This window comes from Pan paniscus, chromosome 15 (assembly GCF_029289425.2).
Source record: "Pan paniscus chromosome 15, NHGRI_mPanPan1-v2.0_pri, whole genome shotgun sequence".
In the NCBI taxonomy this organism is placed as follows: domain Eukaryota; kingdom Metazoa; phylum Chordata; class Mammalia; order Primates; family Hominidae; genus Pan; species Pan paniscus.
Window position 1 is genome coordinate 108,287,282 of NC_073264.2, and position 72,089 is coordinate 108,359,370.

The 72,089-nt window shown below is 45.6% G+C and overlaps 3 long non-coding RNA genes and 1 pseudogene across 3 annotated transcripts; all 4 read left to right on the plus strand.

The window, feature by feature from the left end:
• The first annotated feature begins 16,710 nt into the window (after window positions 1-16,710).
• Window positions 16,711-24,004, plus strand: LOC129393883 (putative uncharacterized protein FLJ45355; annotated as a pseudogene).
• LOC129393884 (uncharacterized) lies at window positions 20,876-23,671 on the plus strand. The gene is made up of 3 exons (XR_008620992.2): window positions 20,876-21,511; window positions 22,135-22,358; window positions 23,360-23,671. It is a non-coding gene; the product is annotated as an uncharacterized LOC129393884 (long non-coding RNA).
• A 505-nt stretch (window positions 24,005-24,509) lies between the features above and the next one.
• On the plus strand, window positions 24,510-27,665 carry LOC129393897 (uncharacterized). The gene is made up of 3 exons (XR_008621005.2): window positions 24,510-25,268; window positions 26,049-26,272; window positions 27,274-27,665. It is a non-coding gene; the product is annotated as an uncharacterized LOC129393897 (long non-coding RNA).
• Window positions 27,666-31,851: 4,186 nt separating this feature from the next.
• Window positions 31,852-34,298, plus strand: LOC129393900 (uncharacterized). The gene is made up of 3 exons (XR_008621006.2): window positions 31,852-32,353; window positions 32,553-32,621; window positions 33,790-34,298. It is a non-coding gene; the product is annotated as an uncharacterized LOC129393900 (long non-coding RNA).
• Window positions 34,299-72,089: the final 37,791 nt, after the last annotated feature.

Here is a 72,089-nt window from a genome sequence, read left to right on the forward strand (position 1 = left end):
GCTGTGCGTTTTCTTGTCGCGCGGTCAGTTCCCCGCCCCACGCCCTGGGCTGTGCGTGTTCTTGTCGCGCGGTCCGTTCCCCGCCCCACGCCCTGGGCTGTGCGTGTTCTTGTCGCGCGGTCCGTTCCCCGCCCCACGCCCTGGGCTGTGCGTTTTCTTCTCGCGCGGTCCGTTCCCCGCCCCACGCCCTGGGCTGTGCGTGTTCTTGTCGCGCGGTCCGTTCCCCGCCCCACGCCCTGGGCTGTGCGTTTTCTTCTCGCGCGGTCCGTTCCCCGCCCCACGCCCTGGGCTGTGCGTTTTCTTGTCGCGCGGTCCGTTCCCCGCCCCACGCCCTGGGCTGTGCGTTTTCTTGTCGCGCGGTCCGTTCCCCTCCCCACGCCCTGGGCTGTGCGTTTTCTTGCCAGCCTCTGCCGCGTGCGGGCAACGGCGCCGCCAGACTCCCCCAGACCGCGCTCCGGCCCACGCCTGACCAGAGCACCTGCTCCACAGGGGGGCGTTCCGCGCGTCCTTCCTCCCTGGTGTGATTTTCGTTCTTTTTCCTCTCGTGGTCCCCAAGAACCCAGGCACCCCTCGACGTCGGTGCCGGCGGTACCGGGAATCCCTCCCCCGGACTCCCTGCGGGCCCGAAGCCACCTTCTAATCCCAGCCGCCTTCCCAAGGCGGCGGAGGTGGGCAGCTCCGGGCTCCGCGCCGCCCCGCGAAGCCGGAATCTCTCTTCGGAGTCTCGCTGCAGCTCTCCACTTCGTCGCCCCGCACTGGATCCTGGTAGCGTGAACCTTGCCCGGGACGCTGGGCTGCGCTGGCCTGGGGGGAAGGTCCAAGAGACGCGGGGGCCGGGACGCGGGGCTGTCGCAACGACTGGCCCTCTGCGAACCCTCGGGCCGGCAGGCTCGGGACTATCGGGGTGGGAGCGGAGGCGGTGGCCGCTGGAGAGTAGAGAGAACGTCCAGGAACCGGTGGACTAGGGGTCCCCGGCGGCCGGCCGAGGGTCGCAAGCAGAGGGGACTGTCGGTTGCCAGCAAGTCCCGAGCAGATGCCTTCTGGCAGGGCAGTCACATCCTACAGTGCCGATTCTGTGGACATTGAGTATCCAAAATGAATAAAATCTGTTTATACATTGGAAGGTAGCTTATGATTCCAAAATCTCATCTCCAGGCTGCCTAGATCACACGGCCCCGTTTCATTCATTTTTACTTAATAACGGTCGTTAGACAATTGAGAGAAACAGCAGAAACCACGAGAAAAATAATGGAATCCAACGGCGGTAAGGACTGACAAGGCTGGCGGGGAGATTTAGCAAATGGTGGCTTCTGAGAGTTTGCACCAGTCCTTCACCACGTTTTATTGGAAGTGTGGAGAGTCATGATTCTCATTCCTCCCCAGCCTTCCGGAAAAACGCTCAGAAATTTCTTTCCACATTGACACCTGATTACAGTCTAAATAGTAACCTTATTCTGATTGTTAATGTAACCTTCTCGTAATCTCTACAAAAATACTTTAGTTTTTCTAGCTGCGTTTTCATGTAATCACTGAAATTATTTTTAATTGGTTTTAAGCATTAATTGATTCCATATACACCACCTGCAAAAAAGTTACATAGGTGATCGCTAACAATACTAGAATTCGCCCCATCCAAAGGAAACATTAGAGTAGAAAAAGAAAAAGGATTTGAGAATTCAGTATGAAATTCAGTCAATCATTACTTCCCTGTTACTCAACTACCTTAACATTGTCAGGTTTACCTGAACATAAACTTCATTTTCTTAATTGTTCTTAGAACAAAGGGATATGTTTATTGAAATCAGTAATTAAGAATATTTTGGGACAGTTATGATTTACTTAGCCAGTGAAGCAGTTTCTATTCCCAAATCCAGGCAAAGAGAACAATAAGATTGAACGTAGCCTAAGAGATTTCCTTTTTGTCAAATAATGTGATTTTGCTATGTATAGAGGAGATGTCTATATGTAAGGGCATATTTATGACCAGTAGTTCCTAAAATTAAGGGGACTATTATTGTGTTACTCAAGGTATCAGTTGTATAGGATACATTATGTCATATTTCAAACAATGTTTATAAAGAGATTAGTATAATTAACCTGTATGTACTTCTCTTCTGGGCCAACCTTGTGTCTTCTTTATCTGCTGACAGTCCCCTCCCCACTGAATTATTTTGAATCAAATCCCAGATAGTCTATCACTGTATTGTATTTTTGAATATTTCTCTAAAAGATAATAATTCCATCAATGAGACTGGGTGCAGTGGCTCCTCCCTGTAATCCCAGCTCTTTGGGAGGCAGAGGTTGGAGGATCACTTTAGGCCAGGAGTTCAAGACCACCCTGAGCAACATAGCAAGACCCCATTTATAAAAAAGAAGATTCCCATCAATGTAACCACAATACCATTATCACACCTAAATAATCCATTAATAGCATCGGTTTATCCAGGCAATATTTAAATATCTTCAATTGTCTAAAAACTTTTTGTTTAGTTGATCGGTTTGAATTAGAATGCTAATAAGGGTTACGTATTGTGTTTGGTTGATATGGGCTATTATATCTCTTTTAGATTTCCTCAATCCTCTTTTTTTTGTTTCCCTTGCATTTTTTATGGGAGAAACTGAACTGTTTGTTCTGAAGAAGTTGACATTCTGGACTTTGTAGCTGCAGGTAATAGTTTTTTGGCAAGATATTCCCAGGGATAAGGTCGTTTATTCAGACTTTTGAATATTGGCAAATAATAATATTGTTTGTAGAGGGAGAAGGATTAGTCAAGATATTTTGAAGAATCAGCTATTGAAAAAACAAATTTTTATCAGAGTAAGCATGGATCTGGTAAAGATTATGTGAAATTTTCCTAAATGCAAATACAATCTAAAATTGTAATGTCTTACAATTAAAAAATAGATTATTTTCCGTATATTTATAGAAATATAAATGATCAATCAACTATTTCATTGACAATTTTAAATCTAGTTTTATCTTGAGGAGAATAAAGTTTTTTATATCTTTAGTATTTTAGTTGAAGATCCAAAGACATTTTATGTTAAAACTTTAGGTTTTATATTGTTTTGTGTTTTAAAACATAAAATCTAAAATGTGGTAATATCCATGAGGTGCAGATAGAGTAATAGCACAAATTCTGTGTTCATGAAAATTCATTTTAGGATAACTTAATTAAAAGGACTCAGGATTTGAATGATATTAGATTAGACAGAAAAAAGTTCACTTGAGTGTAAGACATAAGTAATAAAAACCAAAGGTAGCTAACTTTTTTAGGCTTCTTCTTTCTTTAACGAGTATGCATATGAAATAAAATTTCCATGTCCATGTCCATTTTTCCATGGTACATAGGGCTTCTATAATTTCATCTATTTCATCCTGCAGTTATTTTCACGGGTTTCTGTGTCCACCACTATCTGGAATCTCTGAGATGGTGAAAACGAAATCTTATTCTTCTTTATATTTCAAACAATTCCTAGCACATTATCAAAAATACCTGATAAAATTTATTGTGTCTGTAATACTGGTAAGCATGTAAAAGGGTGGTAAATATATAGGCTTTAAGTTTAGATAGATCTAAATATTATTAAAATTACCAAATTATTGTTTTTAAAAAGTATTAGTTTCCTAGGACAAATAGAGATTTTTAGATAAGGCTGGATTTGTAATACTTTAAGCAACAGGTCACAGAGCTTAAGTATTTAATGCCGATTTGGCAAGCAGCTGATGTTTTACATAATGCTGTCGGGTATTTTATATTTGCGTGTATTTTCTGATGCACTGGATCCAGCACTTCATGTCACGTCATATATCTGTTTATAATGTATACAAATGTATTTTCATATATATTTGATGTTTGATGGCTTTGAAACTTTAATCTTGAAATAGATTTTAAATTTTTATTAAAACTATTTAAATAATTACCATAAAGAAAGAGCTCTTATTAGTTGAAAGAAAATGTAGATTCATGTTTCCTTGGAGACTAGTCTAGTTTCCAAGGATAGACGGCAGTGAGGAGTTGGGCATCTAGATGGAATTTCTGTTGGTTTGGATTCCAGCTCTGCTGCTTACCAGCTTTGTGACCTCAGGCAAACAACTTAACCTCTCCAAGCCTCAATTTCCCCATCTATCTAATGGTGATATTTATAAGTTTCGCCTTATAGGGCCATGGTGGGGATTCCATGAAATAGTGAATGTGAAGTGCTTAGCACAGTGCCTGGCACATACTCAATGCTCTATGCATGTCAGCTAGTACTTAATGATGCTAATAGACATGTTATGTTCCGAAGCACGGGCGGGATCTTGCCTGACGTCCTTCTCTCTGCGTCCTGGTCAGTCTTCACATGGTGGGCATCCTTTATTTCCGGTCACACACGGGTGGTACACAGAACATGCTGTTTCTTTCCTGCCAGAAGGTTCCTGCTGCAGCTCTCCTGCTAGTTTAGCTTAGCCTTCTGGTTTGAGGGATGAGTCACATGTACCATCACTTCCCAGGACCAACAGGACCTTTGAGGAAAGCTATCCCTGCTTACACAGAGAATTGCCCTTGCCTAACACTGAAGCCTGGCAGAGTAACATGAAGTAACCACAGCAATTCTAAAATTAGAATTAGCATGCCTAGAATAACAGGTAGAAGCTTCTCTTGTACTTTATCACTTGCTTCATTTCTGCTCAGCCTAATTTTCACTTGATGTGTAGATTTATTTTTTGTTCACCCATCCAGAAAATGTTGACTGAGGAATTACTCTGTGTTAGGTGCTGTTGTAGGAGCAAGGGATACAATGATGATCAAGGCAGATGCAGCCCTTACCTTCAGGTTGTGGAGTCCGGATACAGACTGGAGGCAGGCAGCTGTAAGATGTGCGACAAATGCTGCGCTGGATCAGCCCATGGTATTAGGAGAGCAGGTAAGGAAGGGTGGGGATGGGAGCGGACAACCTGGAGGAAGAGGCACCTAAGCAGAGTCCGGAAGGCTGAGGAGGAGTCAGCAAGTAAAAGAGAGGGGAATCATGACATGCCATCTCAACTGTAGGGCACGGCTAGCTGGCTGACTTAGCTGCTGTAACACCGGATTTTTGCAAGACTCCCTGAGTATTTCTCGTGGACTTGCGAACAAATCTGAGCAAGAAAACCACGTAATTTCTTTTATGCCCTGCCCAAGAAAGCCACCTGGAGGGGCAAGGGGACCTTAGCAGAAAGAAGCTGGAGGTGGGGGGAGAGCAGGGTGATATTACTCTCCATATGGTGGGGGGTGGACACCTCCCTGTCATATGGCTCGTAATATCCAGCGGGGGAGAGGGGGTTGACTTTCCCCTACGTTATTGGTAATATCACCCCCCTCTCTCCCGCTAAATATTAAGTACAATATCACAGGTGGGGTGTACACCCCCGGCGATGTTTGAAGTAATATCAACTTCTCCCCCTCTGGATGTTAGAAACAATATCACGGGGGTGTACATCCCCCTGCGATCCTGGGAGTAACATCATCCTCTTTCCCCCGGATATTAGGAACAATATCATGGGGAGGGGGGTGCACACCCCCTGCGATATTGAAAGTCATATCATCTTCTTTCTCCCTGGATATTAGGAACAATATCACAGAAGGTGTTTACAACTTTTGCAATGTTGGGAGTAATACCATCCTCTCTCACCCTAGATATTCAGAACAACATGACATGGGAATTGTACCCTTCTGTTTATTGAGAGTAATATCATCCTCTCCCTTTCTGTATATTAGAAACAATATCACAGAGGGCTGTGTACACCCCCAGGAATGTTTTGAGTAATATTATCCTCTCTCTGCCTGGATATTTGGAACAATATGATAGGAGTTGTGTACACCCACTGTGATATTCGGTTTAATATCAACTTCTATCCCCTGGATATTGGGAGTAATATCTATTTTTAGCCCCTGGATACTAGGGACAATATCACAGGAGGGGTGTATACACACGGCGCTATTGGGAGTAATATCATTTTCTCCACCCCTTGATATTAGGTACAATATAACAGTGGGGACGTGTACCCCCTGGGATATTGGGAGTAATATTAATCTCTTCCCCTGTGGATGTTAGGAACAATATCACAGAAGGTGTGTATACCCCCAGCGATATTGGGAGTAAGATCATCCTCTCCCAACTTGGATATTAGGAACAATATCACAGAAGGTGTGTATACCCCCAGCAGATATTGGGAGTAATATCATCCTCTCCCAAAATGGAGATTAGGAACAATATCACAGGAAAGGTGTACACCTCTTCTGATATTTGTGGTAATATCATCTCCTCCCCTCATTGATATTAGGAATGATATCACAAGGTGTGTACAGCCCCTGCGATATTGGGAGTAATATTATTCTCTCTTCCCCTGGATATTAGAAATAATATCACAGGCGGAGTGTACAGCCAACCCCCTGTGATATTGGGGGTAATGTCATCCTCTTTTAACCTGGATATTAGGAACAATATCACAGGGGGCTTGGACATTTCTTTCGATACTGGGAGTAATATCATCCTCTCCACAAGTAAATAGTAGGAAAAATATCAAAGGTGTGTACACCGCTTGTGATATTGGGAGTAATATCATCCTACCTCACCTGGATATTAGAAAAAATATCGGGGGGCATTTACACCACCTGCGATATTGGGAATAATATAATTTTCTACCCCAGTGGATATTTAGAACAATATCACAGGGGCAGTGTACACCCTCTGAGATATTGCGAGTAATATCATTCTCACTCCGCCGCCCCCACCCCAGATATTAGGAACAATATAACAGGCAGATTATACACCTGCTGCAACATTGAAAGTAATATCATCCTTTTCCCCCTGGATATTAGGAACAATATCTTATGGGGGGTTTACAGCCCATTCCATTTTGGGAGTAATATCAACTTCTTCATTGCTGGAAATAAGAAACAATATAGCAGTTCTGGTGTACACACCCTGTGATATGGGCAGTAATATCATAGACTCTCCCCCGGCATACTAGGAACAATATCAAAAAGGGGTGTATACCCACAGCGATTTTGGGATTAATATCATACTCTCCCCCCTGGATATTAGGAGCCATATCAAAGAAGGAGTGTCTACCCCTTGCGATAGTGACAGTAATATCATCCTCTCCCTCCCTGGATATTAAGAACAATACCACAGAATTGGTGTACACCCACTACGATCATGGGAGTAACGTCATCCTCTAACCCCTGGATATGAAAAACAATATCACAGAGGAGGTGTACACCCCTCGCAATATGGCCAGTAATATCATCGTCTCCTCCACTGCGTATTAGGAACAATATCAAAAGGGGTGTGTACACCTCCTGCGCTATTGGGAGTAATGTCATTCTCTTTTCCCCTGAATATGAGGAATAATATCACTGATGGGGTGTACAACTCCTACGATATAGGCAGTAATATCATCCTCTCCCAACCTGGATATTAGGAACAAAATAACAGGACATGTACACCCCCTGCGATACTGGGAATAATATCATCCTCTCTCCCACTTAATATTAGAAACCGTATCCCAGGAAGAGTGTAAACCCTCTGAGATATTGAGAGTAATATCATCCACTCCCTACCTAAATATTAAAAACAATGTCACGGGAGGGGTGTACACCCCTACAATATTGGGAGTAATATCATCCTCTCCCTCCCTAGTTATTAGAAACAATATAAAAGGGGTCACGTACACCCCCTGTGATATTGGGAGTAATATCATTCTAATCCCCCCTGGATATTAGGAAGAATATTATACAGGGGATGTACACCCCTTGACATATTGTGAGTCATATCATTTATCTTCCCTTGGACGTTAGGGACAACATCACGGGGCGGGGGGTGTCCCCTGTTATATTGAAATTATTATCATCCTCTCCCAAACTGAATATTAAAAACAACATCACGGGGGTGTTGTGACCCCAGCAATATGGACAGTGCTATCATTGTCTCCCTCTCTAAATATTAAGAACAGTATCACAAGAGGGGTGTACCCCCCCTGCGATATGGCCAGTAATATCATCGTCTCTACCTTTGGATACTAGGAACAACATCACAGAGGGTGTGTACACCCCCTGCGATATTGGGCATAATGTTAGCCTCTCTTCCCCTGGATATGAGGAACAATATCCCTGGTCGGGGGAGGTGGAGTACATTAAGAACAATATCTGAAGGAGGTGGGTGTACACCCCGTGAGATATTGGGTGTAGTATCATCCTCTCTTTCCTAGGATATTAAGAACAATATCACAGGAGGGGTGTACAGCCCCTGCGATATTGTGAATAATATCACCCTACCCCCCTCTCGATATAAGGAACAATATCCCGGGGTGGGTGTACATCCCCTGCGATATTGGGCATAATGTCATCATCTCCCAACGTGGATATTGGGAATAATGTCACAGGGGGGTGTACACCTTCTTCGATATTGGGAGTAGTATCGTCCTCTCCCCACGGGATTGTAGGCAAAATATGGAAGGGGTTTTACAACTCATGCGATATGGGCAGTAATATCATCCTCTCTCCACCTAGATATTAGGAACTATATCACAGGCGGCTGTACACTTGTTACGATATTGGGAGTAATATCATCCTCTCCCATCATGGATATTAAGAACAATATTCCAAAGGAGGTGTACACCCCCTGCGATACTGACAGTAATATTTGGCTCTCCCCTTCGGGATATTAGGAACAATATCGCAGGAGGTGTGTACAACCCCTGTGATATTGGGAGTAATATCGTCTTCTCCCCCGAATATAAGGAACAATGTCACAGGAGGATGTACACCCCCTGGGATATTGGGAGTAATATCATTTTCTCCCCCTCGAGATATTCGGAACAATATCACAGTGGGTGTGTACAGCCGCTGCGACATTGCCACGGGTATCATCCTCTCCCTCACAGGATATAAGGAACAATGTCACAAGGGGTGTACACCCCCTGCGATATTGGGAGTAATATCTTCCCCTCCCCCGCTGGCTATTAGGAACAGTGTCACAGAAGGGGTGTCCACTCCCTGCTATATTGGGAGTGAGATCATCCTCTCTGTCCCCGGATATTAGGAACAATATCCCTAGGGAGTGTACACCTCCTGCAATATTGAGACTAACATCATCCTCTCGCCCCCTGGATATTAGGATCAATATCACAGGGGTGGTGTACATCCCCTGCGAAACTGGAAGAAATATCATCCTCTCCACCTTTGGATGATAGGGACAATATCACGGGGGAAGTCTACGCCCCCTGCGATATTGGGAGTCATATCATCCTCTCCCACCCAGGATATTCGGAAAAAAGATGACCGAAGGGATGTATACCCACTGCGATATTTTTCATAATGTCATCCTCTACTCCCTGGCAATTAGGAATAACATCATAGAGGGGTGTACACTTTCTGTGATATTGGGAGTAACATCCTCTACCCCTCGGATATCGGGAACAATTATATTAAGTATTAATATTCATAAATATAACAATTAATAGAAATCATCGATATAAATAATTACTATAAAGATAGTAAAAGTTAATACGGATTAAAAATATTAATGGTTACTATTAATAATTAATAGCAACCTCACAATAATAACATAATGATATCGGTAATTAATGTTACTTAATTAAATCAATACGTGATGTTGGTAATAAAACAATTAAGATTAATAACTAATATTGAAAAATGACAATACTAATAATTAATTTTAATCATGCATAAACATATTTAAAATAATCATTAATGATTAATAACGTTATACTATTAATTAATATTACCATTGATAATTATTAAGACATGTTTAACAATAATATTATTAAGATTGATGCTTAATAATTAATCGTATTATTTCTCCTAATACCGCAGGGGGTGTACACCTACCCGAGATATTGTTCCTAATATCCAGGGATGGAGAGCATGATATTAGTTTTAATATCTCAGTAGGTGTACACTCACCCTGTGACACTGATCCTAATATCCAGGGGATAGAGTATGACATGACTCCCAACATAGCAATGAATGTACAGCCACCCGGTGATATTGCTCCTAATATTCACGGAAGAAGCGTAGGATATTACTCCCAATATCGCAGGGAGTGTACACCTCTTCTGTGACATTGTTCCTGGTATCCCGCGGGGGAGAGGATGATAATAATTAAAGTATCGCAGGCTGTGTTCACTCACCCTGTGATATTGTTATAAATATCCTGAAAGGGAGAGGATGATATTACTCCCCGTAATAGATAGATATTACTCCCCATAACAGAGCAGGAGGTGTACACCCACCGTGTGATACTGTTCCTAATATTCAGAGGCAGAGAGGTCGATATTACTCTCAATATCGCAGGAAGTGTACACCCCCGTGTGAGATGGTCCTTAATAATATTCCAAGGCAGAGGGGTTGATATTACTACATTTATCGCAGAAAGTGTACACCCCCCCAGGGATGTTGTTCCCATGATCCTGGAGAGAAGAGGATGATATTAGTTTAAATATGACAGAAGGTGTACACGCCCTCACTGATATTGTTTCTAATTTCAGTGTGGGAGAGGAGGATATGACACCCAATATCACAGGGAGTAGAAACACAGCTGTGATACGGTTCTTAATATTCAGGGTGGAAGAGGATATTACTCCCAATACAGACGGGTGTACAACCTCTGCACACCGAGGGTGTACACCCATCTGTCAAACAGCACATAATTTCCAGAGGGGGAGATATTACCCCCAATATAGTAAACAGGCTGTGAGTCCACCGTGGATCGTAATAACTCGGGGGGGAGAGGAGGTGGCTCTTACTCCCCATATCGCGGGGGGTGCCTCACCCCACTGCGAGGTGGATCATAATAGCGAGGGGGGGGAGAAGGGGTGGCTGTTACTCCCCATATCGCGGAGGGTGCCTCACCCCCCTGACATGTGGATCGTAATAAATAGCCGGGGGGGGGGGAAGGGGGTGGCTCTTACTCCCCATATCTCAGGGGGTGCCTCACACCCCTGCAATGTGGATCATAATAAATAGCTGGGGGGGAAAGGGGGTGGCCCTTACTCCCCATACCGCGGGAGGTGCCTCACCCCCTGCGATGTGACCTGTGTCCATTGTGAGCATTCTCTTTTTTCCTGCTATTAGGAACAACTTCACAGAGTGTGTGTACACAGCCTGCGATATGAAAACTAATATCCTCTGCACCTCCGCATGTACGGACCATATCACACACTGGGTGTACACTTTTTGCGGGATTTGGGGTCATGTCATCCTGTGTTTCCCTAAATAGTCGGGGAAATATCACAGGCCTATTCGGAGGCACATCCTACTTTTGCTACTGGAAATTAGGAGTAATGTCACAGATGGGGTGTAAAGCCGCTGTCATATTTGAAGTAATATCATGCTCTCCCCCACTAGTTGTGACGCACAGTATCACAGGGGGTATATACCTTCTGCGGTATTGGGAGTAATATCATCATCTCTTCCTTTACATGATAGGAACAACATCAGAGACGGGGTGTACACCCCGTGTGTTTTTGAAAGCAATGTCATTCACTCTTCTTCTAGATTTTACGATTCATATCACAGGCGGGGTGTGCACCCCTTCTTATATTGGGAGTCATCGGATCCTTTTTCAAGCTGTATATTTAGAACAATATCCCATGGGGCTGTACATGTCTTCGATACTGGTCGTAATATCATCTTGTCCTTTCCTGGATACAAGAAAAAATATCACAGACGAGGTGTACACCCCTTGTAATATTGGGAGTAATATCACCTCTCCCCATGTGGTTATTGAGGACAAAATCACAGGGTGGTGTACAGTTCCTACTTTATTGAGAGTAATATCATCCACTCACCCCCCGGATATCAGGAGCCACATCACAGAAGAGTTGTACACCCCTTCGATATTGTCAGCAATATCACCGTCTTCCCACCTAGATATTAGGAACAATACCCCGGGGGGCTTGGGGGTGTACACCCACTGCGAGATCCAGAGTAATATCAGCCTTTTCCCGCTGGATATTAGGAAGTATATCACAGGTGTGTGTGCACCTTCTGCGATATTGGGAGTAATATCAGCCTCTACCCCGCTGCATATTAGGAACAATATACGGGGGGCGTGGGGGTTACGCTCCCTGCGATATTGAGAGTAATGTTATTCTCTTCTCCCTGTACGTTAGGAACTATATCACGGGGTCTGTACACCTTCTGCCATGTTGGGATTAATGTAATCCTCTCCCCCCATTGAATATCAAAAACAATATCACAGAAGGGCGTACACCCTCTGCGATATGGCCAGTAATACCATCGTCTCTACCTTTGGATACTAGGAACAACATCACAGAGGGTGTGTACACCCCCTGCGATATTGGGCGTAATGTTAGCCTCTCTTCCCCTGGATATGAGGAACAATATCCCTGGTCGGGGGAGGTGGAGTACATTAAGAACAATATCTGAAGGAGGTGGGTGTACACCCCCTGAGATATTGGGTGTAGTATCACCCTCTCTTTCCTAGGATATTAAGAACAATATCACAGGAGGGGTGTACAGCCCCTGCGATATTGGGAGTAATATCATCCCCTCCCCCTCTCTATATAAGGAACAATATCCCGGGGTGGGTGTACATCTCCTGCGATACTGGGCGTAATGTCATCATCTCCCAACGTGGATATTGGGAATAATGTCCCAGGGGGGTGTACACCTTCTTCGATATTGGGAGTAGTATCATCCTCTCCCCTCGGGATTGTAGGCAAAATATGGAAGGGGTTTTACAGCTCATGCGATGTGGGCAGTAATATCATCCTCTCTCCACCTAGATATTAGGAACTATATCACAGGCGGCTGTACACTTGTTACGATATTGGGAGTAATATCATCCTCTCCCATCATGGATATTAAGAACAATATTACCAAAGAGGTGTACACCCCCTGCGATATTGACAGTAATATTTGGCTCTCCCCTTCGGGTTATTAGGAACAATGTTGCAGGAGGTGTTGCACAACCCCTGCGATATTGGGAGTCATATCATCTTCTCCCCCTGAATATAAGAAACAATATCACAGTGGGTGTGTACAGCCGCTGCGACGTTGCCACCAGTATCATCCTCTCCCTCCCAGGATATAAGGAACAATGTCACAAGGGGGCGCACACCCCCTGCGATATTGGGGGTAATATCTTCCTCTGCCCCGCTGGCTATTAGGAACAATGTCACAGAAGGGGTGTCCACTCCCTGCTATATTGGGAGTGAGATCTTCCTCTCCATCCCTGAATATTAGGAACAATATCCCTAGGGAGTGTACACCTCCTGCAATAGTGAGACTAAGATCATCCTCTCGCCCCCTGGATATTAGGATCAATATCATAGGGGTGGTGTACACCCCCTGCAAAATTGGAAGAAATATCATCCTCTCCACCTTTGGACGTTAGGGACAGTATCACGGGGGAGGTCTACGCCCCCTGGGATATTGGGAGTCATATCATCCGCTCCCACCCAGGACATTAGGAACAAGATGACTGAACGGAGGTACACCCACAGCGATATTTTCAATCATGTCATCCTCTACGCCCTGGCAATTAGGAGAAACATCATAGAGGGGTGTACACTTTCAGCGACATCGGGAGTAATATCCTCTCCCCCACAGATATCGGGAACAGTTATATTAATTATTAATATTAATAAATATATCAATTAATAGTAATCATCGATATTAATAATTGCAATAGAGATAGTAAAAGTTAATACGGATTAAAAATATTAACAATTACTATTAATAATAACAATATCACTATTAATAATAAAATAATGATATTAATCAATGTTACATAAATCAGTCATAAGTGATGTTGGTAATAAAACAATATTAAGATTAATAACTAATATTGAAAAATGACATTAATACAGATAATTTTAATCATGCAATCGTACATTTAAAATAATCATTAATGATTAATAACGTTATACTATTAATTAATATTACCATTGATAATTATTAAGACTGATGTTTAACAATTAATATTATTAAGATTGGTGCTTAAGAATTAATCGTATTATTTCTCCTAATACCGCAGGGGGTGTACACCTACCCGAGATATTGTTCCTAATATCCAGGGATGGAGAGCATGATATTAGTTTTAATATCTCAGTAGGTGTACACTCACCCTGTGACACTGATCCTAATATCCAGGGAGTAGAGTATGACATGACTCCCAACATAGCAATGAATGTACAGCCACCCGGTGATATTGCTCCTAATATTCATGGAAGAAGCATAGGATATTACTTCCAAAATCGCAGGGAGTGTACACCTCTTCTGTGACATTGTTCCTGGTATCCCGAGGGGGAGAGGATGATAATAATTCCAGTATCGCAGGCTGTGATCACCCACCCTGTGATATTGTTATTAACATCCTGAAAGGGAGAGGATGATATTACTCCCCGTAATAGATAGATATTACTCCCCATAACAGAGCAGGAGGTGTACACCCACCCTGTGATATTGTTCCTAATATTCAGAGGCTGAGAGTTCGATATTACTCCCAATATGGCAGGAAGTGTACACCCCCGTGTGAGATGGTCCTTAATAATATTCCAAGGTGGAGGGGGAGATATTACTCCCAATATCGCAGAAAGTGTACCCCCCCAGGGATATTGTTCTCATGATCCTGGAGGGAAGAGGATGATGTCACTTTAAATATCACAGAAGGTGTGCACGCCCCCACTGATATCGGTTCTAATTTCCATGTGGGAGAGGAGGATGTGACGCCCAATCACACCTGCAGTAGAAACACAGCTATGATACTGTTCTTAATATTCAGGGAGGAAGACAATGATATTACTCCCAAAACAGACGACTGTACACCCTCTGCACACCAAGGGTGTACCCCCATCTGTGAAATAGTTTATAATTTCCAGAGGGGGAGATGATATCACTCCGAATACCGTAAACAGGCTGTGAGTCCACCGCGGATCCTAAAAACCAGGGAGGGAAGAGGGGCTGGCAATTACTCCCCGCATCGCGGGGGGTGTCTCACCCCCTTGCGATGGGGGTCCTAAGAGCCAGTGGGGGATGAGGGGCTGGCTCTCAGTCACTGCCTTGCGGGTGGTCCTTCCCCCCCTGCGATGGGGGTCCTAAGAGCCAGGGGGGGAAGAGGGGCTGGCTCTTACACCCCGCATCAAGGGGGGTCCCGGCGATGGGGGTCCTAAGAGCCACGGGGGAAGAGGGGCTGCCTATCAGTCCCCGCCTTGCGGGGGGTGCCTCCTCCCCCTGCGATGGGGGTCCTAAGAGCCAGGGGGGGAAAGGAGCTGGCTGTCAGTCCCTGTCTCGCGGGGGTGCCTCCCCGCTCCGGGATGGGGGTCCTAAGAGCCAGTGGGGGATGAGGGGCTGGTTCTCAGTCCCAGCCTCGCGGGGGTGCCTCCCCACCAGGCGATGGGGATCCAAAGAGCCAGGGGGGTAAGAGGGGCAGGCTCTCATTCCCCGCCTCGCGGGGGGTGGCTACCTCCCCTGCGATGGGGGTCCTTAGAGCAAGGAAGGGAAGAGGGGCTGGCTCTCAGTCCCCACCTCGCCAGGGGTGCCTCTCCCCCCCTGCGATAGGTGTCCTAATAGCCAGGGGGGAAGAGGGGCTGGCTCTCAGTCCCCGGCTCACGGGGGATGCCTCCCCGTGCTGCAATGGGGGTCCTAAAAGCCAGGGGGTGAAGAGTGGCTGGCTCTCAGTCCCTGCCTCGCGGGTGGTCTTTCCCCCGCTGCGATGGGGGTCCTAAGAGCAAGTGGGGGAAGTGGGGCTGGCTCTCTGTCCCCGCCTCGCGGGGAGTGCCTCGCACCCTTGCGATGGGGGTCCTAAGAGCCAGGGGGGGAAGCGGGGCTGGCTCTCAGTCACCACAGCATGGGGGGCCTTTCTGTTCTGGTTTTGCCCAAGAGTAAGCTTATTTGCATCTGGTTCTAGCAGGGCAGTTGCTGTGAAGGCCCTCAAAAAGGGGGGCCATCCTTTAGAAACCCTGTCTAGCTGTTTAGAGAGGTAGGCCACCGGCCTCAGCCAGGGCCCCACAGTTTGGGTTTAAAGTCCAGCTGCCATCTTTTCTCTGACGCATACAGTGGAAAAGGCTTTGTGAGATCCGCTAGCCCCTGGGCTGGGGCTTTCAGAAGTTTTTCCTTTAAGTCACGAAAGACTTGCAGTTGTTGGAATCCCCATTCCAAATGTTCCCGGTCCCCGCCCCCTTTGTGACATCATACAAAGGCGTGGCTAATACTGCAAAGTTGGGCTCCACAGTCTACAAAACCCCACAGCTTCTAGGAATTCTCTCACCAGCCTTCTGCCCTTAGGCTCCGGTAGATTGCAAATGACCTGCTTTCTTTCGGATCCCGGGCTGCTTTCGGACACCTGTCGAATAGTAAATCCCAAGGAAGCTACCTGCGGTCGTCGGCAGATCTGAGTTTTCTTCTTGGACACCTAATACCCACAGCCCTCCAGGTCGGTCCTAAGGGTCTTAGAATCCTCGATGGGGGTCATAAGCCAGGGGGGGAAGAGGGAGTGGCTCTCAGTCCCCGCCTCGCGGGGTGTGCCTCCCCCGTGTGATGGGGATCCTCAGAGTTGGGCGAGGAAGAAGGGCTGGCTCTCAGTCACCGCCTCACGGGGGGTGCCTCCTCCCCCTGCCACGGGGGTCCTAAAGGCCAGTGGGGGAAGAGGGGCTGGCTCTGAGACCATGCCTCGCTGGGGGTGCCTCCACTCACTGCGATGGGGGTCCTAAGAGCCAGGGGGGGAAGAGGGGCTGGCTCTCAGTCCCCGCCTCGTGGAGGGTGCCTCCCCCCCTTTCGATGGGGGTCCTAAGAGCCAGGAGCGGAACAGGGGCTGGCTTAGTGTACCCGCCTCGCGCGGGGTGCCTCCCTGCCCTGTGATGGGGGTCTTAAGAGCCAGAAGGCTTAGAGGGGCTGGCTCTCAGTACCCGCCTCACGGGGGGGTGCCTTCTCCCCCTGCGATGGGGGTCCTCAGAGCCAGAGGGGGAAGAGGGGTTGGCTCTCAGTCCCCGCCTCGCCGGGGGTGCCTCCTCCCCCTGCGATGGGGGTCCTAAGGGCCCAGGAGGAAGAGGGGCTGTCTCTCAGTCCCCCGCTTGCGGGGGGTGCCTCCCCTCACTGCGATGGGGGTCCTAAGAGCCAGGGGGGAAAGAGCGGCTGGCTCTCAGTCCCCTCCTCGTGGGGGGCGCCTCGCCCCCCTGCGATGGGGGTCCTGAGAGCCAGGGGCAAAAGAGCGGCTGGCTCTCAGTACACGCCTCGCGGGGGGTGCCTCCCCCTCCTGCGATGGGGGCCCTAAGAGCCTCGGGGGTAAGAGGGTCTGGATCTCAGTCCCCGCCTCGCGGGGAGTGCCATGCTACCCTGCGATGGGGGTTTGAAGAGCCAGGCAGGGAAGAGGGGTTGGCTCCCAGTCCCCGCCGCGCCGGGGGTGCATCCCCCCCACAGCGATGGGGGTCCTAAGAGCCATGGGGGGAAGAGGGGCTGGCTTTCAGTCCCCGCCGCGCAGGGGGTGCCTCCCCCCCTCGCGATACAGATCCTAAGAGCCAGGGGGGGAACAGGGGCTGGCTCAGTCCCCGCCTCGCGGGTGGTGGCTCGCTCCCCTGAGATGGGCATCCTAAGAGCCAGGGGAGGAAGAGGGGGAGAGGATGATGATAATTTCAGCATCGCAGGCTGTGTTCACCCAGCCTGTTAAATTGTTATTAGTATCCTGAAAGGGAGAGGATGATATTACTCCCCATAACAGACAGATATGACTCCCCATCGTAGAGCACGAGGTGTACACCCGCCCTGTGATTTTCTTCCTCATATTCACAGACCGAGAGGTTGATGTCACTCCCAATATCGGAGGAAGTATACAGCCCCGTGTGAGATGTTCCTTAATGATATTCCACGGCGGAGGGGGTGATATGACTACATACATGGCAGAAAGTGGAAACCCCCCAGGGATATTATTCCCACGATACTGGAGGGAAGAAGATGATGTTACTTTCAATATGACAAAAGGTGGATGAAGTGGTGGACTGCCCCTCCACACCTGTGAGTATTTCTAGTTGGGTGGGACGAGAGACTGAGAAAAGAAATAAGACACAGAGAGAAAGTGTAAAGATACAACAGTGGGTCCAGGGGACCGGCGCTCAGCACACCAAGGACCTGCACCGGCACCAGCCTCTGAGTTCCCTCAGTTTCTATTGATTATGATTTTCATTATTTTAGCAGAAAGGAATGTAGTAGGAGAGCAGGGTGATGATAAGGAGAGAGTCAGCAGAAGACATGTGAGCAAAAGAATCCATGTCATAATTAGGTTCAAGGGAAGGTACTATGACTGGACGTGCACGTAAGCCAGATTTGTTTCTCTGCACCCAAACATCTCAGTGGAGTAAAGAAGAACAAGGCACTGTTACTGCAAACATGTCTGGCCTCCCTCCACAGGGCAGCTTTTCTCCTATCTCAGAGTTGAACGAATGTACAATCGGGTTTAACACCGAGATATTCAGTTCCCAGGGGCAAGCAGGAGATAGTGGCCTTCCTCCATCTCAGCTGGAAGAGGATTCCCTCTTTTACTAATGCACCTCAGCACGGACCCATTACGGGTGTCGGGCTGGGGGACAGTCAGGTCTTTCTCATCCCATGAGGCTATATTTCAGACTATCACATGGGGAGAAAGCTTGGACAATACCCTGCTTTCAAGGGCAGAGGTCCCTGCGGCTTTCCACAGTGCACTGTGTCCCCGGTTTATTGAGACTAGAGAATGGCGATGACTTTTACCAAGTATACTGCTGGTAAACATTTTGTAAACAAGGCACGTCCTGCACAGCCCTACATCCCTTAAACTTTGATTTTATACAACACATGTTTTTGTGAGCTCCAGGTTGGGTCAAAGTGGCTGGGGCCAAGCGGCTAGGGCAAAGCTACAAATTAACAACATCTCAGCAAAGCAATTGTTTAAAGGACAGGTCTTTTTCAAAATGGAGTCTCTTATGTCTTTCCTTTCTACATGGACACAGTGACAGTCTGATCTCTCTTTCTTTTCCCTACAGGTGGACACACCCCCACTGATATTCCTTCTAATTGCAACGTGGGAGAGGAGGATATGACACGCGATATCGCAGGGAGCAGAAACACCCCTGTGATACTGTTCTTCCTATTCAGGGAGGAAGAGGATGATATTACTCCCAACACAGACGGGTGTACACCCTCTGTACACCGAGTGTGTACACCCGTCTGTGAAAGAGATCCTAATCTCCAGAGGGGGAGATGATATTACTCACAATATGGTAAAGAGGCTGTGAGTCCACGGAGGATCCTCAGAGCCAGCGGGGGAAGAGAGGCTGGCTCTGAGACCCCGCCTCGCTGGGGGTGCCTCCCCCCACTGCGATGGGGGTCCTAAGAGCCAGTGGGGGAAGATGGGCTGGCTCTGAGACCCCGCCTCGCGGGGGGTGCCTCCCCCCCCTGCGATGGGGGTCCTACGGGCCAGTGGGGGAAGAGGGGCTGGCTCTGAGACCCCGCCTCGCTGGGGGTGCCTACCCCCCCTGCGATGGGGGTCCTAAGGGCCAATGGGGGAAGAGGGGCTGGCTCTGAGAACCCGCCTCACGGGGGGAGCCTCCCCCCCTTGCGATGGGGTTCCTAAGGGCCAGTGGGGGAAGAGGGGCTGGCTCTCTGTACCAGCCTTGCGGGGGGTGCCTCCCCCCCCGTGATGGGGGTCCTAAGAGCCAGAAGGCTTAGAGGGGCTGGCTCTCTGTACCCGCCTTGCGGGGGGTGCCTCCCCCCCCATGATGGGGGTCCTGAGAGCCAGAAGGCTTAGAGGGGCTGGCTCTCAGTCTCTGCCTCGTGGGGGGTGCCTCCCCCCCTGCGATGGGGGTCCTAAGGGCCAGTGGGGGAAGAGGGGCTGGCTCTGAGACCCCGTCTCGCTGGGGGTGCCTCCCCCCACTGTGATGGGGGTCCTAAGAGCCAGTGGGGGAAGAGGGGCTGGCTCTGAGACCCCGCCTCGCTGGGGGTGCCTCCCCCCCTGTGATGGGGGTCCTAAGGGCCAGTGGGGGAAGGGGGGCTGGCTCTCTGTACCCGCCTCTCGGGGGGTGCCTCCCCCCCCTGTGATGGGGGTCCTAAGAGCCAGGAGCAGAAGAGGGGCTGGCTCTCTGTACCCGCCTCGCGGGGGGTGCCTCCCCCCCCTGTGATGGGGGTCCTAAGAGCCAGGAGCAGAAGAGGGGCTGGCTCTCTGTACCCGCCTCGTGGGGGGCGCCTCCCCCCCCTGCGATGGGGGTCCTAAGGGCCATTGGGGGAAGAGGGGCTGGCTCTGAGACCCCGCCTCGCTGGGGGTGCCTCCCCCCCCTGCGATGGGGGTCCTAAGGGCCAGTGGGAGAAGAGGGGCTGGCTCTGAGAACCCGCCTCACGGGGGTTGCCTCCGCCCCTGCGATGGGGGTCCTAAGGGCCATTGGGGGAAGGGGGGCTGGCTCTCTGTACCCGCCTCTCGGTGGGTGCCTCCCCCCCCTGAGATGGGGGTCCTAAGAGCCAGGAGCAGAAGAGGGGCTGGCTCTCTATACCCGCCTCGCGGGGGGTGCCTCCACCCCCGGGATGGGGTTTCTAAGAGCCAGAAGGCTTAGAGGGGCTGGCTCTCTGTACCCGCTTCGCGGGGGGTGCCACCCCCCCCCGTGATGGGGGTCCTAAGAGCCAGAAGGCTTAGAGGGGCTGGCTCTCAGTCTCCGCCTCGTGGGGGGTGCCTCCCCCCCTGCGATGGGGGTCCTAAGGGCCAGTGGGGGAAGAGGGACTGGCTCTGAGACCCCGCCTCGCTGGAGGTGCCTCCTCCCCCTGCGATGTGGGTCCTAAGAGCCAGGGAGGGATGAGGGGCTGGCTCGCAGTGCCCGCGTCTCGGGGAGTGCCTCCCCTTCCTGCGATGGGGGTCCTAAGAGCCAGGAGGGGAAGAGGGGCTGGCTTTCAGTCACCACAGCTTGGGGGGCCTTTATGTTCTGGTTTTTCCCAAGAGTCAGCTGATTTGCTTCTTGTACTAGCACGGCAGTTGCTGCCAAGGCCCTCAAACAGGGGGGCCATCCTTTAGAAACCCTGTCTAGCTGTTTAGAGAGGTAGGCCACCGGCCTCAGCCAGGGCCCCACAGTTTGGGTTTAAAGTCCAGCTGCCATCTTTTCTCTGACGCATACAGTGGAAAAGGCTTTGTGAGATCCGCTAGCCCCTGGGCTGGGGCTTTCAGAAGTTTTTCCTTTAAGTCATGAAAGACTTGCTGTTGTTGGAATCCCCATTCCAAATGTTCCCGGTCCCCGCCCCCTTTGTGACGTCATACAAAGGCGTGGCTAATACTGCAAAGTTGGGCTCCGCAGTCTACAAAACCCCACAGCTCCTAGGAATTCTCTCACCAGCCTTCTGCCCTTAGGCTCCGGAAGATTGCGAATGACCTGCTTTCTTTCGGATCCCGGGCTGCTTTCGGACACCTGTCGAATAGTAAATCCCAAGGAAGCTACCTGCGGTCGTCGGCAGATCTGAGTTTTCTTCTTGGACACCTAATACCCACAGCCCTCCAGGTCGGTCCTAAGGGTCTTAGAATCCTCAATGGGGGTCATAAGCCAGGGGGGGAAGAGGGACTGGCTCTCAGTCCCCGCCTCGCGGGGTGTGCCTCCCCCGTGTGATGGGGATCCTCAGAGTTGGGCGAGGAAGAAGGGCTGGCTCTCAGTCCCCGCCTCGCGGGGTGTGCCTCCCCCGTGTGATGGGGATCCTCAGAGTTGGGCGAGGAAGAAGGGCTGGCTCTCAGTCACCGCCTCGCGGGGGGTGCCTCCCCTCCCTGCGATGGGGGTCCTAAGAGCCAGGGGGGAAAGAGCGGCTGGCTCTCAGTCCCCGCCTCGCGGGGGGTGCCTCCCCCCCTGCGATGGGGGTCCTAAGAGAAATGGAGGGAAGAGGGGCTGGCTCAGTCCCCGCCTCGCGGGGGGTGGCTCGCTCCGCTGAGATGGGCATCCTAAGAGCCAGGGGAGAAAGAGGGGGAGAGGATGATAATTTCAGCATCGCAGGCTGTGTTCACCCAGCCTGTTAAATTGTTATTAGTATCCTGAAAGGGAGAGGATGATATTACTCCCCATACCAGACAGATATGACTCCCCGTCGTAGAGCACGAGGTGTACACCCGCCCTGTGATTTTCTTCCTCATATTCAGAGACCGAGAGGTTGATGTCACTCCCAATATCGGAGGAAGTATACAGCCCCATGTGAGATGTTCCTTAATGATATTCCACGGCGGAGGGGGTGATATGACTACATACATGGCAGAAAGTGGAAACCCCCCAGGGATATTATTCCCACGATCCTGGAGGGAAGAAGATGATGTTACTTTCAATATGACAGAAGGTGGATGAAGTGGTGGACTGCCCCTCCACACCTGTGAGTATTTCTAGTTGGGTGGGACGAGAGACTGAGAAAAGAAATAAGACACAGAGAGAAAGTGTAAAGATACAACAGTGGGTCCAGGGGACCGGCGCTCAGCACACCAAGGACCTGCACCGGCACCAGCCTCTGAGTTCCCTCAGTTTTTATTGATTATGATTTTCATGATTTTAGCAGAAAGGAATGTCGTAGGAGAGCAGGGTGATGATAAGGAGAGAGTCAGCAGAAGACATGTGAGCAAAAGAATCCATGTCATAATTAGGTTCAAGGGAAGGTACTATGACTGGACGTGCACGTAAGCCAGATTTGTTTCTCTCCACCCAAACATCTCAGTGGAGTAAAGAAGAACAAGGCAGTGTTACTGCAAACATGTCTGGCCTCCCGCCACAGGGCAGCTTTTCTCCTATCTCAGAGTTGAACGAATGTACAATCGGGTTTTACACCGAGACATTCAGTTCCCAGGGGCAAGCAGGAGATAGTGGCCTTCCTCCATCTCAGCTGCAAGAGGCTTTCCTCTTTTACTAATCCACCTCATCACAGACCCATTACGGGTGTCGGGCTGGGGGACAGTCAGGTCTTTCTCATCCCATGAGGCTATATTTCAGACTATCACATGGGGAGAGAGCTTGGACAATACCCTGCTTTCAAGGGCAGAGGTCCCTGCGGCTTTCCACAGTGCACTGTGTCCCCGGTTTATTGAGACTAGAGAATGGCGATGACTTTTACCAAGTATACTGCTGGTAAACATTTTGTTAACAAGGCACGTCCTGCACAGCCCTACATCCCTTAAACTTTGATTTTATACAACACATGTTTTTGTGAGCTCCAGGTTGGGTCAAAGTGGCTGGGGCCAAGCGGCTAGGGCAAAGCTACAAATTAACAACATCTCAGCAAAGCAATTGTTTAAAGGACAGGTCTTTTTCAAAATGGAGTCTCTTATGTCTTTCCTTTCTACATGGACACAGTGACAGTCTGATCTCTCTTTCTTTTCCCTACAGGTGGACACGCCCCCACTGATATTCCTTCTAATTGCAACGTGGGAGAGGAGGATATGACACGCGATATCGCAGGGAGTAGAAACACCCCTGTGATACTGTTCTTCATATTCAGGGAGGAAGAGGATGATATTACTCCCAATACAGACGGGTGTACACCCGTCTGTGAAAGAGTTCGTAATCTCCAGAGGGGGAGATGATATTACTCACAATATGGTAAAGAGGCTGTGAGTCCACGGAGGATCCTCAGAGCCAGCGGGGGAAGAGGGGCTGGCTCTGAGACCCCGCCTCGCTGGGGGTGCCTCCCCCCACTGCGATGGGGGTCCTAAGAGTCAGTGGGGGAAGAGGGGCTGGCTCTGAGACCACGCCTCGCTGGGGGTGCCTCCCCCCCTGTGATGGGGGTCCTAAGGGCCAGTGGGGGAAGGGGGGCTGGCTCTCTGTACCCGCCTCTCGGGGGGTGCCTCCCCTTCCTGTGATGGGGGTCCTAAGAGCCAGGAGCAGAAGAGGGGCTGGCTCTCTGTACCCGCCTCGCGGGGGGTGCCTCCCCCTCCTGTGATGGGGGTCCTAAGAGCCAGGAGCAGAAGAGGGGCTGGCTCTCTGTACCCGCCTCGTGGGGGGCGCCTCCCCCCCCTGCGATGGGGGTCCTAAGGGCCATTGGGGGAAGAGGGGCTGGCTCTGAGACCTCGCCTCGCTGGGGGTGCCTCCCCCCCCTGCGATGGGGGTCCTAAGGGCCAGTGGGGGAAGAGGGGCTGGCTCTGAGAACCCGCCTCACGGGGGTTGCCTCCGCCCCTGCGATGGGGGTCCTAAGGGCCAGTGGGGGAAGGGGGGCTGGCTCTCTGTACCCGCCTCTCGGTGGGTGCCTCCCCCCCCTGTGATGGGGGTCCTAAGAGCCAGGAGCAGAAGAGGGGCTGGCTCTCTATACCCGCCTCGCGGGGGGTGCCTCCACCCCCGGGATGGGGTTTCTAAGAGCCAGAAGGCTTAGAGGGGCTGGCTCTCTGTACCCGCTACGCGGGGGGTGCCTCCCCCCCCCGTGATGGGTGTCCTAAGAGCCAGAAGGCTTAGAGGGGCTGGCTCTCAGTCTCCGCCTCGTGGGGGGTGCCTCCCCCCCTGCGATGGGGGTCCTAAGGGCCAGTGGGGGAAGAGGGACTGGCTCTGAGACCCCGCCTCGCTGGAGGTGCCTCCTCCCCCTGCGATGTGGGTCCTAAGAGCCAGGGGGGGATGAGGGGCTGGCTCTCAGTGCCCGCCTCTCGGGGAGTGCCTCCCCTTCCTGCGATGGGGGTCCTAAGAGCCAGGAGGGGAAGAGGGGCTGGCTTTCAGTCACCACAGCTTGGGGGGCCTTTATGTTCTGGTTTTTCCCAAGAGTCAGCTGATTTGCTTCTTGTACTAGCACGGCAGTTGCTGCCAAGGCCCTCAAACAGGGGGGCCATCCTTTAGAAACCCTGTCTAGCTGTTTAGAGAGGTAGGCCACCGGCCTCAGCCAGGGCCCCACAGTTTGGGTTTAAAGTCCAGCTGCCATCTTTTCTCTGACGCATACAGTGGAAAAGGCTTTGTGAGATCCGCTAGCCCCTGGGCTGGGGCTTTCAGAAGTTTTTCCTTTAAGTCACGAAAGACTTGCAGTTGTTGGAATCCCCATTCCAAATGTTCCCGGTCCCCGCCCCCTTTGTGACGTCATACAAAGGCGTGGCTAATACTGCAAAGTTGGGCTCCGCAGTCTACAAAACCCCACAGCTCCTAGGAATTCTCTCACCAGCCTTCTGCCCTTAGGCTCCGGAAGATTGCGAATGACCTGCTTTCTTTCGGATCCCGGGCTGCTTTCGGACACCTGTCGAATAGTAAATCCCAAGGAAGCTACCTGCGGTCGTCGGCAGATCTGAGTTTTCTTCTTGGACACCTAATACCCACAGCCCTCCAGGTCGGTCCTAAGGGTCTTAGAATCCTCGATGGGGGTCATAAGCCAGGGGGGGAAGAGGGACTGGCTCTCAGTCCCCGCCTCGCGGGGTGTGCCTCCCCCGTGTGATGGGGATCCTCAGAGTTGGGCGAGGAAGAAGGGCTGGCTCTCAGTCCCCGCCTCGCGGGGTGTGCCTCCCTCGTGTGATGGGGATCCTCAGAGTTGGGCGAGGAAGAAGGGCTGGCTCTCAGTCACCGCCTCGCGGGGGGTGCCTCCCCTCCCTGCGATGGGGGTCCTAAGAGCCAGGGGTGAAAGAGCGGCTGGCTCTCAGTCCCCGCCTCGCGGGGGGTGCCTCCCCCCCTGCGATGGGGGTCCTAAGAGAAATGGAGGGAAGAGGGGCTGGCTCTCAGTCCCCGCCACGAGGGGGTGCCTCCCCCCCTGCGATGGGGGTCCCAAGAGCCAGGGGGGGAAGAGCGGCTGGCTCTAAGTCCGCGCCTCGCCAGGGGTGCATCCCCCCACTGCGATGCGGGTCCTAAGAGCCAGGGGGGAAGAGGGGCTGGCTCAGTCCCCGCCTCGCGGGGGGTGGCTCGCTCCGCTGAGATGGGCATCCTAAGAGCCAGGGGAGAAAGAGGGGGAGAGGATGATAATTTCAGCATCGCAGGCTGTGTTCACCCAGCCTGTTAAATTGTTATTAGTATCCTGAAAGGGAGAGGATGATATTACTCCCCATACCAGACAGATATGACTCCCCGTCGTAGAGCACGAGGTGTACACCCGCCCTGTGATTTTCTTCCTCATATTCAGAGACCGAGAGGTTGATGTCACTCCCAATATCGGAGGAAGTATACAGCCCCATGTGAGATGTTCCTTAATGATATTCCACGGCGGAGGGGGTGATATGACTACATACATGGCAGAAAGTGGAAACCCCCCAGGGATATTATTCCCACGATCCTGGAGGGAAGAAGATGATGTTACTTTCAATATGACAGAAGGTGGATGAAGTGGTGGACTGCCCCTCCACACCTGTGAGTATTTCTAGTTGGGTGGGACGAGAGACTGAGAAAAGAAATAAGACACAGAGAGAAAGTGTAAAGATACAACAGTGGGTCCAGGGGACCGGCGCTCAGCACACCAAGGACCTGCACCGGCACCAGCCTCTGAGTTCCCTCAGTTTTTATTGATTATGATTTTCATGATTTTAGCAGAAAGGAATGTCGTAGGAGAGCAGGGTGATGATAAGGAGAGAGTCAGCAGAAGACATGTGAGCAAAAGAATCCATGTCATAATTAGGTTCAAGGGAAGGTACTATGACTGGACGTGCACGTAAGCCAGATTTGTTTCTCTGCACCCAAACATCTCAGTGGAGTAAAGAAGAACAAGGCAGTGTTACTGCAAACATGTCTGGCCTCCCGCCACAGGGCAGCTTTTCTCCTATCTCAGAGTTGAACGAATGTACAATCGGGTTTTACACCGAGACATTCAGTTCCCAGGGGCAAGCAGGAGATAGTGGCCTTCCTCCATCTCAGCTGCAAGAGGCTTTCCTCTTTTACTAATCCACCTCAGCACGGACCCATTACGGGTGTCGGGCTGGGGGACAGTCAGGTCTTTCTCATCCCATGAGGCTATATTTCAGACTACCACATGGGGAGAAAGCCTGGACAATACCCTGCTTTCAAGGGCAGAGGTCCCTGCGGCTTTCCACAGTGCACTGTGTCCCCGGTTTATTGAGACTAGAGAATGGCGATGACTTTTACCAAGTATACTGCTGGTAAACATTTTGTTAACAAGGCACGTCCTGCACAGCCCTACATCCCTTAAACTTTGATTTTATACAACACATGTTTTTGTGAGCTCCACGTTGGGTCAAAGTGGCTGGGGCCAAGCGGCTAGGGCAAAGCTACAAATTAACAACATCTCAGCAAAGCAATTGTTTAAAGGACAGGTCTTTTTCAAAATGGAGTCTCTTATGTCTTTCCTTTCTACATGGACACAGTGACAGTCTGATCTCTCTTTCTTTTCCCTACAGGTGGACACGCCCCCACTGATATTCCTTCTAATTGCAACGTGGGAGAGGAGGATATGACACGCGATATCGCAGGGAGCAGAAACACCCCTGTGATACTGTTCTTCATATTCAGGGAGGAAGAGGATGATATTACTCCCAATACAGACGGGTGTACACCCTCTGTACACCGAGGGTGTACACCCGTCTGTGAAAGAGTTCGTAATCTCCAGAGGGGGAGATGATATTACTCACAATATGGTAAAGAGGCTGTGAGTCCACGGAGGATCCTCAGAGCCAGCGGGGGAAGAGGGGCTGGCTCTGAGACCCCGCCTCGCTGGGGGTGCCTCCCCCCACTGCGATGGGGGTCCTAAGAGCCAGTGGGGGAAGAGGGGCTGGCTCTGAGACCCCGCCTCGCTGGGGGTGCCTCCCCCCCTGCGATGGGGGTCCTAAGGGCCAGTGGGGGAAGGGGGGCTGGCTCTCTGTACCCGCCTCTCGGGGGGTGCCTCCCCCCCCTGTGATGGGGGTCCTAAGAGCCAGGAGCAGAAGAGGGGCTGGCTGTCTGTACCCGCCTCGCGGGGGGTGCCTCCCCCCCTGTGATGGGGGTCCTAAGGGCCAGGAGCAGAAGAGGGGCTGGCTCTCTGTACCCGCCTCGTGGGGGGCGCCTCCCCCCCCTGCGATGGGGGTCCTAAGGGCCATTGGGGGAAGAGGAGCTGGCTCTGAGACCCCGCCTCGCTGGGGGTGCCTCCCCCCCTGCGATGGGGGTCCTAAGGGCCAGTGGGGGAAGAGGGGCTGGCTCTGAGAACCCGCCTCACGGGGGTTGCCTCCGCCCCCTGCGATGGGGGTCCTAAGGGCCAGTGGGGGAAGGGGGGCTGGCTCTCTGTACCCGCCTCGCGGGGGGTGCCTCCCCCCCCTGTGATGGGGGTCCTAAGAGCCAGGAGCAGAAGAGGGGCTGGCTCTCTATACCCTCCTCGCGGGGGGTGCCTCCACCCCCGGGATGGGGTTTCTAAGAGCCAGAAGGCTTAGAGGGGCTGGCTCTCTGTACCCGCTTCGCGTGGGGTGCCTCCCCCCCTGCGATGGGGGTCCTAAGAGAAATAGAGGGAAGAGGGGCTGGCTCTCAGTCCCCGCCACGAGGGGGTGCCTCCCCCTCTGCGATGGGGGTCCCAAGAGCCAGGGGGGGAAGAGCGGCTGGCTCTAAGTCCGCGCCTCGCCAGGGGTGCATCCCCCCACTGCGTTGGGGGTCCTAAGAGCCAGGGGGGAAGAGGGGCTGGCTCAGTCCCCACCTCGCGGGGGGTGGCTCGCTCCGCTGAGATGGGCATCCTAAGAGCCAGGGGAGAAAGAGGGGGAGAGGATGATAATTTCAGCATCGCAGGCTGTGTTCACCCAGCCTGTTAAATTGTTATTAGTATCCTGAAAGGGAGAGCATGATATTACTCCCCATAACAGACAGATATGACTCCCCATCGTAGAGCACGAGGTGTACACCCGCCCTGTGATTTTCTTCCTCATATTCAGAGACCGAGAGGTTGATGTCACTCCCAATATCGCAGGATGTATACAGCCCCATGTGAGATGTTCCTTAATGATATTCCACGGCGGAGGGGGTCATATGACTACATACATGGCAGAAAGTGGAAACCCCCCAGGGATATTATTCCCACGATCCTGGAGGGAAGAAGATGATGTTACTTTCAATATGACAGAAGGTGGATGAAGTGGTGGACTGCCCCTCCACACCTGTGAGCATTTCTAGTTGTTTGGGACGAGAGACTGAGAAAAGAAATAAGACACAGAGAGAAAGTGTAAAGATACAACAGTGGGTCCAGGGGACCGGCGCTCAGCACACCAAGGACCTGCACCGGCACCAGCCTCTGAGTTCCCTCAGTTTTTATTGATTATGATTTTCATGATTTTAGCAGAAAGGAATGTCGTAGGAGAGCAGGGTGATGATAAGGAGAGAGTCAGCAGAAGACATGTGAGCAAAAGAATCCATGTCATAATTAGGTTCAAGGGAAGGTACTATGACTGGACGTGCACGTAAGCCAGATTTGTTTCTCTGCACCCAAACATCTCAGTGGAGTAAAGAAGAACAAGGCAGTGTTACTGCAAACATGTCTGGCCTCCCGCCACAGGGCAGCTTTTCTCCTATCTCAGAGTTGAACGAATGTACAATCGGGTTTTACACCGAGACATTCAGTTCCCAGGGGCAAGCAGGAGATAGTGGCCTTCCTCCATCTCAGCTGCAAGGGGCTTTCCTCTTTTACTAATCCACCTCAGCACGGACCCATTACGGGTGTCGGGCTGGGGGACAGTCAGGTCTTTCTCATCCCATGAGGCTATATTTCAGACTATCACATGGGGAGAAAGCCTGGACAATACCCTGCTTTCAAGGGCAGAGGTCCCTGCGGCTTTCCACAGTGCACTGTGTCCCCGGTTTATTGAGACTAGAGAATGGCGATGACTTTTACCAAGTATACTGCTGGTAAACATTTTGTTAACAAGGCACGTCCTGCACAGCCCTACATCCCTTAAACTTTGATTTTATACAACACATGTTTTTGTGAGCTCCAGGTTGGGTCAACGTGGCTGGGGCCAAACGGCTAGGGCAAAGCTACAAATTAACAACATCTCAGCAAAGCAATTGTTTAAAGGACAGGTCTTTTTCAAAATGGAGTCTCTTATGTCTTTCCTTTCTACATGGACACAGTGACAGTCTGATCTCTCTTTCTTTTCCCTACAGGTGGACACGCCCCCACTGATATTCCTTCTAATTGCAACGTGGGAGAGGAGGATATGACACGCGATATCGCAGGGAGCAGAAACACCCCTGTGATACTGTTCTTCATATTCAGGGAGGAAGAGGATGATATTACTCCCAATACAGACGGGTGTACACCCTCTGTACACCGAGGGTGTACACCCGTCTGTGAAAGAGTTCGTAATCTCCAGAGGGGGAGATGATATTACTCACAATATGGTAAAGAGGCTGTGAGTCCACGGAGGATCCTCAGAGCCAGCGGGGGAAGAGGGGCTGGCTCTGAGACCCCGCCTCGCTGGGGGTGCCTCCCCCCACTGCGATGGGGGTCCTAAGAGCCAGTGGGGGAAGAGGGGCTGGCTCTGAGACCCCGCCTCGCGGGGGGTGCCTCCCCCCCCTGCGATGGGGGTCCTACGGGCCAGTGGGGGAAGAGGGACTGGCTCTGAGAACGCGCCTCACGGGGGGTGCCTCCGCCCCCTGCGATGGGGTTCCTAAGAGCCAGTGGGGGAAGAGTGGCTGTCTCTCAGTCACCGCCTCGTGGGGCATGCCTCCTCCCCCTGCGATGCGGTTCCTAAGAGCCAGGGGGGGAAGAGGGGTTGGCTCTGAGTCCCCGCCTCACCGGGGGTGCCTCTCCCCCCTGCGATGGTGGTCCTAAGAGCCAGGAGCAGAAGAGGGTCTGGCTCTCTGTGCCCGCCTCGCGGGGGGTGCCTCCGTCCCCTGTGATGGGGGTCCTAAGAGCCAGAAGGCTTAGAGGGGCTGGCTCTGAGACCACGCCTCGCGAAGTGCCTCCCCACCTTGCGATCGGGGTCCCAAGAGCCAGGGGGGAAGAGGGGCTGGCTGTCAGTCCCCGCCTCACCGGGGGTGCCTCTCCCCCCTGCGATGGGGTTCCTAAGGTCCAGAAGGCTTAGAGGGGCTGGCTCTGAGACCACGCCTCGTGCGGGGTGCCTCCCCACCTTGCGATCGGGGTCCCAAGAGCCAGGGGGGAAGAGGGGCTGGCTCTCTTGGTGGATGATTCTTTTTGCATTCTCAGGCAATTTTCTTTTTTCTTTCTTTTTTTTTTTTGAGACTTGAGTCTTGCTCTGTTGCCCATGCTTTGCTGGATCTCGGGTGACTGCAACCACTGCCTCCCAGGTTCAAGAGATTCTCCTGCCTCTGCCTCCTGAGTAGCTGGGACTAGAGGCGTGTGTCACCACACCCAGCTAATTTTTGTATTTTTAGTAGAGATGGGGTTTCACCATGTTTGCCAGGATGGTCTCTATCTCCTGACCTTGTGATCCACCCACCTCAGCCTCCCAAGGTGCTGGGATTGCAGGTGCGAGCCACCGGGTCCAGTCTCTCAGGCGATTTTCATACCGGCATACTCTGATCACTACTGCGTTAAACAGTCAATGAGGGTAAGTATTATCTTCAGATTTCCAGAGCTGTGTCTCTGTACAGCCCTCTCCTCCTCAATATTCTGCCCTATGAATTCTAGCCACATTGGCCTTCCCAGACTCAGAGTTCTGTCCTCTCAACTCAGGAAGATCTCTGAGCTCCATCTGCATTCTTTCTTCCTGTGCTGTGGCCTGGAAAGTTTTCTAAGGTGTTTGGGAGGTCAATTGTGGGGCTATCCTCATTTGTTTCTCATTTCTTGAGAATCACTGCCTTTTGATGCTTGATTCCAGTGATTGATTCCCTTTGTTGCTTGAGGTCCATAGTTTCATATATTTTGTCCAGTATTTTTGTTGTTTTAGGTCAGAAAGTAATTTTGGTCTCTGTTACTCCATCTTGGCCAGAAGTGTAATACCTAAGCATTTACACATCAAAATACTGCACACATAATTTTAGTTTAAGCTACTTTTAAAAAAATCTCCTTCATTTTCCATTTAGCATTCTATTTAGGGTATTACATTGGTTTTTTTTGAAATTCTGTTATTGGCAGTTTCTATTGCCTATCAATCCCATTTAAAGATAGTGCATAGGGTATTCTAAAATAGCTGTTAAGCAGAGAGAAAATTGGGCCTGATAGGGTGAGAATCACAGCTCTAATACCTAGAGTGACCTTATAATGTATTGTCCAAAGGAGATATTTTTGACAGTGAAAGAGGGTGTTGTTAGTAATTATATCAGGACCATGGCCTAAACCAGGACTATCCCAGGCAGCCTGGGACATATTTGTACCCCATCTCTATTTAATGCCTTTATACAATTCTTTACTTAATTCTACCAGCCTTTATTGAGCCTGCTTTCTTTGTCTAGCTGAGTGCCACGTGCTGACATCACTAAGATCAATACAGCAAACTCTGAAAGATGGACAGAGAGACAGGAGATGGTCCTTTATAATGCAGTGTGATCTGTGCTGCAATAGAGGTGAGCACAAGGGCCTTACGAAGGCTCAATGAAGAGCATGCTTGACTGCAGGGGAGGGTACTTAGGTTAGAAAAGATGAGTCGAAGTATGTTCATAGGGAGCATGGGGTGAGAGGTGGTGGGAAAGGTGTTCTAGACAGTGTGTGTCAAGGCCAAGAGCCAGGGGAACACAGGTGGGGCTTCTTTTTTTTTCTTCTAAGATGGAAGAGTGTTCTGATCGGCTGGAAAACAACGCACATGGGAAGCTGTACAGAAATGAGTGGGGAAAGGTAATACTTAACAGCAACAGCAGTTAATATTTAGTGCCCACTTACGACATGCTGGACAGAGTTCCGGGTACTCTGAACATATTCGCTCATTTAATCTTTACAACAACCCTATGAGGTAGGTACTATTATTATCCCCATTTTCAGGTGAGGAATCTGAGGCACAGAGAGAGTAAGTATGTTGCCCAGGGCCACGCACCAAGTATGTGGTAGGTCCTGGAGTTGAATGCAGAGCCCCTCCACTCTAAACTCCTGAAAGCCAGATGCTACAAGGCATTCTTATTCCAAGTGGAGGAATGCTAAGGACAGCATCCTGCAGGTGACCAGGAAACCCTGAAGCATTCAAAGCAGGGGAATGGCTTAAAACAAGGTGGTATAAGAAAGTGCTCCCAGAGCAGCATGAAAGTCTGGTGTAGTGGAGGTCTCCGCTAGCCACAAGAAGTGGTAAGAGGCTGAGCTGAAGCAGCTGCAGCAGGGATGCAGAGGATACATTCCCCAAACCCTTATGGGCAGAGTCCTTTGGCTTCAGTGACCACGGCCAAGGGTGCAGAGGAGAAGCCCAAGAAGATGCCAGGTGTCTGGCTTATGCCCCTGTGTGAACGTGAAGCCTCTCATTGACATGCAGGTTACAGGAGGAAAAGCAGGTTTATTTGGGAAGGAGGCTTCTAGACCATGACTTCCATTTTAGCCGTGTAGTTTTTGAAGTGCTTGTACAAGTTCTAGGTGGAAATGTCCAGGAGGCAGTGGGGAACTCAAAGTAGATCTCAGGAGAGAGGCTTAGGCCAGAGGGCTTGGGGAATCATCAGCATGGGGGTGGGAGGAGAGCTGGTATTTGGATGAGATTGCAGTGGAGCATGAACAGAGTGGGAAAAGGTGGTGATGAACCCAGGGACTCCAGTATGCGGTAGCTGGCTGTGAGATTAGGAAGCAATGAAGGAGGCCGAGAAGGATGTGGGGGAGAAGCATCAATAAGGAATAAATGAGTTGCACGTGCTCCAGAGAGGCCAAATAAAGACTGGATTTGGCTCTCGCAGGTCATACACGAAAGAATCTTGGAACCAAAAGGAAAACGGTGGTGGTTTAAAGGGTATATTCAGTTTCTAGGTCTGCTGTCACAAAATACCAGAAACTGGGTGTCTTGTTAAAACAACAGAAATTTTTTCTCTCACAGTTTTGGAAGCTAGAAGTTCAAAATGAGGTGTTGGCAGCACCATGCTCTCTCTGAATATGCTAGGAAGAATCTGCTCCATGCCTTTCCTTTCGCTTCTGGGGTTTCCTGCAAGCCCTGACATTCCTTGGCTTGTAGATGCATCACCCCAGTTTCCGCCCCCATCATCACATGGCCTCCTCTCTGTGTGTGCCTCTGCGTTCCCTCTATTCTTCTTCTAAGGACACTGACACCAGTCATAGTGGATTAAGGGTCCACTCCTAACTAATTACATCTGCAACAACCCTATTTCCAAATAAAGTCACATTCTAAGATTCCTAGGGAGAACATGAATTTTTGGGGGTGTGTGGATACTGTTCAACCTGGGACATGGAGTAAATAAATGGCAAGGAAGATTACAGATGACTTTAAGCTAAAGAGGGAGATAGGGTTAAATGTAGGACTTTTTTTTTTTTCCAGGACGGGAGAGGTTTAAACATGTTACTACATTGAATAAATGAAATAACCATGAACATGGAGTGGCTAAAGATTCTGAACTAAGTGCAAGTAATTGATAGCGCAAGCTCCCAAGGGGCTGGGGCCTGGAGCGCAGATGGATGGATCCACTGTGGGCAGAACTGGGGCGTGGGAGGGGTGTGCCGATGCAGATGTGTTTGAGTGTGGGGGGCCAGAAGCTGATTGGGGTGAAGCGTGACAGTGCAGCTCCAAGCCCGCTGGAGGTGTTCACCAAGCAACTCAAGAGCAGATGGCAGAACGAGCAGCTGAAATAACAGCTTGTGAAATCAACCCTACTTTGTGGGGAGAGGATTGGTTAAGGATTCTAGCCATGAGAACCAAGAAGAGGAGGATAATCTGTTCATGCCTATTATGGGGCTTTGGGGGAGCAGTTTCAGCCTCAACCTGGAGAATGTTTTAGAAGGCCAGAGAAAGGAACCCTGCAAATCACGTGAGCTGGCCCCTCACTTTGAGATGAAGTGTCCATACAGCAGTAACGCCACCCTCTGTAGTGGTTCTAGAGTGTGGCAATCTGGAGGGGTCATTACGGAAAAGGGCTGAAGCATAAGAATGTAGGCCCAATACTGAGATAGAGGATTCTCTGAGATGACTTAGGCAGGGTGATGGTGGTGGAGGTGGTGTAAGAAGCCCTCTGCTGCCTCAGTCCGAGCATGGAATTCAATTGGTCAAGAGCAGAGCCAATCACCATTTAGGCCCCCTTGTTAGCCTTAATTTATTCCTCAGGTATGGAGAATACTCCTCAAGATGCATTCAGAGTGTAAGCTACCTCTTCCTCAGCAGAGGACTGCCCTGCAGGTTTGCAGTTCTGTCATTTGGAAACTCCCTGATGTGTCCCTTGGCTCTTCCCATTCTTTTGCTTCAACACATTTCAAGACCAGGCACCTTAACTGCAGAAACAGCATGAAAAACAAGTAGGTTTCAGGAAAAATTATCCCAAGTGGAGTCTCTACTGTGCTCTGTTTATCAGATGTAAAGCTTAAAACAGTGTAAGAGTTTTTACAGAGTGTATTCATATCACACCAGTTTTGGGTCCATAGACAGGGGCTTTTTCTAGATCAAACCGTTCAATTGTCCTGTTGATCCTGGCCTAAAATCTGAGTGGATAAAAAATATTTTAGGAGAGATGAGATTCTAACCCTCAATGGCAAAAAGCAGGGCTGAGCCCTAAGCCCACGTTTTTACACATATTTTACAATTGAATGTGTTGCACTACCGCTAGAACACTAGTTCTCAACCAAGGGCGATTTTGCTTTCCAGGGGACATTGGCAATGTCTGGAGACATTTTTTTTTCCATTTTCAAAAATTGTGGCAAAGCACAAACATAAAATTAGCCATTTGAACCATTTTCATGTGTATAGTTCAGTGGCACTAAGCACCTTCACACTGATGTGCAACCATCAACACCATCCATCCATAGAACTCTTTTCATTTTGCAAAACTGCAACTCTGTACCCATTAAACACTAACTCGCCATTTCCCTCTTCTCCCAGCCCCTGACAACCATCATTTGACTTTCTGTCTCCATGATTTTGACTACTCTAGGTACCTCAAATAAGTAGAATCATACTGTTGAGGGATTTTTGATGGTCACAACTTGGGATGGGGTGCTGCTGGTGTCTAGTGGGTAAAGGCTAGGGAGGCCACTTAACATCCTGCAATGCACAGGATGGTCCCCACAAGAAAGCAATAACTAACCCCAAACGTCAATCCTACCAAAATTGAGAAACTCTGAGCTAGAAAAATCCCATGAGTAATCTTACACCATGGAGTATCAGTCAATAGAGACTAGTTATATTGCAATAAGAAACCACCTCCAAATTTCTGTGGTTTAAAACAACTTATATTTTTGCTCTAACATGGAGCATCCTTAATCAGCAATCCAGGCTGGTGGGAGTTCCATCCTGACCTGGGCTTCTACGATGACTGAAGCAGAACAAGGATCAGTGATAAATTGTGCACTGGCTTTTAAAGCTCCCATTGGAAGTGTCCAGGTCATTTTCGGTCACACTTTCTTGGCCAGATCAAATCACAGGTCCACATCTCACTTCAAAGGGAGGAAGGAAGTGCATTTTTACTCTGAGGAAATACAACCACCACACCTAGCAATTAAAAATAAACCTCATAGTGTTATCACCTGCTTGAAGTGCTGATATCAGAGCAAGCCTACCAGTAGGAGTGGTGCAGGCTGCAGGTTTTTGGTTTTGTCTTGTTTTGTTTTGTTTTGTTTTTGGAGACTGCACTCCAGCCTTAGTCTGTCATGCAGGCTGGAGTACAGTGGTGTCATCACAGCTTATTGCAGCCTTGACCTCCCCACACAAGCGATCCTCCCACTTCAGCCTCCTGAATAGTTGAGACTACAGGCCCGTGCCACCACGCCCGGTTAATTTTTTGTATTTTTTTGTAGAGATGGGGTTTCACTATGTTGCCTAGACTGGTCTTGAACTCCTGGATGCAAGTGATCCACTTGCCTCGGCCTCCCAAAGTGCTGGGATTACAGGCGTGAGCCGCCATGCCTGGCCTAGAAGCTCATTCTTATTGGCCAGAAGCTAGAGAGTGATCTAAAGGCTCCAAGCCAGGCCAGACTGGTTTCAAGCCTTAGGGCTAGTGTATTAATGAATGAAGTTCGAGCTTCTATGGCATGGGAACTGAGGGGCACCACAACACTCAGCTTACTCAAGGGACCAATTCTAGCAGCCTTCGAAGGAGTCTGAAAAAGGTAGACTTGAATTAGTTTCCGGGTGAAAAATATTTGTCCCAATTGAAGCAAGTACTACTAGTGACTGCCTCTGCTATGGAAGCAGGGGTTACCTGCTTACCTGTGAGCAATAGGATTTCTTGGGGTTGATTTTGCAGGAACATGTACCTCCATGTGGCCAAACAAGCAGGCTTGCTTAGATTTGCACCACAGGATATTAAAGTGGAAAGGAATCTTAAACATCTAATTGACGGATGGCAAATTGGGTTCATTGTAAAGGTCACCTCTGACCCTTTGGTTGTGGCTGCTAGGAGCACTGGGTGGGAAGAATTCTGTAGTTTTTTCCAGAGAGAGACAGCCACGCTTCATTAGAGAGTCTAGTGGGCATGGAAGGGAGGGGGTGAGTTGTTGTGCCTGTAACAGGATTTTGCCATCCCTAGTTCTAATCTAACACTTTGAGAGCTGAGGCTCAGCTCCATGAGTGATTTATAGAGGTCCTTCCTTTATTGCTTTTATGTCACCACATCTAGAATTAGGTCTTCTGCTTCCAAGAAAGTCAGCTGCCTCATTACCATGTAGCATAGTTAGATTCCCCATTTCACCTAGAAAATAAATATTTATTGAGGGCTGGCCAAGTGCGGTGGCTCACGCCTGTAATCCCCGCATTTTGGGAGGCCAAGGTGGATGGATCATTTGAGGTCAGGAGTTCGAGACCAGCCTGGCCAACATGGTGAAACCCTGTTTCTACTAAAAATACAAAAATTAGCCAGAAATCCCTTGAACCCAGGAGACGGAGGTTGCAGCGAGCCAAGATCGCACCACTGCACTCCAGCCTGGGCAGAAGAAAGAGATTCCGTCTCAAAAAATAAAATAAATAAATAAATAAATTCACAAAAATATTTATTGAGGGCCCACTTGGTTTTTAGCACTGAAATAGGAGCCGAACATAGAGCAGTGAATGAATAGGCCAAGTCCCTGCTCTTCTTGGCCTTACATTTTGGGGGAGGAGACAGATTAGTAATTATTAGGAGAATTATTAGTAATTATTAGGAGAAAGCAGGAAATTTCTGCTTTCATGGGTGGGATACCAGAAAGTAAATCATTATGCAAGGATATTTTGGGACAAGTTTCTATAGCATAGATGTATTTTAGGATGATTGGGGCTGTGTGTTGTGAGCACGGGATCTCTGAGGCAGTCAAAGGGCACCAGGAACCTCATCTCTTAAGACATGCATGCACCGTAGGCTGCCGTTTATGTCCCTCACTCTGGCCAAGCTCCCTTCTTCATCATGGCCTTTGCACTTGCTGTTCTCTGTCTGGGGAAGAATGCTCTTTCCCTAGAGATCCAAATGGCTCACTCCTTCAGTGTCTTCAAATCTCTGTCAAATATCACCTAAACAGAGAGGCTTTCCCTGGCCTCTAGAGGACAAAGTAGCACATTTTCTCACCCACGTACCCTGCTCATCCTTCTTTATAGCACCTCTCACCACCTGCTGTATTATTTGTTTATCGTTCAGCTTTCTCTCTAAAATGGAAGATCTATGAGAACAAGAACCTGTCTGCTCATTGAGGTGTTACTCTAGAAAAATGTCTGGCCCATAGCAGGTGCTTAATCAACAATTTTTGAAGGAAAAGTGGAGGAAAAAAGATAGGAGAAAGCAAACTCGAAGAAGAGTGCTTGGGTGGGGTGGGAGGAGAAGAGGGCAATGGATCCAGGCCCTACAGGGATTCACTGTTCAAGCAGAAAGTCCAGGGAAAGCCACATGGCCTCCTTCAATCGGATGAGCTGGAGCTGCTGACATCCCCTGCAACCTGGGAGCCAGTGCATGCAATGCTCCAGCTGGGTCTAAGGACAGAAGGAGGCTAATGAACAGCCACCTTCGGAGCAACAGGGTCACTTCAGTCCTCCCTGTTTACTTCCAAGCTGCTGGGAGTCTTATGCACATTTCCTCTTCTCACTTGCCTCTTCACATCCCTAGCTGCCGCAGGAATTTATGGCTTAATTAAAGTGGGAAGCAGGGTTTATACATGTTTATATAAAGTTATATTTTCCTCCACCTCTTTGTTGGAAGAAAACTCAAATGTTAAAATTCTTAGGAGCCCAGGAGTTCGAGACTAGCCTGGGAAACATTGCAACCCCATCTCTACAAAGAATAAAAAAATTAGCTGGGAGTGGTGGTCCCAGCTACTTGGGAGGCTGAGGCAGGAGAATCATTTGAGCCCAGGAGGTTGAGGCTGCAGTGAGCCATGTTAGTGCCATTGCACTCCAGCCTGGGTGAGAGAGTGAGATCTTGTTTAAAAATAAAGAAAGAAAGAAACACCTAGAAAGGACACTAGAGATAAATCTAGTTCATGCTCCTTGTTTTCTATGGGAGGACACTGAGGTCCAGGGTCACACAACTCACAAATGGCCAGCCTACGGAAACCCTGTAAGAGGCAGAGTGTGAGGAAAAGGCAGGCACTTGTGATAACCCCACTGGTGGGCAGGAGCTAAGCCTCCATAGGTGGGGAAGGGAATTAACCCCAGGACACAGGCTGCAGTCTGGGGGCTTGAGATGCTCAGGGGACACCAGTTAGAACTAAGGCAGGAGGCCAAGGCAGAAGCTGTGCTCCTCTGCCTGGATGTATGAGGGCAGCAGAGGAAGAAGAGTTGGCAAAGCAGCCCAGAAACACATGAAGAGGAGGAGTGAATGTAAGTAGAGCATGCCAGAGATGGCAGATCAAGGCAGGGAGTTAAATTGAAGGAGGAGGCGGCCGCGGCCAAGGGTGCACAGTGATTCAAAGTTACAGTTGGTTATGGGCTGAGGAAACAGCTTTCTGTTTCACTGCTGTGAGAGGCAACCAGGTTGCAAGGAAAGGAGGGGAAGAGGGAGGCGTTAACATGGAGGAGTGAATGTAGACAGAACCTTCCAGATGTTGGCTGAAGATAGAAAGGAGAGGGAGGAGGGGTTCTGGAGGGAGAAAGAAGTTAAAGAGTATTTTTTTATATGGGGAGATATGGGAGTTTTGGGTTTATTTTTGGCTTGTGAGAATGAGCTAATCTTGTATAAAGGGATTAAAGATTTTTTAAAAAATTTATCTCTGAGCCTTAGGTCTTTCAACTTTAAAACGAAGATAAAAAATCTATGTCTTTGGCTTATGAGGATTAAAATGTGAAAACACATTACTCCAGTGCCTGGCACATTATAAACACATAATACATGGTAGCTATTTTAAACATTTTATTATAAACTTATGTAGTGCTCATCTGGAGGCCTAGGAAAGTGTTATTGAAAGTATTTTAAATCTTAGTATCTTATATTTATCATTTATAGGGTATAGTAGGTTAAGAAATACTTCACGTATTTTGAAAGATTGGGCTGGAAACATACCCGAAGAAGCATTCTTTTTATCTCTCATGTACATGTGGACATTATACATTTTAATTAAGTGTTATTATATGAGCCAAATTCCCTCCTCATGGGTGTTAGTAGGAGTTGACCTCGAAGGAGGGAGGATTTGGTTGTGGATTTATGACTCACATCTGCGAAAGGAGTAAGGGCGAATAAGAACAGGAAACTCTCTGATAAGCAATTTTACTATGTTTTCATTTTTATCTGAAACTCTGTAATCCAAGACTGGGGTAACTTTTCATATTTTTTAAAAATACTTTTTAATAGGCTGGAGTGATCTTGTGTAAGCAAGGATAAATCATAGACGTTAGAGAGACGTTTGTCTCTGTGCTGTTTGGTGCAAATTCCATGAAAAAGAGCCAAGGCAGGGGGTGGGGGTGGTTGTCAGGAAACCAAGGGATGAGATGTTTTTCTTTTTCAAAGATGACACCTGTGATGCCAACTAGTGAGCATGGGCGAACAGAGCGGAAAGGAACTCGTTACAGTCCTAAAGAGGGATAAATGCATCTGGTGTCAGATTAACTCCAGCCAACAGCCTCACTCAGTCCTAAATACTGACTCAAAAGCATGTTGATTTCAGTGTGAGAAACAGATGTGTAAAGGTGACTTCTCATGAGGTAAAATATAAAGCAACATGCCTAGGTCTTAAAATCATGATGTTGAGTGCAACTATAAGAAAAAAATGGGCTTACTGATATAATGTTATTATGTAATTTAAAGCCACATTTGCATATCAAACAACCTTGCCTATTTCTACAGAGATTGTTGTTTTTTCTTTCTTTTTTTTCTTGTGACAGGGTCTCACTCTGTTGCCCAGCCTGGAGTGCAGTGGCGCCATCTCAGCTTACTGCAGTCTTGACCTCCCAGGCCCAAGTGATCCTCCCGCCTCAGCCTCCCGAGTAGCTAGGATTACAGGCACAGGCCACCATACCTGGCTAAATTTTTTTGTTTTTTATTTTTAGTAAAGATGAAATCTTACTATGTTGCCCAGGCTGATCTCAAACTCCTGGGCTCAAGTGATAGACCCACCTCCATCTCCCAAAGTGCTGAGATGACAGCCACTGTGCTCCCGGCCAAGATAGAAAGTTTAAGGACACATATCAAACATACTAGAGAGGTTGCTGATGGGATAGGGAGGATGAGTGTGAGCATCACAGACGAGGGAAAAAGCAAAATGAGACAGCGGCTTTGCCCAGATGGACAATGAAAATGTGCTATGAGTTAAAGAGCATGATTTTTAAAAGGAGAGAAATCCTTTAGTCATCGGTCTTCTCTTTGTTCTGGCTTAATGAATCTGCTGCAAAGGCAAATAGCTTTCAGGCACACTTGCTGTCCTAGTGGTAACATTGGCTTCAAGGACTCCTCGAGTGGTTTGGGATGGCTTCCTGAGGATGACAAAGAGGAGCTGTGTTTTCAGCCAAATATCAGAACCAGGGCCACTGCCTGCCGCCAAGTCCCAGCGGGCACCCCTACTTTGTGTTTATCTGTGGTGGCTATGCTTGCCCACCTGGGTGGGAACCCCGAGAATGACTCCAGACTTTTCCAGGGACTGCATGCCAGGGTATTTTTACAATTTATGTGTAGACTTTGTTCGGGTGGAAAAGTTATTTTATGAAGATGAAACAAGCAATTGGGGTACCTACCTTATGGCATTTTTTACATTGAGAGTGTTAAAAATACCCCTCCCCTAACCAAAACCCTGACAAATAGAGCCAGGGAAGGCCATGCAAAAAAGGATTCTTGGGCTTGTATGCCTGATAACAAAAACTTATCACAGAAGACTGCAAAAAACACAATCTTGCACAAAGCCCATTGCAACTTTGCACACAACAATGCTTCTGAAGGATATTTGCCCAATAACTGCCTGTCCAACCTGGGCCTGGCATCACCTTTGTTATTGATCTTTGTAGCCAAGGATAATCATTTCCAAATGATCATATAATCTTTCTCATTTTTTCTTTTGTCTTCCTTTACCTCCGTGAATATGCATATAGTTTACTCTGGCTTGCCTATTTCTATTGCAAGGCTCTGTTTCCAAACGAATATCTTTTTCTTGTGGAGAGCCTCTCTCTGTTTGTTATTTAGGTTGATAAGAGAAATGTGAACATTTGAGAGATCAGGTAAAAGGCCTTAGTCTACAGTAAAACTTTTTTGCACCCTTAGATGCTTACTTCCACTACAACTTGCAGGTGGGCCTTGAAAAGTTCTTGGAATAAGTTTGAGCTTTGATCTTGTCCGGTTCATTTAGCATAGATTCTCAAAATGTGGTCCCTGGACCCACAGCATCAGCATCGCCTGGAGATTGTTAGAAATGCAAATCATCGGGCCTCATTCCAGACCCTCAGCTGGAAACTCTAGGGGCATGGCCAGACCCTCTGTAGCTGAACAAGCCATCCAGGTGGTTTTGATGCAGCTAAAGTTCTGGAACAACTAATGTAGCCCCATTTGGAAAACTTGGCTGTACAGGCCTCCCTAGCTGGTAAGCTGCTAGCATTTTTTGTTTGTTTGTTTGTTTGTTTTGATACAGGGTCTTGCTCTGTTGACCAGACTGTGACCTCCTGGGTTCAAGCGAGGACTCAGCCTCCTGAGTAGCCGGGACTACAGGTATGTGCCACCACCATGCCCAACTACTTTTTGTATTTTTTTTTTGTAGGGATGGGGTTTTAGCCCAGGCTAGTCTCAAACTCCTGGACTCAAGCAATCTGCCCACTTTGGCCCACGAAGTGCTGGGATTATAGGCATGAGCCACTGTGCCCGGCCCTGCCAGCTTTGTATAAGCTGAGGAGTTTTTAAAAATACCTAGACTCAGGGCAAACCCCAGACACTTAAATCAGATTCTCTGGGAGGTGAAGCCCAGGCACTGGTATTTTTAAAGTCTCTACAGATGGTTCTAATGTGCTGCTAAGTTAGAGAACTGCTGATCTAGACCAGGCCTTTTCAAACTTAATGTGCACGTGAATTGCCTGGACCTTGTTAAAATGCAGATTCAGTCTGCATAGGCCTGGGGTGGAGCCTGAGCTTCTGCATTTTTAACAAGTCTCTAGAGGATGCTGCTGCATCTGGGCTGCTAACTACACTTGGAGATAGGAGGTTCTGGAGAGCAGAGGAAAGAGCATGAACCATAACCTAGGGGCTGGTAGTCCTGACTTCTGAGCCAAGGTTTGCCTTTATGTGGCTGGCAACTTGCTTGGACTCCTACCTCAATTCTTTGGGCCCAAGGTTTGTCCTGCCTCAGAAGGATGTCAAGAAAATTGAGTGAGTAATGCAGAATTGTTTCTTAAAGTGTGTGCAGATGCTCCATGAATTTAGAGAGTATGTGGATGCACATTAGTAAATTTTAATAGTTGTGAACATGTTGTTATGAGTACTTAGAACAAGTAATAATGGCTTTTGATGTATAGTAGTAAGAAAGCTTCCTTTTAAAAGGAATGTATTTAAGTTTCAAAAGTGGGGCTATTTAAAAATATATGAAATAAATAATAGTAGAGGTAATTGACAGAGCAAAATTATGAAGGCAGGATGAGAATGACCCAAGTTTGGGAAATGCTGAGAAAGCAGATGCCCAAGGGCTATGAAAACTTAAAAAAATAGGTAGCACTTGATTTTGATTGGCTGAATGAGATGATGTGTTTGATCATTTATGGGGTTGGCATTTGGCAACATGCACTGGGTGGCTGGGATCACTGTTTATTAAAAAATATTTGAGTCTCTACTTTGCACTAGATACTCTTTTAGTCTCTTGGAAAAGGGATTGGGGGGGCAGGCAGGATAAAAACAAATCATTTATGCCCACAAGAAAATTGCAGGAAGATAAAAGTCATGAAATAAACTCTGTGCTTCTAATTTAATATTTTTTTATAGATTATGAGGAAAAAGTTTTGCTCACTATCAGCTAGGAAAGCTGTCTTAGCACAACCATTCATTCTTGCACAAATCAAAATCAAGACGAGCCAGATTTAATTTAATATTTTTTTACAGATTATGAGAAAAAAGTTCTAATTTAATTTTTTTATAGATTATGAGAAAAAAGTTTTGCTCAGTATCAGCTAGGAAAGCTGTCTTAGCACAACCATTCATTCTTGCACAAATCAAAATCAAGATGAGCCAGAAGTCTCCATTCTGACAGCTTCTAATGGAGAAGCTACATTTACTGGACATGGGGAAAGGTGCTGGGCTCTACGGACTGTGCTCATTTCTTGAACTAGATAAATGGTCTTGGTGTAGCATAATACCAAAACTTCTTGTCGCAGCCCATAAGGACAGAACTCAATCAGCCTGAAAAGGAAGTCAGTGACTCCGACTCAACACAGGAATGTTCTGTGATTCCTAAAGAAGGATGTAGGAGTGTGGCTCAATTCAACCACAGTCTGTGGCCCTGTGCCTCTGCCTTGACATGAGTGGGATTTCCCAGCTGGTCATTTTCTTCTTATCTAAGACATTGGGAACAAATTACTTGACCTCCTCTGGGCTTCAGTACTCCCACTCATCAAATTAGAGGACTGGGCAGTCGCTAGGCTCTCTTTAGGCATCATATTTTAGTTTCTGTGATTTTAAATTTGAGAAGGGGTGTCTAAGGGAGAATACATAGGGGAGGGGGAAAGGCTTATTAAAAGTGTAGTTAGACACTGCATTTTTAAGAATTGCATTTTGTAATAATACCTTTACCTAATCAGGACTGACAATCTTACCTGATGATAGCACCTGGAGGAATGGCTGCATTCAAAAATAAAAATGAAATAAAACAAGACCTTATTTGAACTTAGCAATAATGCTGATTCCTCTTTTTGATTTGAGGAGGTTATAGCTGTTGTAAATGCTTGAATTGGGTCTGCCCAGGCAAAACGGAGTCAAGAGTCCATGTCTGATGAATTTTAACAATGTAGACAATAAAAAGGGTTGCTTAAACTGCCCCTCTCTTACCAAAACACATTTACAAATGAAAGAACAACACTTCCATTTTTTAAAAACATTTTTTGAGATGAAGTCTTGCTTTGTCACCCAGAGTGGAGTGCAGTGGTGCGATCTTGGCTCACTGCAAACTTTGCCTCCCGGGTTCAAGTGATTCTCCTGCCTCATCCTCCCGAGTAGCTGGGACTACAGGCGCCCACCACCATTCCTAGCTAATTTTTGTATTTTTAGTAGAGACAGGGTTTCACCATGTTGGCCAGGCTGGTCTCGAACTCCTGACCCCAGGTGATCCGCCGACCTCGGCCTCCGAAAGTGCTGGGATTACAGGCGTGAGCCAACACGCGTGGCCAAAAAATTTCCATTTTTAATTGCAGGGTCTGGGGAATTAAAATGCATCCATAATTTCTTGCATCTCTCCACTCGGGCTTGCATGAATGCAGAGGGATGGGGAGGACTTCTTGAGGCAAGCATCCCCCTCTTGTCGCCTGCCATCTGGAGAGAGAGGGCTGTGATTTATCTCGCTTTAATCAGGAAGGACCCGATGGGTGGATGGAGAGGTGGGATGGCTTTGTTGCTCCATGTGGGAAAGAAACGGACAGAGTGAATTTGTGTATGATCCCTAAGGAGAAAGCGTCTTTGTGCTCTATTTCTTTTTGACCTGGAGCCCCTGAAAGCAAGCTAGTTACAAGTTGAAATAGGCCGTTTCTAAAGTGTGATTTTGTTTGTGTATGAGCCTTGATTACAAAGGGGGAAAAAACCCGCTTAATTTACATACAGCAGATGTAGTGCAGGATCCCCCGGGCTGTCTTTTCAGGTATCAGGAAACTTTGATGAAAGTCGCTTGTCTCATCTAGGAGTCATTTCATATTGTTTAGCAGAGCCTGGTATTAACATTTCCTTCCAACTGTTTACTGGAATCTGTGTGTTCCCTTCAAGTGATGCATACTAGGTGCACAGGCTTCCTGCCACTGTCATCCTAATCTTTCCGTGCAGACAGGAGCAGAGGGGAGAGCGCTGAGCCAGGCCCCAGCTTGCTTTTCTTTCCTGACTCAGCCCGGCTCCGCTGCACTTCTCAGCTCTTGCTGTAGGTGGTGCTGTTTGACCATTTTCCTCATGTGACCCTCCACTTGGTAATATAAATTCATTCGGAGGATGACCTGATATCAAAAAAAATTCCTTTTGATTAGTAGAATCAACTTGTTTCTTCACACGATACTCTTCCCACTGAGACACATGGAGACAATTCTGACTCCAGGTTTGCAACCTTGAGATTTCTCTCAGATGCAATAAAAAAAACAAAAAAGCATTTTGAGTGGCACAGTGATGCCTAGTGCATGATCATGTTTGTCTGCTCAAACATAAAAGGGAAACTGGTGGGTTTGAGGATGCCCAGCAGCACGACAGCTGCCAATGTAAATGAGCGGTGTAGAGAGAGAGGGGGCGGGAGGGGACTACAAACTTCAGAATATGAGCTGATCGTTTATAAGTTTAAAAAAAAAAAAAAACAAGTCAAAAGGGAGCCCAGGATGGTGCAGGAAAAAGGAGAAAGGAAGATTTTCCTTGCAGCTAATCAGGAGAGTTCATAAGGGCTGATTACATGTGTGGAAGCCTTAAGTTCTTTTTTTTTAAAAATGTGAAAGTTTGCATGTATGTATGTATGTATGTATGTATAGCTTCGTGTATTACCATTATTATTGCAATCAGCAAATGGATTTACTTCCTTTATCTCATGGGCTCCTTCCCACTCACTTCTAGCAGCACATTTTCCTTTCTCCTTCATCCCAGAACACCAAAGAACAGACGCGCTTCCTAACCCTGGCTCCAGGGGACTTTATACAATGTAAACAGTGCACCTCTAACGTGGTTCACCGCTTAGAGAACGTGTGTCCCATTTTAAAACTGTGACTCCTGTATATTTTGCAGTGCTTATTTTAATAAGAGACATTGGACTTGTGACTTATTTTTCATGGAGGAGTGAGCTTAATGGTTGAAAGTAATCGATAAACTTGTTTTTCCTCTGATGCCATCAGCCAAGATCCTATGGCAATAGTAAGAGGATGACACTGGGCTGGCACCCCCTCCATAACATATTTGGACCATTTTTTCCCCCCAGAATGCACATGCAATAGCTTTGGTTTGGTAAGAGAGAGATGGTGTACTTGGTTTCCTTCTGTCACACTTTTGGTGAAATGAATTAGACTTTTAAATCAGGAAATTCAGCGAGATGAGTTAGATTTTTACACAAGAGCGGTGGAGGACTTCCAGCTGGTTGGGGGAATGATACGGAAATATCTTGCTAAATCAGGGTCTGGTGGAATGCTGCTCCCCTGGCAGGCTCCTCTTCACAGGGAGCAATCTCTGGGTTGCTTATAGAACAGAGCGAGCAGGAGGCATAGCATGGTCTTGCTCGTGGGAAGACCCGGTGTTCAGATGTTTGTCATTAGGAACTGGGTGTGGGCTTTTTCAAGCTAAACTGAAGCAGCAGTTCTATTAGGAAGAGCCTCCCAGATCAGCATCTTCTGTTTCTGGATACTCTCCCTTTGAAAAGCCAGATTTCAGCAAAAAGCTTTGCTAATGGTGAAATTGCACAACTGAAACCCTATGGGAGCAATGGGAAAGATGGAGAAAGAGGTGGTTATATCATGTACTTCAACAGTTTATTTAGAGGCTGTTGATGTTAGAATAACAAGCCAAGACAAACAAAAATACTCATTTTGGATGAAAATATTGTCTTTTCATGTTATTATAGATAGCTGAGTCCTAAGACTTATACAGAAACACATTTTCCTAATGAGTGGCTGATTTTTCTGGTTGTGCAAGTAATATCCAAATTATTGTACAAATTTTTGGCTCAGGAGCAAACATTGTATTGCATATTGAGCTAATCACTTGCCCTTTCTAAGGTAAGCCCTTACCTCTGCTTTCCCTTCATCTTGTCATTTCTGTTTGTTGGGTACAGGTTTCCTGTTGGTTCTTTCTGTTGGCTCTGATGTAACATGAATGAAGTTCTTAACATCCTTTCAGACATAAACACAACTTAGCTCATTGTTTCTGAGTTCCTATAGAGGTTTTCTTGCCCCTGAGACTTTCGTGTCAGACAGCTGGATGTTGCTGTGTTCAAGGCTCTATATGTTGATTTTGTATCCTACAACTTTACTGATTTCACCTATCAGTTCAGTTCTAACAGTTTTCAAATTTTATTTATTTGTTTTTGTTTTTTAAATATTGTATGTTTCATTTTAGAGTCAGGAGGGTAGATGTACAGGTTTCTTACACAGGTATATTGCATGGTGCTGAGGTTTGGGCTTCTAATGATCCCACCACCCAAGCAGTGAGCATAGTAATCGATAGGTAGTTTTTCAACCCTTGCTCCCACCATCCTTCCCTCCCACCTTTGGAGTCCCCCAGTGTCTATTGTTCCCTTCTTTGTGTTGAGTTCTAACCTTTTTTTAGTGAAGTTTGTAGGGTTTTCTATATATAACAAGATCATGCTGTCAGTAGAGACAATATCACTTCTTCCTTTCCTATTAGGATGCCTTTTATTTCTTTCTATTGCCTAATTACCCTGAGAAGTGGTGTCTGTGGGCATCCTTGTCTTGTTCCTGATGGTAGAGGAAAAGTTTCAACTTTTCACCATTGATTATGGTGTTAGTTATGGGTTTGTCATATATGGCCTTTATTTTGTTGGGATACAGTCCCTCAATACGTGATCTGTTGGGTGTTTTTTTTTTTTAACCATGAAAGGGTTTCGATTTTTGTCAAAAGCTTTTTCTATATCTATTGAGATGGCCATATAGTTTCTATCCTTTATTTTTCTAATATGGTATATTATATGTATTGATTTGCTTATGTTGAACCATGACATGATCATGGTGAATGGTTCTTTCAATGTGCTATTGAATTTGGTTTGCTAGGATTTTGTTGAGGATTTTTGCATCTATGTAGATCAAGGATATTGGCCTGTCATTTTCCTTTCTTGTAGTGTTCTTGTCTGGCTTTGGAATCAGGGTAATGCTGGCCCTGTAAGATGAGTTTGGAAGTATTCCCTCCACTTCAGCTTTTTGGAAGAGTTTGAGAAGGACTGGTATTAGTTCTTCTTAAAATATTTGGTAGAATTAATCTGGGAAGCCATCTGGTTTTGGGTTTTTCATTGATAGGAGACATTTTCTTACTGTTCAACCTCCTTGCTTGCTATTAGTCTGTTCAGATTTTTTAATTTCTTCATGAGTCAATATTGGTAGGTTTTATGTGTCTGGGAATTTATCCATTTCTTCTAGATGATCCAGTTAGTTAGTGTGTAATTATACCTAGCAGTTTCTTAGGATCCTTTGTATTTCTGTGATATTGGCTATGATGTTTCATCTTTCATTTCTGATTTTATGCTATATTGAAAACATGAGGCATAGCAGGTAGGGGGAACTGGTCAGGACTTGGGGTATAAACTGGCAGATGTTAAGGTGGGTGATTCTGGTTAACTCAGAAACTCCGAAGTCCCGTGTGGAAGAATTAACTGCCTGTACTCACCTAGTAATGTATATCCTTGGTCAAAAAAAGATCCAGCTGAGAATGTTGGATGAAGGGACCAAATCAATATTCATCATTATATTGAAAACAAGTCAGATTGGCTGTGGTCTTTTGACAGCAGGTCAGTGGCTAAGTCTATTTGAACAAAGTTAGGGCAGGTTCAAGTGAGAATCCTGAGATCGGTATTCTTTGTTCCATACAACCTTGCCTTTCAGTTTCTTCTCCCCATGCCTCCAGGATGTCCCTGCACAGCCCGTAGGGGCCCCTCCTTCAGTACCTTGCCTTACAAAGGGGAGAAAATGAGTTTTCCAATGTTAGCATATATTTAGCCTTCCAAAATTTCTATTTCTATTTTAGGGGAGCTCTAGGAAAACAGAAGATTACTCTAAATCCCCAGGTAAAAATCTGAAATGGTGGAATTTCATATGACCAGGAGACATATTTTGGGGCAAGTGGGCTTTTCACAATCACTTGGACATGAAGGCATCTGCTTCTTCTATGCCTAAAATATTCCTTCAATTTAGTAGTTTAATTCCTCTTCCTCTTTTTCAAATTTCAAGACAATACATGTAGTGACTGAACAATTTGGATCCAAGTTTCACTATTTAACTGCCAGTGTGACCTTGGGCGAGTCACTTAATCTTTTCAAGGCTCAATTTCATCATGTAAAGTAGAAGTACAAACAATCCCTGACTTACAATATTTTGACTTATGATTTTTCAACTTTAAGATAGTTTGAAAGCAATACACATTCAGCAGAAGCTGTACTTTGAGTACCCATACAACCATTCTGTTTTCCACTTTCAGTACAGTATTCATTATATTACATGAGATATTCAAAGCCCACTTTATTATAAAATGGGATTTCTGTTAGATGATTTTGCCTAACTGTAGGTTAATGTGAGTGTTTAAGGTAGGCCGAGCTAAGCTATGATGTTTAGTAGGTTAAGTGTATTAAATGCATTTTCAGCTTACAATATTTTCATAAGTTTATTGGAATATAACCCCATTGTAAATTGAGGGGTATTTGTAATAATGATATCTCTTCAAGGAGACTTTGTGAGCCTCTCATAGGAAAATGCATACACAGATGCATATAAATATATAATCTTTCTTTTCCATACATATGATATTCTTTAAGGATATTCAAAAATCTGGAAACAGTTGCCTCCAGGGAGATAAATGGTAGTGGGTTGGGAAACTTTTAACTGTATACGCTTTTGTACCTTTTGCATTTTGAATCAGATGAATGTATAATCTACATAAAATATTAAGATTAAAACATCACCGAATAACTTATCAAGAGTTTGGTGAACATAAGGGAAGGACACCTATGGTGGCTGTATTTTATTCAGTGTTGGTCACTGTTCGGCACTTCATAGAGCTTATTTCATTTCATCCTCACAAGCGCCGTAGGAGGAAGGGGCCCCAGAGGGATTCATGGTTAGAATAGCAGAGTAGGAGCATTTGGCAGCTATATTCTGTGTAGGTGATAACTTTAAAGATATTTTTGTTATAAAATGTTTCAAATATACAAAAAATATAGAGAAGCAGTTTTCTATAGTTATTAAATATTCTTAATGGGTAGTCACAGAAATTATCATCCAAAGTGGGATATTCTTGTGAGAAAAAGGAGGTTCTATTTATAATTATGGTGGGATAACAAACTTAAGATGAACAGCTCTAGACAAACTGGGTTGTATGGTTCCTGGAAAACAAGGATTACTGTAAATGTGAGTCCCGCCTTGTGCTTCTCTCTGTCCCACCAAGAAAATATGATCTTGATACAGATGTTCATTGTGTCAAGGCAACCATGGCAACCATGATCTAGATACACTGTTTAAGTTTTATGCTGATCCTACCTATATATGTCTCAGGAACTTTCCAGAGTTTCCTTTGAGTGCTTCTAAATTTTGCATAAATGGTATGTTGTCCCTTGTCTCTTTTTAAAACCAGTAAGCCATTTTCCCTTATTTTCCTGGAAAATTAAAGGAACAAAGACCAGGAAATAACAATGTATTAGCTAAGGTTCTGTTGATTGAAAGCAACAGAACCTAATTCTGGCTAGCTTAAACCATGCTAGGATTTAATGAAGAATACTGCAGAATCTTAGATATCTTATGACTGGGAAAGAGGAGGTTCAGGCAGTTCCTGGGATGTCAGCAACAGGTAGCTGTCAATTAACTGCCCCCACACCACCCACTGCTGCTGTCATCAATATAGCACACCACAATGGCTCCCAGCCTCTGTACGTCTGGGTTCCGGTGTTCAAATTCTAGAGACAGCAAGAGAAATACCATTGAGTCAGGGATCCTTCCCTGGGTCACACTCCCTGCCTACGGTCAGAAATGCAGGATTATGTAGTAAAGACACAGCTAAAGAGGACCCACTTCACTGTTTTGGGACCATTTGCAGGGGAGGCAAAATTATGAGCTACGCACTTAAAGACGTGATAACCATAAGTTTGCAGGAAAAAAAATATTGGAGAAGAGAAGGATAACACTATGCTACAGTTTCTTCTGAAAATGGACGAAGGGAACAGCATTTCCATTTGGAAATTCTCTCCTGGCATTTCAATATTTATGGGTTCTGAATTCTGAGAAAAATCGTTGAGAAATTAGGAAAATGGGAAGGAACATTCTAATTTTCCTGTGAAAATTACAGCTTAATAGTCAGTATAGAGAACTTACTGGCTTGAAGAAATGCACTGACTTCAAGTCAAGCAAGATGAGGAAGCACTGACATGTGGAGATGAAAGTTAAGGTGAACAGGACAGGAGCAGTAAAGGAGCCTCAGTCAGACTTTCTTGTATCTGTTGCTGTGTTATAAGTGTGTGTTCATGGCCTTGTCCACTGCTAACAGTGAACCATTTCTGCAAATAAATATTAATGTGTTCATAGGCATAGTATATGTTTTACAAATCCTATGAGAGGTTTTCTAAGAAATGCCAAGTTTTAGAAACAAAATATGCCCTTAAATCGGCAATTTTGACAGTTGCTTCTTTCTAGTGCTGTTCATCTTGCCAGGAGATCAGAATGTTACATTATTTAAATGGTATTGGAGGGGATGATTGATGCCTTGTTTAACAATGTCATGTAAACAATGATTAAAGCATTAAGTATTTGTGGTGTTACCTTTCAATCTTTAAAGGACTTTTCTTTAGCATTTATTTTGTGATAATATTCATTTCTTTTTAATGTTTTCTCTATTAATGCTATTGGATTTTATAATCTTGTTACAATATGTTGGCTCATAATAATAATAAATCATCATTTGTTATCATATCTTTTTAAAACAGAAGACTACTAAAACTTTTCATGTAATCCTGTTACAGAAAAAAATGACTATTTGCTTGTTATTATAGTCACTTATTATTTTTCAAAAACTTGTAAGTGAAGTGTTATGAAAATCATATGAATTTGGGAATTCCCAAGCATTCTCAGAAATTCTATTTCCTTGTTCCCAAATCCCAATGATTAATATCTGCCAGGAGTCAGAAAACAGTGAAAGGAAGTAACATCCTATGTTGGATACCTGGTAGGGGTAGTGAAGAAACGTTATTGCTGAGCTCTGTGTTACGCTCACGAATGATGCCATTGAGGAAGTCACACTTGTTGAAAGGAACGCAGATACACAGAGTTTTGCTGCTGTCTGTTGGATAAGAACCCCCTGGTCGATTTCAGCTCCTACTGCAAGTTACAAAAATCAATCCAATGATAAATGAAAAGTGACCAGTGTGCTGGGAAATAACTTATTTTTTGGCTTCAGAGGAAATTTTAGAAACAGTGCCAAGTGAAACGTAAAAACAAACTACGAAGACGTTCATGAATTTCCCTCTGAAGCTGACAGCCGTATTTTAGCAGATGGAACTCCTACTATTAGCCCAACTCTTGGGTTGAAACAGTGTGTCCAGGAAACCCTATGTTAAAACGCAATGTGTTGGGGATATTGTTCCTCTATTTGCTTGAGTTAATTTTCAAATTAGTGTACTCTTGCTTAGCTGTGCTCTGAGGGAATGAACAAAAGATTGGTAAACTCTGATGGAGAACACTGGTCAGGCAGGGCACATAGAATCCCTGGGGATGGTGGTTCCTGACAAATGGGGGAGGAGGACCTGAGCCAGGCTTGGGCTGGGCTGGAGGAACATGAAGATGGGATCTACTCACAACCCCCAAAACTGAGGGGTCCTGATAACACATTATTTCCCCCTCAGCCATGCAAATTCATTATTTTTATGGATAAAATAGCTTTAAAAAACTAATTTACATTGAAATGTTAAAATATTTATGTAGAGATAAGAAATATTTATATAGAGATTATTGGGAATCCCCTCCTAAAGCCCAAACATAAAAACTACCAAAAAAAAAAATTCCGTGTAGGCTAAGATTGCAAGTGACTGATGGAATGTAATTTAAATTAAACATGGAAAATATATTTCCTCTTTAATAAAGATCTAAATTCTATTCTTTTTAGGAGCCTTCAGAAATGAAATTCAACTATTAAAAAAAGTATAGAGAAGCCTTTAGAAAAGAAACTTTTCTTTTGCTGTATTATATAATAAAGAACTTTGATGAGAATAGTTCTAAAGTGTTTAATAATCGATTACAGTGATGTTTCTAGGTATTGTGGGGAACACCTAGAAATTAAATCTTCATCTTTGGCAGATCAGAGGCCTTTTATTTTTAGGTAAAACAATTAAAATCTGCTTTTAATAAATCACAAATTTTGCAAGTTAGCCATTAATAGTAAGTGCTTTTCAAAGTTGGGCCCAATACATGAAAAAGCCAGAAAAACATAGCTGCATTAGTTTTGCCCATCACCTTCTTATGCTGGCCTCAGGAGATTTATTAATAGCATTCAATATTTTATGTAGGCTGGATGTGGTGGCTCATGCATGTAATCCCAGCACTTTGGGAGACTGAGGTGGGAGGATGGCTTGAGGCCAGGAGTTCAAGACCAGCCTGGTCAACCTAGTGAGCCCCTCGGTCTCTCTGAAAAGAAAAAAAAATTTAGGTATCCTGTGGCTACCTCCAAAAACAAACTCCAGAGGAACTGAATTTTTTTTTTATTTCATGTGTTGGGATAATGGCTTCTTTTGCAGTTACTTACGAAGAATTTAAGGGTCAGTAAAAATATTTTTTCATCCTTAATAACATGAATTCTCTAATTTGTATGTGATATAATGCTAGATATTGTGCCAAAACGGTTACATAGACATAATCCATGCCCATTTTCAAAGATAATACTAATATAGAGAATAAGAATCATTATTATTGTAGTAATTATTATTTTAGTAATAGTAGTAATAATCAAAACAATTACATCAAACACTTATTAAACCCTTATTATGTGACAGGTACTGTGTAAGCAATTTCCACATATTAGCTCCTTAAATGTGATCACTAACCCCATGAGGTAGGTAGCATTATGTCCATTTTATAGATGCAGAAACTGAGCTTTGAAGAGGGAAAGCAACTTGCCCAAGGCCATGCAGGCAGTCATTGATAAGGGTGGGGAGCGAGAAGTTGAAGTCTGAGATGTAAGTTCACAGACACGAGTACGCAAACATGTACAAGATACTCGTATGACATGTGGGGTTGCTTGAAATATGTAATTGACTTTCCCCAGCACAAGAAAGTGTTTGGACAGATTTCAAAGGGATCTAACACTTCCTTAGAGGACTGCCCTATGACATTTTTCCGTGTGCTTTTCTGCCTCTTGTCCTATACTTTTGGCATTTCTTCTGCTCTTAGAGGCAGTGAGTCAACAGCATATTTTTAGCACCTCCTGTGTGCATAGAAGTGGCCCCTGACTCAATGGGAGTGTATAACTACCATGGGCCAAATCAGTGTGCTTTCCTGTCAGCCAGGGGATTATAGAAGAACACGCTCCCCTGATTCCAACAGAACTTGCTGCCACTCTGATGTCTTCATTGTAAGGCCTCTAAATGAATGTTCAAGAAATTCATGTTAAAGGCATGTGTCATATGTGTAACTTGTAAACATTTGTGTACTTGTCTCCGTGTCCTTACACCTCAGGCTTCAACTCTTGTTTTTACCTTTATCAATGACTACCTGTGTGCTGTGTGGCTTTGGACCAATTGCTCACCCCCTCTAAAGCTCAGTTTCTGCATCTGTAAAATGGATATAATGCCATATATACATAGATATAGATAGACATACACAAATATATATACACACATATATATGTGTGTATATACATATATATATAATATACAAACTGAAATATATAGTTATATAAATATTTCAGTTTAAGTTTCAAAAATCACTGGAGGGTATTTTTATAATACCCTTCGGCAATTTTACCTGCTGCCTTTGCACATTCTGGTGAATTTCTAAATGGAAGTCTGATAGAGATTAATCTTTTAATGCATCATAAATAAAAAAGAAAATCACAGAATGATGTAGCTGGAGAGGACCCTGGGGATCTAAAGTGTTTCATGAAAGATTAATGTCCTTGATCTGTTTGTAAGTGTTTTGGAAAAATCTTCCATGGTCAAATAAAACTTGGCAATGTTGGATTAAAGTTAAATAGGTTTTTTTCCCTGCAGAACTTCATAGTCTTTAATATGCTAATGTGTTTTGTGAATCTACAAGGAATGAAGTGTTTCAATACTTATTTTACCCAGATTCTCATTTTGGGACAGGCTGGTCAAGCTGAGTCAGCTAGTATATTCTCTAGATGGAGATGATGGCTGATGCCTTTTTGAGAGCAAGAGAGTCCCCAGGGGAAGCAAGGGTATATCAGTTGCTCCTATTTCATGCCAAGGATCCTCAGTCTTTAGAGGCTCAGAGAAGGCTGAAAGGCTACTCTAGGCTATCAGGGCTATCATTCATTGTGACCCATGCTACAGAGAAGCTTTGAGCTCAGTGCAAAGGAGTGACCAGCCCTTGAGAATCAGGAAAATTTATTTATTCCTGACCTAGTCCACTGAGGACATACAAGGAATGGGGCAGGGGAGTGTCACCAGCTATGGTTACAAGCTAGTCTGATTCTCTTTCATTAAGAAAACTGGTCCTTGTGAGTTTAGATTGGGAAGCACGAGGTTAAAAAACTTTTAGGCCAGGAGTGGTGGCCACTGTACTCCAGCCTGGGTGACAGAGTGAGAATCTGTCTTAAAAAAAAAAAAAAAGTTAAGTGATGTCTTCTGTTGAGGACCTCTCAGAACTTTTAATATGAAAGTGTGCATTGTGAAGAATGGGAGTAGAGTGTACAGGAGTTTTAAAAGCTACTTGGTCATGAAACTCTTGCTTTGTGCAGGATTCAAGGGGCACTAACATTCTGAGGAGAATATTTTGGGAAACATTGATCTAATCCAAACTTCTCATTTTACCAGCAAACAACTGTGGGGCCCTCTAAGTTTCCTTTCTCCATCATTGTGACAAATTCATTGGAATTAATTCAATTAAACCTGGGGTCAGCTTTGAAGAGATTTATTTAGCAGGTAAATCTGTTTTGTACATTTTGAGGGAGTTCTGAGTTTCCTTAGTCAAAAACCACAGATCAATTTAACCAACCTTTATGGAATATCACCTATGGCCCAAAGACCTTTTAGCTACAGTGATGGTCTACAAAAATATAAACTGTAATTCTTGCAATACAGGAGATTAGTAATAATGGTAAATATAATGATGATGACACCATGAATAGCTAACATTTATTGAATGCCTTTCTATTAGTCAGGCACTTTACTAAGTATTTTAATCCTCCCAACAATTTATGAGGTAGGGATTATAATAATTCCCATCTTATAGTGAGGACACTGAGGTTAGGAAATTATCCTAGCCTAAATGTTAAGTATAAGCATGAATAGAAAGGTGTTATCAGCCTATAAGACATTCCTTTATGAGTGATACAAAGTCCTATATAAATTCAGAGAAAAGAAAAGTGGTTTTAGAAATCCTTGATCAGTGAGTGTGAAGCACGTGGTGGCCCGGTTACTGTTTGGTTGCCCATCTGTCCTCCCTCTGGGGATCAGCACCCCCTTACTTTGGAAGAATTGTTTTCCTTTTCACTGTAAGGTTCTTTCTGGCTATGTGGTAGGGCACATTGCCTCAAACTAGCCCTGTTCCAGTCTTTGAGAACCTTGAAATTGGAACCAAGGGAAGAGGATTGCCTCTTGAATGGTAATTCTCTAAAATCTAGTCTGAGGTGCTGGTGCCTAATCCCTGGGTCTGTGGAAGGAGCTGGGCTGTGAGAGGGGAGAATGATGTTGATGTCAAGAGAGAGGCAGGTGCTAGGAGCAGAGAGATGGAGGCCTGGAGGGTTTCTGGGCTTCTCTGAGGCTTAGGGTTTGGATCATTGTCTTCGTTACTGGAACAAAGGATTTACCATACCTGCTCTTCTGGGAATGAAACTGTCCTGCTTTGCAAAATTAAGTGTCTTTAGAAAGAGATCTTAAAAACCCCACACCATAGACAGGTGCACAGATCCGTAGAAGTGTTAAAGTTCTGTCTGTTGGATGCTAAGCCAAGACTCTTAAGTATGTTCTAAAGAGAAACTGGTGTGTGTAGGCTGTGCACTCCCAGGGAGATAAAAAGTTAGGAACTTTATGGGTTGGGCTTGGTGGCTCCCACCTGTAATCCCAGCACTGTGGGAGGCTAAAGTGGGCAGATTGATTGAGCTGAGGAGTTCGAGACCAGCCTAGGCAACATGGTGAAACCCCATGTCTACAAAAACTACAAAAATTAGCTGGGCGTGGTGGCATGTACCTGTAGGTGGGAGGATCGCTTGAGCCCAAGAGGGAGAGGGTGCAGTGAGCCATGATTGTGCCACTGCACTCCACCTGGGTGACAGGAACTTTATGGGGAATGGGATCTTGGAGACTGAGTACAGACTAGAGGAAAAAAAAAAAAAAACTACCTCCCCGACTGGCCACACTATTCTTTTAAAAAAATGTTAATTGACAAATTAAAATTCTATGTATTTACGGAGGTATAATGTGATGTTATGATATATGTGTACATTGTGGAATAATGAAATCCAGAGAATTAATAGATTCATCACCTCAAAACCTATCTTTTTTGTGGTGAGAACATTTGAAATTTATTGTCTTAGCAATTTTGAAATACACAATACTTCATTGTTAACTACAGTCACCATGCTGTGCTGTAGATCTCAACAAAATGTATTCTTCCTGTCTCAACTAAAACATTGTACTCTTTGACAACATTTCCCCATTCCTCTCACCCCCTCCAAAAACACCCATTCTTTATGTTGAAGAGAATGGCTAAAAAGTCCCAACAGGTTTCAACTGACGGCTTCAGTGGTTTTCCCATCACACTTCAATGTTATTAATAGAAAGGGGAGGGGCAATACATAATTCGGACAGGCGGAAAGTACCATTGTAACCACTTTCTTGACTTCACAGAAAAAGTCCTCTTGTTTTCATCTGTAAAATGGGAACTGCGTGAATACCATTCTTCTTTTCTTCAGCCTCCAAAGAAGAAACAGATGCAAAGCCTTTTATCAATTGCAAAACACAGTATACAATGTGTGTTATTACTCACAGTTGTCTTACTGTGACCAAACACTTTATAAGCCTGCAGCAAGTCAGCCTTACTCTCAGGAAGTGGACAATATTTGGGGAAGGAGAAGCAGCAGGATCTTTCAGGACAGTAGCCTTGGTGGGTCCAAAAATTCCTTGAGAGAAATGGGAGACAGAACTTTCTTCCTGCTTTGGGTTTTATCCTGTTAGTCTTTTCTCTCTTCACTCCTATTTTCTATGGAGAATTTCCTGGTTTTGGAGTTTGGGTGCGTTTTATGGAGAGGAGGCCGAACATCTTTAGCTCTAGCAGAATGAAAGGATCCATGCAAAGGAAACTAGCACAGCATCTGGTACCCAGTTCTCCTTTAACTTGGCTTTATTCTTTCACTCCTGGTAGGGCATTAATAAGGGATTTAGCCCCCTCCTATTGAAAACGATTAATTCAGGGAAGAGTTCAGACAGTGTGGACAGATACAGTGTAGGCCAAGCCTGTTTCTAAGGCAGGAGCTGGGTAGGGAGGGTGAGAAGGGCGAGAAGAATAGGGAAATATGTGTCGTCTGTGTTGCTGCTGTTGCAACCACCACAACAAACAAATAAGTGAAAAAAAAAAAAAAAAAGAATCGTCCATACCGGAAAGTGTGCTGTTTTGGAGGAGGCTGGGGAAAGTGTGGATGGCTCGAGTGGGTCCTGTTGGATTGAAGTCTGACAGTGGTGATTCCCTTCAACAAATGGTCGGGGTGGGAGGGTACACACACACACACACACACACACACAGCCCACACGCAGCGCCCAGCCTCCGATTTCAGCGCTGGCAGGAGATAACCATTCTTAGCTCGCCTTTCCAGGGTTATTTTTGGCTGAGGCTGTTTGCTGATGGCAAAAGGTTTCAGCCCACTCCCAAATCCCTCCCCGTCCTTGTTCTAAAGAGAAACTGGTGCGTGTAGGCTGCGCACTCCCAGGGAGACAGGGAGACCGGCCTGGCGCCGGAGAGGAACCCGGACTCTGCCCAAAGTCTCGCCGCCCGCCGGCTGTTTTCTGGCGGAGGGTGTGCCCCGGAGGGCGGCGATCGCGGGTGAAGGCTGGGGCCAGGCGCGGGTGGAGGCGTCACCGGGGTCGGGCTAGCAGGCCCTGGAATCAGGCTTTTGGGACACCCCGAAAGTGAGTCCAACTTGGGGAGAAACTGAGGGCACCTCGGGCGGTCTGGCCGCGGAGAAGGTGGGCGGGAGAAAACTTTACAGGAAGGCAGAAGCAATCTCCGCCGAGGGAGTCAGCGAGCGGCCGCGCGGAGAGGAGGGGCGGGCGGTCCCCAGGCGGGCGGGCGCAGGGCGCAGGGTGCCGACCTGCCGGAGAGGGGGCCCGGGCGCGAGGCGGAGTCCCGGCGCGCGGCCAGGCTGGTGGAGGCCCCCGGCAGGCTGCAGATTCCCTCTGGCCCCGGGAGCCGCAGCAGGACCGGCCAGGAGGCGCCACGGAGGGGAGCCCCATCCCGGTGCTGACAGTGCCCACCGCGCCCTACGAGGACCGGCGGCCGGCCGGCGGCGGGGGTCTGCGGCGACCTACCGGCCTCTTCGAGGGCCAGCGCAACTACCTGCCCAACTTCATCCAGAGCGTGCTGTCGTCCATCGACCTGCGCGACCGTCGGGGCTGCACCACGGTGGTGGGCAGCGACGGCAGGTGCTTTAGCAGGACGGCCATCGAGATCGTGGTGCAGATGGCCGCGGCCAACGGGGTGAGTGTCCGGGTGCCCCTCGCTTCCCGCCGCGCCGCCGCCATGCCCTCTCCTAGCCCTTGTCCCCCTGCTGCCTCCGGGCCCAGCTGGGAGGCCCCTGCCCGGCCCCGGCTTTGCTTCCTCACTCCCGCGTCCTCACCCTCCAGCGCCCCACTCCCGCCGCGCTCGCAGCCTCCCCGGCGCACCCCGGACACCGGGTTCTATTAGTACCCACCGCCCCCAAAAGCCTTGAGGGGTTTCCGTCGTTCCTGGAGCCACTCCGGGCGCCCTGGACTCTTCTCCGACTCTGCGCACATCCCGCACCTGCTCATTTTTCTTTCGGACATTCTCTTACCCGGCCCTGTAGATTCCAAGGCAGCTCCCAGTTTTCCGTATTGTTCCCAACGCGTTCACTGCCCACAGTCCCCACACAAACTTCTTTCGCAGGTTCACAACATAGTCCCTCTGCCCCGTGCCCTTTTTGCAATAATCTGCCAGTCCCCTAAGTGTTAGCTCTGCCTATTTAACAGTAGTGGTGTCTCAGAACACACACACACACACACACACACACACACACACACACACACACACACGATCCCTGACATATTTGGCAAGAGTAGGCCCTGAAGGTTTTTAATATTTTGGTTCTTTAACCCAGTGGAATTACTGAATGATTTATTTAATTACGGTAGGGATGGAGTGGATCCATTTGTTTGATGCTGAACAGCCTGAGCTCGCAGTTCCCAGGGGGCATATCTCTAAATGGTCTGAAATGAGATTTGCAGTGGTTTTCTTAATGCAATTCCCAACTTCTCTCCAAATGCCTTTTGACATTTGACAACATTTCATGCCTCTTCCCCTTTCGGTTTTCATCCTTGTTTTCTCTCCCTTCTCCCACGACCTCGGTAGTCTTCTGCAATCCAGATTCTCAGACTTCGGGTTTTTCTCCCTCTACCCATTTCCTCTCTGTCCTATAACTAGAAGCACCTTTTGGCATAGCCCCGTATCCCAGTTTCCTCTTTCCCAGGTCCAGCAGCATCTCAAGGACATCTACAAGAGGGATACCTAATTTCAGGGGTCTCTGAATTGTATGTGGGAAACATCGTCTAAAAAAGTAATTTTATCCTTATTCATGCAACCAGACCCACACTCATAGAACTTTTCTTTAAGGGGAGTGTCTTGCAGATGTATAAATGAGTGTTAACATCTTTAAAAGCGAAACTGAACAATTCCCTGGCATTTGAATTCCCTCCTTCCTTCCCAACCCTCTCCTTTTCATTTTCTCATTTATTATTAAAAACATTTTTAAAGGATCTCCATGCTTCATATTTATCTACTATAATTCCTCCTTCTCGGTGTTGCAGGGATGGGGAAAGAGGATTTTTTTAAAAACACAATAAAAAGCAATTGGGAGAAACAGGGCCAGTGGTGTTGGGTTGGGTAGTGGAATTGTGATTTTTGATTCCAGTAGACAATGATGCTGGATATATGGGGTTTGATTTCTCTCTGGCTCCTCACTTGGGATTGATGAAGTTTGGCTAGAATCAGGGAGTTGAAGAGAGGTTGACAAATGGTCTTTCACTCTTCTCTGACAGGCTGTTCCTGTGGAGTGATGGAGAATAATGAGCCTTGGGAGAGCTATGGGAGCTCTCATACTCCTTCCCGAGCCAATTTTTTAGGGAGTGAGAGAAACATGGCCTGTCCAATACTTGTTGTGGGTCAGGATATTTTTGAAGCTACGGTTGTTGATTTGCATGGGAAAATTATTATGTCTTATTATTTCTTGTCCCACTTTACCATAAGGGCTCCTCAGCTTCTTACTTCAATGGGTCTTCCATGACAAACACACTTTATTAACTCTAAGAGTGGAATTTATTTTAACAGGTAATTAGCATAGGTCAATATATGCTTAAAATAGAGTCAAATTAAACCCACTAGCTGTTATAAAGGACAGATGACAAAATCCACATAGAAGCATCGACTCTTAAATAATCTGAAAGTACTACTTCTAAGAGGGGTGGGCATGGGTGAAGGGAATGGTGGACATGTTTCAGAATTTCAAACAGCCAACTTTAACCAATCTTTTCCTCATTTTGTTCACCTTCTTGGGGGCTTATGCTAAAGTGAAGTGAATAGCCATAAGGCTGGCTTCAGGAGAAAGGCGGTCTAAAAGAACTGGATAATTATAAGCAAAATTGGTCTCAAATGATTGAAAATTGATGAGAATGTGCTTGTCTCCTGATTTGGCATCCTGAGTTAGACTCAGGAATACTGAACTTGGATCCCAAAGGCTTTGGTCTTTTTTGATATCCTATTGGATAATCATAAGCAGGCTAGAAAAATAGGAAACTAGAATTTATTCTCTTTGAACTGACAAATCTGACCAGTGGGCTGCATTCTCTATATCTGAAAAATCTTGGTTTTGATTGAAAAAGTTAATTTTACAAAGCAATTTTCTTTTTTTAAATTAAATTTCATTTTTTTTTTGAGACAGGGTCTCACTTTGTTGCCCAGGCTGCAGTGCAATGGCACAGTCTTGGCTCACTGTAGCCTTGACCTCCCCAGATTCAGGTGATCTTCCCACCTCAGCCTCCTGAGTAGCTGGGGCTATAGGTGCATGCCACTACGCACAGCTGATTTTTGTGTTTTTACTACTCATAGGGTTTCTCTGTGTTGCCCAGTCTAGTCTCAAACTCCTGATCTCAAGAGATCTGCCTGCCTTGGCCTCCTAAAGTGTCATGAACCACCATGCCCAGCCTACAAAGCAATGTTCTAGGAAAAACTACAGTTACTCTTTGATTATGTAATTGCTGGAGAAGAAAAACATGGCATTTCTAAAATGATGAACTATATTACTTATATTTTAATATCTCATAAAGTTTGAAATAGACATTTCAAACATAAACATGTATAAAAATTTTTATAAATTAAAAATATAAAATCAAAAACATTTTAAAATTATCTTATTATAAAATTATTATAGAATCAAAAACATTATAAATTTAAACAACTTTTTAAAAAATTTATTTTGGGATTTCCCATGGAGTGATGGAGAATAATGAGCCTTGGGAGAGCTATGGCAGCTCTCATACTCCTTCCTGTGCCAACTTTTTTAGGAAATGGGAGAAATATACCCTGTTCAATGTTTATTGTGGGTCAGGATATTTTTGAAGCTATTGTTGTTGATTTTCTTCAAACTTTAAAAAATTTATTATAAAATTATGGGATGTAAAAAAATGTATTATAAAACTTTGAAATTTTCAAACTTTCAGAAAAGCAGAGAGATGAGATTAATGGCACTCACAGGCAAACATAGAACATAGATGGTAACATTTTGCTATATTTGTGTCATGACTATTTTTTGCTTGTGTTTGAAAGTATATTAAAGAAAATGATATTTTACCCCTAAATTCTTTAGTACAGATTTCTAGAAAATAAGAACATTTTCCTGTATAGTTACAAAATCATCTTTTCAAACAAAATAAAAAATGGCTTTTTTATAACATTTATTACCCAGTCCACATTCAGATTTCCTCAATTATTATGAAATGTCCTTTTATTTTTTGAGACAAAGTCTTGCTCTTTCACACAGCCTGAAGTGCAGTGAAACAATCATAGCTCATTGCAGCCTCAAACTCCTGGGCTCAAGTGATCTTCCTGCCTCAGCTTCCTGAGTAGCTAGGACTATAGGTGCACACCACCATGCCCAGCTAATTTATTGTTTTTGTAGAGATGGAGGTCTTACTACGTTGCCCAGGCTGGTCTCAAACTCCTGGCCTCAAGTGATCCTTCCAGCTTGGTCTCCCTGAAATATCTTTTGTGGCTGGTTTGTTCAAATTAGTTTCTTCTAATCAAGGGACACACATTGCATTTTATTATTTAGCTCAAGACTTTTTTAACCTGGAAAATACCCTCACTCTTTGTTTATGTATTTATTTAGTGAAATTGACTTGTTGAAAAACTAGTCAGTTGTCCTGTAGAATATTTCCCCTTCTGGAATTTTCTGGTTGCTTTTTATGGTGTCATTTAACTTTTCACTCTGTTTTTTCCTGGCTAACTGGAAGTTAGTTCTAAAGGCTTTTAGGCCTGGTATAACAAAATACCAAAAACTGGATGACTTATAAAGAACAGAAATTTATTTCTCACAGTTCTAGAGACTAGCAAGTTTAAGATCAAGGAGCATGCGGTTTTGATATCTGGTTAGGACCAACTTTCTGGTTCATAGATTGGCCTTCTTGCTGGGCCCTCACATAGTGGGAGAGACTAGCTAGCTCTCTGGGGCCTCTTTTATAAGGGCACTAATTCCAATCATGAAGGCTCTGTCCTTATGATCTAATGACCCCCTAAAGGCCCCACCTTTTAATACCAGCACCTTTGGGGTTAGGATGTCAACATATCAATTTTGGGAAGACATATACGTTCAGCCCATTGCAAGGTTTAGTTAGATTCAGGTTCAACTTCCTTTTTTAAAGACTATTTCATAGGCAATAATGTGTATTCACATCCCATCATTAGTGATGGTGAGATGATCGCAAGGTTAGGGTGATCACTGCCTATCTCTTCTGCTATATTCCCCCTTGGGTCAAGCCAGTAGTCTGTGATGTGAGCTTTGTACCATGTGTATATTCAGTTATATTCTGTATCAACAGTTACTTGATTGTTTTAGCATTTATTAATGATCTTTGCTTGAGTTGATTATTTCATTAGGGGTTTCAAAATGGTGAATTTCTAATTCTCTAATTCTATCTACATGTTTTAGCTGGCATTTTTCTATAAGCAGACCATTTTCTTCACAACTGGGTTATTTGGCTACCCTGAAACATAGTTCCTTCCGGGAAGGCAGAACATATGTTTATTTCTGTCTTTTAAAAATTACTGGTGTTTGGAGTGAAGATTAGGTGAGGTAACTACCTCCACAGTTGACAAATGAATTTTGTTTTGTCTCACTTTTGCTTTTTTGAATATCACTGTGGCTGCTTGGATTTTTATATTTAATTTGAATGGATTAGGGAATAAATGAGAAGATAGGTTTTATCTGTTTCTGTAGTTTTTATGTGGCTGTGTGAACTTACTTTAAAAAATTCCCAGAAATATTTTAATTCCCCTTTAAAGATATAAACTATGTCATACTATAAAGCAAAAGAAAAACCAATCATGTGAAGAGTAAATAGTATCGTTTAAACGAATTGTGGTTAAGCTTAGTTTGTAACTAATTAGTTTTTTATTTTCTTTCTACTTTTATCTGCTTCAGAGCCTCTTCAGTGGTTTAGATCTTCTATGTGTCAAATTATTCTAATCTCTTAAAAAGTTTAAGAGCTAAAATACAACACAATGACTACAAGAATGCCTTTGTTCTTTTCTGGGTAGGTACACCTAAGGCAACTTCTTTTTCTCTTCTTTGTTCTCTTCTTCTTTCTTATTCTTAAATCATCTTCAATATTGGACAGATGACAGCACTGTGCCTGCCTCAAGATGTTTCTGACTTTTTCTTTTTCTTTTTTTTTTTTTTTTTTGAGATGGAGTCTTGCTCTGTCACCCAGGCTAGAGTGCAGTGGCACAATCTTGGCTAACTACAACTTCCGCCTCCTGGGTTCCAGTGATTCTCCCAACTTAGCCTCCTGAGTAGCTGGGGTTACAGGCATGCACCACCATGCCTAGCTAATTTTTTGTATTTTTACTAGAGACGGGGTTTCACCATGTCGGCCAGGCTGGTCTTGAACTCCTGACCTCAAGGGATCTGCCTGCCTTGGCCTCCCAAAGTGCTGGGATTACACGTGTGAGCCACTGCGCCCGGTCGTTTCTGACTTTTTCTAAAGTCTTCTTTCTCTGGAGATGACATTATATAATAGCACTGTTCAATAGAAGTTTCTTTGATGATGGAACTGTTCTATAATCTGCATTGTCCCAGCCACTAGCCATATGTGACTACTGTAACACTTGAAATGTGGCTAGAGCAACTGAAGAACTGAATTTTGCATTTTACTTAATTTTAATTAATTAAAATAGAAATGCAAATAACCATAAGTGGTTAGTAGCTACCATACTGGACAGCAAAGGTCTATAATTCAGCATTTAAAATCGATTTTGTTTTGTTTTCAAAAATGGAGTCAGACTGTTACAACCCAAAAGAACTGTAGGTTAAATTAAGGTAAATCACCAAATACTACATACACATTTGGGAAATCCAAACCAGATTTTTTCATGTGATAACCACACCCTCTTTTGACTTTAGCCTTAGAGGTAATGGAGTATGGCAGAAAAAACCCTGTATCAGCAGCTGGAAGACTCACCTTCTTTTCCTAGCTCTGCCATATATTGACCAAAAGAGTCAAAGTCCATTCAGATGGTTGAGGGGCCTTGGAATTTTGTTTTTGGTTTTCACATACAAGTTGGAGGGCAGATGCGTTAGCCTCTTGAAATACCCAGAAACCACTTGTTTCCTCATCTAAAAATCAGGTATGACAGGATCATTTAATTATCCTGGAAATCAGATGAAGCACTGCATATGAAAGCACTTTGTAACATCGATAGCACTGGGAAATGTAAAGACCTTTTACTGAAATATAAAGGTGTATGGTCAACTGAATATATCTCAGATAATTATGATTTGACTGTATATATTGAATATAACCTGTAGTGGGCCCCTTTGTAAACAGCTTACAGTTTTTTTGCAAGTTTTAGCCAAGAGAAAATTTATTTGTTGACTAGTCATGCCCTTTATTGGCCACATGATGAGCAGCAAAGATATTAACACACAGTGCACCTTGCAGAATTCAAGAATGTCTCAGTGTCTTGTGAACTAGGAAGCTGAAATGCAGTGGTATGCAGAAGGCTGGCTCAGTAGGAGCCTTGGGAGTGTCCTCCAGATAGATGTTTGTGCAGGTTGTATTTGATTCCAGTTGGCCATGAAAAGCTGGTTGCTCTAAAGAATGAGAATATACTTGGTTTTGCATTTACTAGAACTATCTGGGGAACAAATCTTGGGGTGGAAGAAAGAAGGGAGGGAGGGAAAGCTGTGCTTCAATACCTAGGGCTTCTTTCCTGGAATGGATCTGAGAATCTGGGATTGGGTGGCTAATATCTCATCTCTAGAAGGGAGAAAGAACTGGGTGGTGATGGCTTTGTATTTTCTACTGGAGTTCACTACAGAATAGGTGAATGGAATGGGCTGCTATGATCCAGACATTAGGGAGGACAGGTTTGTGATACATTAGAAAACTTGAATGAGCCCTTCTATGATTCTCTCTTCCCTCTTTCTGCTTCCCGTTCTTAATCACCATCCGCAGGTTGTGGAATTAGCAAATCTATTATGTGAGCAATAGCAAACTTACAGGAGCCCTTGGCTCCATCTATCTCCCTGTTTGTGTCAGTTCATTCTGGATGCTTTTAGTCTGTGGTCTTCATTCACTCTTTTTATGGGGAAGTAAAAGGAGTGGAACAGATTATGAGAACAGCTGGGTCCTCCCAGTTGCTGGGGTGGTTATTTTAAGCTTTGTTTAATGTGTCCAGAGACCCAGATGGCATTTTTAACTAAGCTGCTTTATTAAATCTTGTGATAAAGCATAGTGATGTTTATTGAAAAGGCAGACACACATCAGCAACATTATGCGTGAAACTTGCTCTAAGAATTTTCTATAAAACATCTGTTCTCTTTGAGCCTTTTGTGAACTCTGGAAGTTTGCTAGTTTCTATACAGACTTGAGGACAAGAAGCTGGAACCCACTTTTGGAGATGTCCAAGCATAGGTATTGGAATCATTAATCCTAACCCTCTCAGTTTTAAGGCCCCGGATACCCTTCTGTTAGACAACAGTAACATGAGCAAGCACTGTAATAACATTTAAACAAGATTATTTGGAAATAATGGACAAGAAAAATTAGTATAAATTGTTTGGGGATTTTAAAATTGAAGATAAAAAGCTAGGGCTTCAATGACCTGTGCCAGCCTATAGCCTTAAGAGTCAATTTGCAAACACTCAAGATTTGGCCAATATGCCTCTACTACTTCTACTTAACACAGTCAAAGGGAAATTTTTAGATTCTTTCATCTGATTTGACTCTCTTAGTTACGAATAAGAGGATACCTAGAATATATATGTGACTTGTTAAAATGAAAATCCACCTTCTCTGAGTCTTCAAATATCTTTCATATCTTACATTTTTAGTAACATCAACTTTTGAAGTCATGTCCGTAGTTGTATGAAAAGAAAAATTTCAGGAACATTCAACCTCAAAAGTTCTTTTTCTTAGTCTGAAGTCGTAGAAGCATTTGACTTTTACTTTCTCTTTTTAATTTTGTACTAGTAGGTATTTTGTATAAATATAATATTTAATTATTGCCTTTGTATTCCTTTTCTCTAGTAAACATCCTGGTTTTTAGCTATCAATATGCAGTTTTACATTTAGGGATTTCTAATGGAAAGACAAAGGAATCTGAAATCAGAGGACAAGAGTTTATTCTACTTGACTAAACACATACAAAATACTGGAAGGAGAGTTTTACAACAAATATTTAATATCTATGACATGTAAAAACGTTTTCGAAATCAAGAAAATTCAAACAATTCAATACAAATATCATCAATAATAACACATGAACAGGTGGCCAACCTTATTAATAACCAGAGAAATATAAATTAAAACAATCCATCAGCTTGTAAAAAAGATGAAATTTCCCAGAGTTGGTGTAGGTGATGTAAAATTGTCATGTTTGTATACTGTTCATAGAAGTTAAATTGACATAACTTTTTGGTCAGGCAATTTGGAAGTATATATCTAAATTAATAGAGTAGTTTTCTAATAACCTGGGAATCTCTTAATCTAAGAACCTTTACTGTAGATTTTTCTAGAACAAATGTACAAACATCTGTGTACAAGGGTACTCACTGCAGCATTTTGCTAAGGAAAAACTCAGAAAAAATCTATATGTTCAACAGAGAACAGGTACATAATTTATGACACAACTGCACAATATACACCACTAAAATAAAGGATATAAATTTATATGTAGTATGAAAAAGATGTGAATGATAGCTTGTTGGTGAAAAACAGCAATGACTGGAATATTGTGTGTAACGTAATCCTGCTTTTCTGTATATAATGTAGGCATAGAAAATAGGATTGAAAGGACATACTCTAGTCAACAGTGTATATAGCTTGGGTGGAGGGGCTGTATAATGGGGAAGGAGAGTCCCTTTTCCTATCTATTCCATATACATCTCTGGATTTAAAAGATCATACATGCATATGCATTACCTTCAAAATTAAAATGATAAAGACAAAAGGAGAAGCTTTGGATTTGAATCATGATACTACTGTTTGCAAGTTATATGACTGTGGGGAAGTTGCCTAGCCTTCTGGGGTTTATTTCCTCATTTATAAAAATAGGGAAAGTAATAATACTTGTCTACATATCTTCTAGGGTTGTTGGGAGGATTGAATGTGATAATGGGTTACAGCATTATGAATTATTTATTCATATAACACAATTATTATAAAAATATTTTGCTCTGATTAAAATAAAAGAAGGATGAGATCATGTGTGTTTTTCAGTCCCGGTAGTTTTACTAACCAGAAAGCCCCTGCTGATGTGGTGATCACAGTTGCTTTGGTGCAGCTTCCTCTTGACTTTTGGCATTTCTCCATGCTGCTAGCTAAGGCTGAGGTGGCGACTGTGGAAGGTGTGATCTCCTCCCCCTCCCAGCACACATTTGTGTGCGTACTCACACTCATGCACACACAAACACACACATGCACACTCTATCACAGTACATGAGGTGGCAGCAGCTGCTCCAGCATAGACTTTCACACAACATAAAGGACTTTTTTGGTGTGGTCTGTGCATTATTTCCTGTTAAGCATGAGCTGAGTCAGTGCCATGCTTTTCCATCTGAAACCTTTCTGAGGCTCAGGCTGTGTTAAGAGCAAACCCTCTCCCCTCCATGCCCACCCCATGGCCCTCTACTGAAGCCAGATCTTAATCTGCTCATTTCATGAGGATTTTCAAACCGAATGGACTGGGCCATGTGAGAGATCACTGAAAGGAACAGACCAAGCAGAGGCTAAGAGACTCCACGCTAATCTGCTGAGTCATCTGAAAATGCACAGCTGTGGGAGCTCACGGTGCTTTAAAGTACTTTGGCAGGATGTTTGTTCAGGGGTCTGTTCCTGCAGCCCTGCTGAATGTTTGGTTAGGAGGCATAATCTTTTTTTGGACAGGATCTCCCAAATGTAAAGTGATAGATGCTAATGTGGAATATAATACAGAGGATCCAGCTTGGATGTCATAAATAACAATAAATTGTTTAATCTTGCTGAGCTGTAAATCTATGATTGCCAGAGGTCTTTAGTTCACTGGAACATAGTATGGGGGCAGGGGCACTTAGCAAATAGGCAGTTATTATTTTCCAACCAGACAGAAACTGGTCTGATGGAATTTATCTAAAAAGGCATACACATGTATTTTAATTAATTGTGACAATTACTCAGAGAAAACACATGGCCCTAAAGAGGCTGAGGGGTTTTTTTGTTCTACCTATAAATGTATATGTATATTCACCTATATTCTACCTATGTATAAGTAAGAGAATGAGTTTTTGTTTTGGGGATATATATTTATACGTATCTATACAGATAGATATACACATACTTAATTTCTGTCTACCTATTAAGGTGTGGTGCCAGATGGAAAGTATTTTTAAGCATTTAGATAGCTTATTCTATAGCATATGTGTGCATATAGCCCCCCCATAAAGCTTTGTCTCTTTTCTGGATATATTTAACAAGAGGCTAGAACAGAGTCCAAAATGTCAGAAATGTTTGAACATTCCATAGAAATGAAGGAGGTGTTTCCAAATGACCTATGTTTCTATGGCAATAAATAGAACTTGTGCTGCGTTGGATGGGTCAGGAGTAAGGAATATAAACAGTGTAAGTATGACTATTCCAGGCAGAAATCTACCTTGTAAGAACAGCTTTGTGCAGTGAGCTCAACAACATTGATCAGTTAGCAGTCCGGTTCAGTACAACATTGATCAGGTAGCAAGCCGGTTCGGC